General features: G+C 44.4%; 1 protein-coding gene across 1 annotated transcript; it reads left to right on the top strand.

The window, feature by feature from the left end:
• Window positions 1-29,130: 29,130 nt before the first annotated feature.
• On the top strand, window positions 29,131-66,995 carry LOC115165873 (ephrin type-A receptor 2-like). Its single transcript, XM_029719319.1, has 17 exons — window positions 29,131-29,320; window positions 30,688-30,767; window positions 33,566-34,217; window positions 56,295-56,450; window positions 56,697-57,056; window positions 58,262-58,389; window positions 58,675-58,843; window positions 59,053-59,146; window positions 59,768-59,823; window positions 59,913-60,038; window positions 61,746-61,931; window positions 62,094-62,155; window positions 62,289-62,498; window positions 62,690-62,839; window positions 63,922-64,115; window positions 64,573-64,728; window positions 66,151-66,995. Exons 1-17 carry the CDS (start codon window positions 29,239-29,241, stop codon window positions 66,257-66,259), a joined length of 2,970 nt encoding a protein of 989 aa, XP_029575179.1. The 5' UTR covers window positions 29,131-29,238; the 3' UTR covers window positions 66,260-66,995.
• The last annotated feature ends 577 nt before the right edge of the window (window positions 66,996-67,572 follow it).

Here is a 67,572-nt window from a genome sequence, read left to right as displayed (position 1 = left end):
ACAAGCTTGGCACACCTGTATTTGGGGAGTTTCTCCCATTCTTCTCTGCAGATCCTCTCAAGCTCTGTCAGGTTGGATGGGGAGCGTCACTGGACAGCTATTTTCAGGTCTCTCCAGAGATGTTCAATCGGGTTCAAGTCCAGGCTCTGGCTGGGCCACTCAAGGACATTCAGAGACTTGTCCCGAAGCTTCCTCCAGAAGTGACGCTTGGCATTCAGGCCAAAGAGTTCAATCTTGGTTTCATCAGACCAGAGAACCTTATTTCTCATGGTCTCAGAGTCCTTTAGGTGCCTTTTTGCAAACTCCAAGCGGGCTGTCATGTGCCTTTTTACTGAGGAGTGGCTTCCGTCAGGCCACTCTAACATTAAGGCCTGATTGGTGGAGTGCTGCAGAGATGGTTGTCCTTCTGGAAGGTTCTCTCATCTCCACAGTGGAACTCTGAAGCTCTGTTAGAGTGACGATTGGGTTCTTAGTCACCTCCTTAACCGAGGCCCTTCTCCCCCGGTTGCTCAGTTTGTCTGGGTGGCCAGTCGTGGTGGTTCCAAACTTCTTCCATGTAAGAATGATGGAGGCCACTGTGTTCTTGGGAACCTTCAATGCTGCAGAAATGTTTTGGTACCCTTCCCCAGATCTGTGCCTCGACACAATCCTGTCTCCTTCGACCTCATGGCTTGGTTTTTGCATTGACATGCAGACTTGTTTACGCTGCTGTGCGTTTTTGTTGCCGTTTTTACTTTGCTACCTGACGGTTTTTACTTTTTCATTACCGTATATTTTTACTTTTTCCCTCACTCAACTTTTTTTTTTTTTTTTTTTTTTCCTTCAACTTTCCTACCCCGGAGGTTTTATCTGGACATGGTTCGTCAGGACTTCAAACAGCCGAAGCTAAGTAACATTAACATGATGCCTTCTAATTGCAGTCGTTGTACTCATAATATACAGGAGAACGATCGTCTTACGGCAAGGATAGCTGTGCTGCAAGCCCAGCTTCAGACGCAATCGTTAGGCAAGGGTCATTTCAGTGTAGGAAAGGATGAAACAGCGTCTGTGCCACCAGCAAGTACAGATAGTAACGTTAGTATAAACCCCCTCGCACGGTCCCCGCAGCCGGACATCTTTCTCATGGCTTCTGGAGGGAAACGCTGTAGGAATGCTCAACCGGTGTCGCTTATTCAGCCGACAGAAACTTTCAACCGGTTCTCCCCATTAAGCGAGTCGGAGTCGGAGGCCGAGACTTCTCTGGTCTCTGCTCCTCCCGTTGTGGGGTCTGAGACGCCGACGGCTCCCACCATTAGCTCTGACAAATTGAAAACCCTAGTCATTGGCGACTCCATTACCCGCAGTATTAGACTTAAAACTAATCATCCAGCGATCATACACTGTTTACCAGGGGGCAGGGCTACCGACGTTAAGGCTAATCTAAAGACGGTGCTGGCTAAAGCTAAAACTGGCGAGTGTAGAGAGTATAGAGATATTGTTATCCACGTCGGCACCAACGATGTTAGGATGAAACAGTCAGAGGTCACCAAGCGCAACATAGCTTCAGCATGTAAATCAGCTAGAAAGATGTGTCGGCATCGATTAATTGTCTCTGGCCCCCTCCCAGTTAGGGGGAGTGATGAGCTCTACAGCAGAGTCTCACAACTCAATCGCTGGATGAAAACTGTTTTCTGCCCCTCCCAAAAGATAGAATTTGTAGATAACTGGCCCTCTTTCTGGGATTCACCCACAAACAGGACCAAGCCTGGCCTGCTGAGGAGTGACGGACTCCATCCTAGCTGGAGGGGTGCTCTCATCTTATCTACGAACATAGACAGGGCTCTAACTCCTCTAGCTCCACAATGAAATAGGGTGCAGGCCAGGCAACAGGCTGTTAGCCAGCCTGCCAGCTTAGTGGAGTCTGCCACTAGCACAGTTAGCGTAGTCAGCTCAGCTTTCCCCATTGAGACCGTGTCTGTGCCTCGATCTTGGTTGGGCAAAATTAAAAATGGCGGTGTTCGCTTCAGTAATCTTACTAGTATAAAGACCTCCTCCATTCCTGCCATTATTGAAAGAGATTGTGATACTTCACATCTCAAAATTGGGTTACTTAATGTTAGATCCCTCACTTCCAAGGCAGTTATAGTCAATGAACTAATCACTGATCATAATCTTGATGTGATTGGCCTGACTGAAACATGGCTTAAGCCTGATGAATTTACTGTGTTAAATGAGGCCTCACCCCCTGGTTACACTAGTGACCAAACCCCCCGTGCATCCGGCAAAGGCGGAGGTGTTGCTAACATTTACGATAGCAAATTTCAATTTACAATTTCCCTGAATTCCTATCGGATCTTGTAGTCATAGCAGATAATATTCTAATTTTTGGTGACTTTAACATTCACATGGAAAAGTCCACAGACCCACTCCAAAAGGCTTTCGGAGCCATCATCGACTCAGTGGGTTTTGTCCAACATGTCTCTGGACCTACTCACTGCCACAGTCATACTCTGGACCTAGTTTTGTCCCATGGAATAAATGTTGTGGATCTTAATGTTTTTCCTCATAATCCTGGATTATCGGACCACCATTTTATTGCGTTTACAATTGCAACAAATAATCTGCTCAGACCCCAACCAAGGAAGATTAAAAGTCGTGCTATAAATTCTCAGACAACCCAAAGATTCCTTGATGCCCTTCCAGACTCCCTCTGCCTACCCAAGGACGTCAGAGGACAAGAATCAGTTAACCACCTAACTGAGGAACTCAATTCAACCTTGCGCAATACCCTAGATGCAGTTGCACCCCTAAAAATTAAAAACATCTGTCATAAGAAACTAGCTCCCTGGTATACAGAAAATACACGAGCTCTGAAGCAAGCTTCCAGAAAATTGGAACAGAAATGGCGCCACACTAAACTGGAAGTCTTCCGACTAGCTTGGAAAGACAGTACCGCGCAGTATCGAAGAGCCCTCACTGCTGCACGATCATCCTATTTTTCCAACTTAATTGAGGAAAATAAGAACAATCCGAAATTTCTTTTTGACACTGTCGCAAAGCTAACTAAAAAGCAGCATTCGCAAATGGAGGATGGCTTTCACTTCAGCAGTAATAAATTTATGAACTTCTTTGAGGAAAAGATCATGATCATTAGAATGGTTCGTCCTCTGACAAATCAATTGTAAATTTCGGTGTTCCTCAAGGTTCCGTTCTAGGACCACTATTGTTTTCACTATATATTTTACCTCTTGGGGATGTCATTCGAAAACATAATGTTAAATTTCACTGCTATGCGGACGACACACAGCTGTACATTTCAATGAAACATGGTGAAGCCCCAAAATTGCCCTCGCTAGAAGCCTGTGTTTCAGACATAAGGAAGTGGATGGCTGCAAATTTTCTACTTTTAAACTCGGACAAAACAGAGATGCTTTTCCTAGGTCCCAAGAAACAAAGAGATCTTCTGTTGAATCTGACAATTAATCTGGATGGTTGTACAGTCGTCTCAAATAAAACTGTGAAGGACCTCGGCGTTACTCTGGACCCTGATCTCTCTTTTGAAGAACATATCAAGACTGCTTCAAGGACAGCTTTTTTCCATCTACGTAACATTGCAAAAATCTGAAACTTTCTGTCCAAAAATGACGCAGAAAAATGAATCCATGCTTTTGTTACTTCTAGGCTCGACTACTGCAATGCTCTACTTTCCGGATACCCGGATAAAGCACTAAACAAACTTCAGTTAGTGCTAAATACGGCTGCTAGAATCCTGACTAGAACCAAAAAATTTGATCATATTACTCCAGTGCTAGCCTCCCTACACTGGCTTCCTGTTAAGGCAAGGGCTGATTTCAAGGTTTTACTGCTAACCTACAAAGCATTACATGGGCTTGCTCCTACCTATCTTTCCGATTTGGTCCTGCCGTACATACCTACACGTACGCTACGGTCACAAGACGCAGGCCTCCTAATTGTCCCTAGAATTTCTAAGCAAACAGCTGGAGGTAGGGCTTTCTCCTATAGAGCTCCATTTTTATGGAATGGTCTGCCTACCCATGTGAGAGACGCAGACTCAGTCTCAACCTTTAAGTCTTTACTGAAGACTTATCTCTTCAGTAGGTCCTATGATTAAGTATAGTCTGGCCCAGGAGTGTGAAGGTGAACGGAAAGGCTGGAGCAACGAACCGCCCTTGCTGTCTCTGCCTTGTCGGTTCCCCTCTTCCCACTGGGATTCTCTGCCTCTAACCCTTTTACAGGGGCTGAGTCACTGACTTACTGGTGTTCTTCCATGCCGTCCATGGGAGGGGTGCGTCACTTGAGTAGGTTGAGCCACTGACGTGGTCTTCCTGTCTGGGTTGGCGCCCCCCCCTTGGGTTGTGCCGTGGCGGACATCTTTGTGGGCTATACTCGGCCTTGTCTTCGGACGGTAAGTTGGTGGTTGTAGATATCCCTCTAGTGGTGTGGGGGCTGTGCTTTGGCAAAGTGGGTGGGGTTATATCCTGCCTGTTTGGCCCTGTCCGGGGGTATCATCGGATGGGGCCACAGTGTCTTCTGATCCCTCCTGTCTCAGCCTCCAGTATTTATGCTGCAGTAGTTTATGTGTCGGGGGGCTAGGGTCAGTCTGTTACATCTGGAGTATTCTCTTGTCTTATCCGGTGTCCTGTGTGAATGTAAATATGCTCTCTCTAATTCTCTCTTTCTCTCTTTCTTTCTTTCTCTCGGAGGACCTGAGCCCTAGGACCATGCCTCAGGACTACCTGGCATGATGACTCCTTGCTGTCCCCAGTCCACCTGGCCATGCTGCTGCTCCAGTTTCAACTGTTCTGCCTGCGGCTACGGAACCCTGACCAGTTCACCGGACGTGCTTGTTGCACCCTCGACAATTACTATGATTATTATTATTTGACCATGCTGGTCATTTACGAACATTTTAACATCTTGACCATGTTCTGTTATAATATCCACCCGGCACAGCCAGAAGAGGACTGGCCACCCCTCATAGCCTGGTTCCTCTCTAGGTTTCTTCCTAGGTTTTTGGCCTTTCTCAGGAGTTTTTCCTAGGGAGTTTTTCCCAGCCACCGTGCTTCTTTCACATGCATTGCTTGCTGTTTGGGGTTTTAGGCTGGGTTTCTGTACAGCACTTTGAGATTTCAGCTGATGTACGAAGGGCTATATAAATAAATTTGATTTGATTTGATTTGATGCACTGCCAACTGTGGGACCTTATATAGACAGGTGTGTGCCTTTCCAAATCATGTCCAATCAATTGAATTTACAACAGGTGAACTCCAATCAAGCTGTAGAAACCTCTCAAGGATGATCCTTGGAAACAGGATGCACCTGAGCTCAATTTTGAGTCTCATAGCAAAACGTCTGAATATGTAAATGAGATATGTCTGTATATAAGGTTTGTTTTCTTTATATATATATATAAATTTGCAAACATTTATAAAACCTATTTTCGCTTTGTTATTATGGGGTATTGTGTGTAGAATGATGAGGAAAAAAAGTAATTTAATTAATTGTAGGATAAGGCTGTATCGTAACAAAATGTGGAAAAGGGGAAGTGGTCTGAATACCTTCCGAAGGCACTGTATATACAAAAGTATGTGGACACCTCTTCAAATTAGTGGATTCAGCTATTTCAGCCACACCCGTTGCTGACAGGTGTATAAAATCGAGCACACGGCCATGCAATCTCCATACGTAGCACCATCATACAGTAGGAGGCCACCTTTCCAACAAGTCCGTTCATTAAATGTATTCCCTGATAGAGCTGCCCCGGTCAACTGTAAGTGCTGTTATTATGAAGTGGTAACATCTAGGAGCAACAACGGCTCAGCCCCGAAGTGGTAGGCTACACAATCTCACAGAGCAGCAACGTCAGCACAAGAACTGTTCGTTGGGAGCTTCATGAAATGGGCTTCCCTGGCCGAGCAGCCACACACAAGCCTAAGATCACTATACGCAATGCCAAGCGTCGGCTGGAGTGGTGTAAAGCTCGCCGCCATTGGGCTCTAGAGCAGTGGAAACGCGTTCTCTGGAGTGATGAATCACGCTTCACCGTCTGGCAATCTGGCAGTCTGACAGACGAATCTGGGCTTTGCGGATGCCAGGAGAACGCTACCTGCCCAAATGCATTGTGCCAACTGTAGTTTGGTGTTAGGAGGAATAATGGTCTGGGGCTGTTTTTCATGGATCGGGCTAGGCCCCTTAGTTCTTAGTGCTACAGCATACACTGACATTCTAGAGGATTCTGTGTTTCCAACTTTGTGGCAACAGTTTGGGGAAGGCCCTTTTCCTGTTTCAGCATGACAATGCCCCCGTGCACAAAGCGAGGTCCATACAGAAATGGTTTGTTGAGACAGTGTGGGAGAACTTGACTGGTCTGCTCAGAGCCCTGACTTCAACCCTGACTTGTAACGCCAACTGCAAGCCAGGCATAATCGCCCAACGTTAGTGCCTGACCTCACTAATGCTCTTATGGCTGAATGGAAGCAAGTCCCCGGGAAATCTTGCCCATGATTTTTGAATGAGATGTTCGACAAGCAGGTCTCCACATACTCCTCTTCATCTTTTCCCATTGGCTGGAATGTATTGTAATAAGCATCAAAAGGTTGATAAATCTTTTCCCATTGACTGTAAATGTATTGACATAAGCATCAACCCTGTGACACTCATCTTTTCCCATTGAATGCAATGTATTAACAAAAGCATCAATTGGTTGACATGTATCTTTTCCCGTTGCCTGTGATGTATTGACATAAAAATCAAGCTTGTGACACCATTATTTTACCATTGAATGCAAAGTATTAACATAAGTGTCAATTGTTTGACACTCATCTTTCCCATTGAATGCAATGTATTGACATAAGCGTCAACCCTATGACACTCATCTTTTCCCATTGAATGCAATGTATTGACATAAGCATCAACTGGTTGACACTAGAGGTCTTCTCCGGACCCGAACAAACCAAGGACCATCAGACCCAGAACCCGAATGGACCCAACGACAACCAAACCAAGACCCAACCCGTACCCTAATGGGCCAGGGTCTAGAACAGACCCGATTGGACCGGAGTGACAAAATTATTTTTATCAGCCAAGTTGCTCTTTTGGTTTATGAATAGGATTTTAGATGTTGGTTAGGCCATATATAAGTAATAAATTAATCTTATTCGGGTCCACTCGGTCAATCAACGGTAGTTAAATAGACCCGAGACCCGAGGACAATCAATCAGGACCCGGCCCGGAACTGAGGAAAAAGTTAGAATTTTGGACCTGGACCCACTCGGATCCGGGTCGGGTATCTGGTATTCGGGTTTGGGTGGACCCGTGAAGACCTCTAGTTGACACTCATCTTTTCTCATTGAATGCAATGTAATGGCATAAGCGTCAACCATGTGACACTTCTTTTACATTAAATGCAATATATTGACATAAGCGTCATACCTGTGACGATCATCTTTTCCCATTGAATGCCATGTGTTGACATAAGCCTCATCCTTGTGACACTCATCTTTTCCCATTGAATGGCATGTATTGACATAAGCGCCAATTGGTTGACAGTCATATTTTCCCATTGACCATAAATGTATTGACATAAGCATCAACCTTGTGACAATCATCTTTTCCCATTGACTGTGATGTATTGACATAAGCGTCAAGTGGTTGAGGCTCATCTTTTCCTATTGGCACCGCAAAGCCTGCTGGGAGCATGGCCAATTGACATAAACATCAATTGTTTAATGCAAAACTTTTTGCAAAAACATGACAGGATGACGTTTTCTCTTTTCATTACAGGAGGAAGAAGGGAGTGTGACTACGGAAAGATGTGAAGCGCAAGCAATTTATAGTGCCTAGACAGGCTAAGACAAGGAATGTTAACTAAGGCCCAGCATGAGAAGAAGTAGAGATGCTGGGACACAGTGTGAGGGGAGGACACAAAGCAAAGTGGAAACTTAAGATGCTGCTCCTCTCCTCACATTGTCCCCCCTCCTAACAGCAGCTATAGTACAAAGGATACAAGTTATGCGTCCTTAATGCTTGCTCAACCAACTTCATCTTTCTGTCCTTTCAGTCTGTTTCTTGAATGCTTAGCCCCAAACATTACATTCCAAAGGCCAAATGTAGGTAGTAAAAGAAAATACAAGAATGTCAAAAATGCTGGTTTTGGCTTTTTCTGACACTGATAAGTGCTTGTTTTCTTGTTTTTCATTTTTTGGCTTGTTGCTATGACATTCCATGCAGATGTTGTTCTGAATGTATTATCCACAGACAAATTTCAACACATGATAAACACAACTAGACAGGAAGAATTACAATTATGGAATTCATTTATGAAATGCTTTCCTCTGGGTCTGTAAGAGATACCTTGAAGTTACATTATGTAGGGGTAAACTCACTTCATCTACCATGCATGTGGACCATCCACCTAGGTGATGCAGGCATCCATTTTATGACCGAATGATCACCTTACCTAATCAGGTTCCGTCATGCAAAGGCATAAAAAGAAAATAATGGGATCAGTGGTTCTACAGCATTGCTGCTTAACAATCTGTGAAAGAATCCTTAAGACCACTGGAAAACTCAGATTGACGTTTTAATTGCCTGAACAATAACTGTTGCAAGACCTAGGCTGAACCATTCGGAAGAGGTCTAGAGTGGGGGCAGCAAATGTGCCCTGGAGTGAATTGTGACCCCAAATGATGAATGGGATGTTCATTGTTCAGTAAGCTCTTCATTTGGGGGATCAGACCAAAGCAGCCTGCGTTTTACATGTTTGGCTTGTGGATACTCTGGGATGGGAGATTTCAGCGGCATGGCTCACCCCTCCCTTGACTGTGTGTGGGAGGATTTGATAATAGGGTGGTATGGAGAATTCCAGGTCCCTGTCTAAAACTGCCTAATTTGAGGGAGTATGTTTTAAAAGAACACCCCCTCACTGCGCCTTTGTGATAGCGTGAGCATGGCTAACACCACAGCTACTTACAGTCATTAAATCCAACTTTTGTGAACAATGGTAGTGGAGAAAATACATTTTATGAGGAAACACTGTTGGTGGCAATTGGTCCCCGGGCTCCCATAGTGAACAAGCTGAAATGAAGTGTTTTAACATTTTATTTTCAGGACAACCAGGGCTACAAGTAGAACACAAAACAATTTGACATAAACAGTTTCATTCATGAGTTTTATTGACAAATGTCAATATACAAATAAAGTTTGCCATGCAAAAACCTGCTAAAAATGCATTTATAACAATGCTGCAACTACATGCAGTGCCTTCAGAAAGTATTCAGACCCCTTGACTTTTTCCACATTTTGTTACGCTACAGCCTTATTCTAAAATGGATTAAACAAATCCTCAGAAATCTACACATAATACCCGATAATGACAAAGCGAAAAATGTTTTTCTTTTATATTTGCAAATATATTACAAATAAAAATAGAAATACCTTATTTACATAAGTATTCAGACACGTTCCTATGAGACAGGAAATTGAGCTCAGGTGCATCCTGTTTCCATTGATCATCCTTGAGATGTTTCTACAACTTGATTGGAGTCCACCTGTGGTAAATTAAATTGATTGGACATGATTTGGAAAGGCACACACGTGTCTATATAAGGTCCCACAGTTGACATTAGATGTCAGAGCAAAGACCAAGCCATGAGGTTGAAGGAATTGTTGTCTGTAGAGCTCCAAGACAGGATTGTGTCCAGACACAGATCTGGGGAAGGGTATCAAAGCATTTCTGCAGCATTGAAGAACACAGTGGCCTCCCTCATTCTTAAATGGAAGAAGTTTGGAACCACCAAGACTCTTCCTAGAGCTGGCCGCCCGGCCAAACTGAGCAATCGGGGGAGAAAGGCCTTGGTCAGGGAGGTGACCAAGAACCCAATGGTCCCTCTGACAGAGATCTATAGTTCCTCTGTGGAGATGGGAGAACCTTCCAGAAGGACAACCATCTTTGCAGTACTCCACCAATCTGGCCTTTATGGTAGAGTGGCCTGATGGAAGCCACTCCTCAGTAAAAGGCACATGACAGCCCATTTGGAGTTTGCCAAAAGGCACATAAAGACTCTCAGACCATGAGAAACAAGATTCTCTGGTCTGATGAAACCAAGATTGAACTCTTTGGCCTGAATGCCAAGCGTCATATCTGGAGGAAACCTGGCACCATCCCTAGGGTGAAGTATGGTGGTGCCAGCATCATGCTGTGGGGATGTTTATCAGTGGCAGGGACTGAGAGACTAGTCAGGATTGAGGGAAAGATGAACGGAGCAATGTACAGAGAGATCCTTGATGAAAACCTGCTCCAGAGTGCTCAGGACCTCAGACTGGGACAAAGGTTCACCTTCCAACAGGACAACGACCCTAAGCACACAGCCAAGACAATGCAGGAGTGAAGTCTTTGAGTGGCCCAGCCAGAGCCCGGACTTGAACCCGATCGAACATCTCTTGAGAGACCTGAAAATAGCTGTGCACTAACGCTGTCCCATCCAACCTGACAGAGCTTGAGACGATCTGCAGAGAAGAATGGGAGAAACTCCCCAAATACAGGTGTGCCAAGCTTGTAGCGTCATACCCAAGAAGACTTGAGGCTGTAATCGCCGCCAAAGGTGCGTCAACAAAGTACTGAGTAAAGGGTCTGAGTGCTTATGTAAATGTAATATTTCAGTTTTTTATTTTTTATACATTTGCAAAAAATTCAAAAAACCTGTTTTGTTTTGTCATTATGGGATGTTGTGTGTAGACTGAGGAATAAAAACATTTAATCAATTTTATAATAAGGCTGTAATGTAACAAAATGTGCAAAAGGTCAAGGGGTCTGAATACTTTCCGAATACTCTGTAAATTGTTTTCTCAGTGGGAAATAATAGACAGTGACTGTTTGGAGTTTGTGACAGCAACTATGCAAGCTTTTTACAGCATTATAGTCACCATGTCTCGGGATTTCCTATGATATTCTATGTATAACAACCTCTTACCTTCTAACGACACTTGTGTGGCTTGTAAGCGTCATAGAGCAAAATAAATTACATGTGCGTGAGAGTCTCAACTTTTCATAGTGGGCCCATAATACACTGAACAAAAATATAAACACAACATGTAAAGTGTTGGTCCCATGTTTCATGAGCTGAAATACAAAATCCCAGACATTTTTCAAAAAGCTTATTTCTCTCAAATTTTGTGCGCAACCTTGTTCACCTCCCGGTTAGGGAGCATTTTTCTTTTGCCAAGATAATACATGCACCTGACAGGTGTGGCATATCAAGAAGCTGATTAAACAGCATGATCATTACACAGTTGCACCTTGTGCTGGGGACAATAAAATGACACTTTAAAATGTGCAGCTTTGTCACGCAATCCAATTGTCACGTCCTGACCAGTAAAAGTGGTCATTTGTCATTGTAGTATGGTCAGTGCGTGGCAGGGGGTGTTGTTTTTGTGTGTTTTGGGGTTGGTTTGTTTCATGGGGATTTGTTCTAGTTTTCATTTTCTATGTTCATTTTCTATGTGTGGCCGAGTATGGTTTCCAATCAGAGGCAGGTGTCTTTCGTTGTCTCTGATTGGAAGCCATACTTAGGCAGCCCGTTTTTTCCTGTGGGTTGTGGATGGTTGTTTTTTCGTATAGTCTATGTTACCTTACGGAACTGTCGTGTGTCGTTTACTTATTTTTTGTTTAAGTGTTCATGTTACTCTAATAAAAGAAGATGAGCACTCAACACGCTGTGCCTTGGTCCAATCCTTCCGACAGTTGTGACAGAACCACCCACCGACGAAGGACCAAGCAGCGTGGAAGGGAGCAACTGGAGAGTTATCTGGAGTCCTGGAACTGGGAGGAAATCCTGGATAGTAAAGGACCATGGAGGCAACCTGGAGAGTATCGCCACCCGCTGGAGGAGATAGAGGCAGCGAAGGCGGAGCGACGATACTACGAGGCTTTATACGCACCGAAAGGCAAGGCTGAGAGGCAGCCCCCCCAAAAAATGTTGGGGGGGCAAACGGGTAGTTTGGCTAGGTCAGGGGAGCCCAAAGGTATGTGGTACTAGCCTGGCGCCTCCTATACCAGTCCCACATAGCAGACCTCCAGTGCGTCACCATAGCCCAGTACGTTCTGTCCCTGCTCCCCGCACTAGCCTGAAGGTGTGTGTGACTAGCCTGGCGCCTCCTATGCCAGCCCCACATAGCAGACCTCCAGTGCGCCACCATAGCCCGGTAAGGCCGGTGCCTGCTGTGAGCACGCGGTCCGAAGTACGTCTCCCAGTCCGGTGAGACCAGTTCCAGCGCCCCGAGAGAAGCCTCTAATGATAGTCAATGGTCCGACATCTCCAGCGATAATCCATGACATGAAGCCTCCAGTGATGATCCATGGCCCGGAGCCTGTAGTGTTAATCCATGGCACGAAGCCTCCAGTGATGATCCATGGCCCGGAGCCCGTAGGGTTGATCCAAGGCACGAAGCCTCCAGTGATGATCCATGGCCCGGAGCTTGTAGGGATGATGCATGGCACGAAGCCTCCAGTGATTATCCATGACGCGGAACCAGTAGTGATGACCCATGGCACGGATCCTGCAGTGAAGGTCCCCAGTCCAGAACCTACAGAGACGCTCTTCAGCGCGGAGCCTCCAGCGACGTTCTTCAGCCCGGAGCCTCCAGCGACGCTCCTCAGCCCGGAGCCTCCAGCGATGCTCCTCAGCCCGGAGTCTCCAGCGACGCTTCTCAGCCCGGAGCCTCCAGCGACACTCCCCAGTCCGGAGCCTCCAGCGACGCCCCCCAGTCCGGAGCCTCCAGCGACGCCTCCCAGTCCCGAGCCTCCAGCGACGCCTCCCAGTCCCGAGCCTCCAGCGACGCCTCCCAGTCCCGAGCCTCCAGCGACGCCTCCCAGTCCAGAGCCTCCAGCGACGCCCCCTAGTCCGGAGCCTCCAGCGACGCCTCCCAGTCCCGAGCCTCCAGCGACGCCTCCCAGTCCCGAGCCTCCAGCGACGCCTCCCAGTCCCGAGCCTCCAGCGACGCCTCCCAGTCCCGAGCCTCCAGCGACGCCTCCCAGTCCGGAGCCTCCAGCGACACCTCCCAGTCTGGAGCCTCCAGCGGTGGTCTGCAACCCAGAGCCTTCAGCGGTGATCTGCAGCCAAGAGCCTTCAGCGGTGGTCTGCAGCCCAGAGCCTTCAGCGGTGGTCTGCAGCCAAGAGCCTTCAGCGGTGGTCTGCAGCCAAGAGCCTTCAGCGGTGGTCTGCAGCCCAGAGTCTTCAGCAACGGTCTACAGCCCCGAGCCTCCAACGGGTGTCGGCAGCGCAGAACGGGAGCTACGCCCCGAGTCAGAGCCACCTCCGTAGTGGGAGGATTGGCGAAGGGGGGGTGTAGCACAGGAACCGTCGTTGACGACGCTTCCCAGTCCCGAGCCTCCAGCGACGCCTCCCAGTCCGGAGCCTCCAGCGACACCTCCCAGTCCGGAGCCTCCAGCGGTGGTCTACAACCCAGAGCCTTCAGCGGTGGTTTGCAGCCAAGAGCCTTCAGCGGTGGTCTGCAGCTAAGAGCCTTCAGCGGTGGTCTGCAGCCAAGAGCCTTCAGCGGTGGTCTGCAGCCAAGAGCCTTCAGCGGTGGTCTGCAGCCCAGAGTCTTCAGCAACGGTCTACAGCCCCGAGCCTCCAGCGGGGGTCGGCAGCACAGAACGGGAGCTACGCCCGGAGCCAGAGCCACCTCCGTAGTGGGAGGATTGGCGAAGGGAGGGTGTAGCACAGGAACCGTCGTTGACGGTGGCCACCCTCCCTTCCCTCCCTTTAGGTTTGGGGTTGTTTTTGTGGGGTTTTTTGTTTTGAGGTGCAGTCGGGGTCTGCACCTCCGGGGGGGGGGGTACTGTCACGTCCTAACTAGTAAAAGGGGTCATTTGTCATTGTAGTATGGTCAGGGCGTGGCAGGGGGTGTTGTTTTTGTGTGTTTTAAGGTTGGTTTGTTTCATGGGGATTTGTTCTAGTTTTCCTTTTCTATGTTCATTTTCTATGTGTGGCCGAGTATGGTTTCCAATCAGAGGCAGGTGTCTTTCGTTGTCTCTGATTGGAAGCCATACTTAGGCAGTCTGTTTTTTTCCTGTGGGTTGTGGGGGGTTGTTTTTTCGTATAGTCTATGTTACCTTACGGAACTGTCGTGTGTCGTTTTGTTATTTTTTGTTTACGTGTTCACGTTACTCTAATAAAAGAAGATGAGCACTCAACACGCTGCGCCTTGGTCCAATCCTTTCGACAGTAGTGACACCAATGCCACAGTGGTATCAAGTTTTGCGGGAGTGTGCAATTGGTATGCTGACTGCAGGAATGTCCACCAGAGCTGTTGCCAGTAATTAAATGTTAATTTCTCTACCATAAGCTGCCTCCAACATCATTTTACAAAATTTGTCAGTACGTCCCTTTTGTGGGGAAAACCCCATTCTGGTTGGCTGGACCTGGCTCCTCAGTGGGTGGGCCTATGCCCTCTCAGGCCCACCCATGGCTGTGCCCTGGCCAGTCATGTGAAATCCATAGATTTTGGCCTAATTTATTTATTTCAGTTGACTGATTTCCTTATATGAACTGTAACTCAGTAAAATCTTTTAAATGTTTGCATGTTGTGTTTATAGTTTTGTTCAGTACAGTTTGCAGCTCAAACCATTCAGACTTTACAGTTGTTGTTGTGAGAAGAACCGTTTTCAGGATCTACCCTTGTCTCACAAACACTGCTCTAGTTCAGCACCCTTCAATTGCACAGGCTAATGGTTGGTATCGGTGGATGCAGAAGAAATAGACAAATCCAATGCAAAATCATCAGGCTAGGTAGTCCTGAGGCATGGTCCTAGGCCTCAGGTCCTCCGGGAGGGGAGGGAGAGAGAGAATTAGAGGGAGCATACATAAATTCACACAGGACACCAGATAAGACAGGAGAACCACATAATGTTTAAAAGGGGTTAGAAGCACTAAATCACTCAGGCGTGAAAGTGGGACTCGAGGTTAATGTCTTAAGTTGTAAGTCAAGATGAAGACCTCTTAAGGATCCGCCCCTTTTTTTCAATTTTCGCCTAAAATGACATACCCAAATCTAACTGCCTGTTGCTCAGGACCTGAAGCAAGGATATGCATATTCTTGATACCATTTGAAAGGAAACCCTTTGAAGTTTGTGGAAATGTGAAATTAATGTAGGAGAATATAACACATTATATCTGGTAAAAGATAATACAAAGAAAAACCCATACATTAAAAAAAAATGTATTTTGTACCGTGATCTTTGAAATGCAGCCCAGGCGCAATTTAGACTTTGGCCACTAGATGGCAGCAGTGTGTGTGCAACGTTTTAGACTGATCCAATGAACCATTGCATATCGGTTCAAAATATTGTATCAAGACTGCCCAAACGAGCTTAATTGGTTTATTCATACATTTTCATGTTCATAATTGTGCACTCTCCTCAAACAATGGCATGGTATTATTTCACTGTAATAGCTACTGTAAATTGGACAGTGCAGTTAGATTAACAAGAATTTAAGCTTTCTGCCCATATCAGATATGTGTACGTCCTGGTATTTTTGGGGTTTCTTACAACCTCATGCTAATCACATTAGCCTATGTTAGCTCAACCGTCCAGCAGGGGGACACTGATCCTGTAGAGGATAATGTTGTTGTCCTCTGTGCATTTTCTGTGAGTTCCTGATAAGCTTCTGGTATTTATGTTGATACTGGTATTTACCAATCTTGGGAATATTTACCAATCTTGGTGGTATTCACCAATCTTGGTTCTATTTTCTCCTTTTATTATTTGCAATAATCGGTTAATGAATGGTATTTACGGCTATTGCATTTCATTAGTAATAGGCAATTGAATGCAAAGTGTTATGAGAGTAACATAGACTGGAGCCTTTCTGTAAACTCCTTAATCCAAGAGCCTTGATATGAACACAGACAACGTGGAGAGAGACAGATGACAGGCTGCTTGTAGTAGCAGAATAATAGTAGAAGCAGGAAGTACAAGGGAGCAAAGATCATGTGTATAGATATACACACAGTTTATGCAGTAATGCAAAACATCACACAGTCTAATACCACTAATACTACATTTGGTCTCTGACTCATTCTTTCAACATCTGGCTTTTGGCCCATTTTTCTCAGGAGAACATGGCTATGCCTCCATACACTCCTATATGTACAGTTTAGCACCTGCCAGTCCTCTTTTGTCCCTATTACCTGGTCATAAGAGAAAGGTGTCAACCCACGGTACATACTGTATGTATGACACATCCCACATGCTTTCCTTTAAGTGAATTCACATCTGGAGGCCTTTTTGTCAAGAAGGTCAATGTTATCGTCTAAACATGATAGGACCAGAGAAAGGAATAGGATGAGGTTATAGTTCCACTTTCTACAGTCAATACCCCAATACAATGCCACAGGAGGAATTGCGAGCTCTAAATCAAATCAAATCAAATATATTTATATAGCCCTTCGTACATCAGCTGAAATCTCAAAGTGCTGTACAGAAACCCAGCCTAAAACCCCAAACAGTAAGCAATGCATGTGAAAGAAGCACGGTGGCTAGGAAAAACTCCCTAGGAAAAACCCCCTAGAAAGGCCAAAAACCTAGGAAGAAACCTAGAGAGGAACCAGGCTATGAGGGGTGGCCAGTCCTCTTCTGGCTGTGCCGGGTGGATATTATAACAGAACATGGTCAAGATGTTAAAATGTTCATAAATGACCAGCATGGTCAAATAATAATAATCATAGTAGTTGTCGAGGGTGCAACAAGCACGTCCGGTGAACTGGTCAGGGTTCCATAGCCGCAGGCAGAACAGTTGAAACTGGAGCAGCAGCATGGCCAGGTGGACTGGGGACAGCAAGGAGTCATCATGCCAGGTAGTCCTGAGGCATGGTCCTAGGGCTCAGGTCCTCCGAGAGAAAGAAAGAAAGAGAGAAAGAGAGAATTAGAGAGAGCATATTTAAATTCACACAGGACACCGGATAAGACAAGAGAAATACTCCAGATGTAACAGACTGACCCTAGTCCCCCGACACATAAACTACTGCAGCATAAATACTGGAGGCTGAGACAGGAGGGATCAGAAGACACTGTGGCCCCATCCGATGATACCCCCGGACAGGGCCAAACAGGCAGGATATAACCCCACCCACTTTGCCAAAGCACAGCCCCCACACCACTAGAGGGATGTCTACAACCACCAACTTACCGTCCTAAGACAAGGCCGAGTATAGCCCACAAAGATCTCCGCCATGGCACAACCCAAGGGGGGGCGCCAACCCAGACAGGAAGACCACGTCAGTGACTCAACGCACTCAAGTGACGCACCCCTCCCATGGACGGCATGGAAGAACACCAGTAAGCCAGTGACAGCAAGGGCGATTCGTTGCTTCAGCCTTTCCGTTCACCTTCACACTCCTGGGCCAGACTATACTTAATCATAGGACCTACTGAAGAGATAAGTCTTCAGTAAAGACTTAAAGGTTGAGACTGAGTCTGCGTCTCTCACATGGGTAGGCAGACCATTCCATAAAAATTGAGCTCTATAGGAGAAAGCCCTGCCTCCAGCTGTTTGCTTAGAAATTCTAGGGACAATTAGGAGGCCTGCATCTTGTGACCGTAGCGTACGTGTAGGTATGTACGGCAGGACCAAATCGGAAAGATAGGTAGGAGCAAGCCCATGTAATGCTTTGTAGGTTAGCAGTAAAACCTTGAAATCAGCCCTTGCCTTAACAGGAAGCCAGTGTAGGGAGGCTAGCACTGGAGTAATATGATCAAATTTTTTGGTTCTAGTCAGGATTCTAGCAGCCGTATTTAGCACTAACTGAAGTTTGTTTAGTGCTTTATCCGGGTAGCCGGAAAGTAGAGCATTGCAGTAGTCCAGCCTAGAAGTAACAAAAGCATGGATTAATTTTTCTGCGTCATTTTTGGACAGAAAGTTTCAGATTTTTGCAATGTTACGTAGATGGAAAAAAGCTGTCCTTGAAACAGTCTTTGATATGTTCTTCAAAAGAGAGATCAGGGTCCAGAGTAACGCCGAGGTCCTTCACAGTTTTATTTGAGACGACTGTACAACCATCCAGATTAATTGTCAGATTCAACAGAAGATCTCTTTGTTTCTTGGGACCTAGAACAAGCATCTCTGTTTTGTCCGAGTTTAAAAGTAGAAAGTTTGCAGCCATCCACTTCTTTATGTCTGAAACACAGGCTTCTAGCGAGGGCAATTTTGGGGCTTCACCATGTTTCATTGAAATGTACAGCTGTGTGTCGTCCGCATAGCAGTGAAATTTAACATTATGTTTTCGAATGACATCCCCAAGAGGTAAAATATATAGTGAAAACAATAGTGGTCCTAAAACGGAACCTTGAGGAACACCGAAATTTACAATTGATTTGTAAGAGGACAAACCATTCACAGAGACAAACTGATATCTTTCCGACAGATAAGATCTAAACCAGGCCAGAACTTGTCCATGTAGACCAATTTGGGTTTCCAATCTCTCCAAAAGAATGTGGTGATCGATGGTATCAAAAGCGGCACTAAGATCTAGGAGCACGAGGACAGATGCAGAGCCTCGGTCTGACGTCATTAAAAGGTAATTTACCACCTTCACAAGTGCAGTCTCAGTGCTATGATGGGGTGTAAAACCAGACTGAAGCGTTTCGTATACATTGTTTGTCTTCAGGAAGGCAGTGAGTTGCTGTGCAACAGCTTTTTCCAAAATTTTTGAGAGGAATGGAAGATTCGATATAGGCCGATAGTTTTTTATAATTTCTGTGTCAAGATTCGGCTTTTTCAAGAGAGGCTTTATTACTGCCACTTTTAGTGAGCTTGGTACACATCCGGTGGATAGAGAGCCGTTTATTATGTTCAACATTGGAGGGCCAAGCACAGGAAGCAGCTCTTTCAGTAGTTTAGTTGGAATAGGGTCCAGTATGCAGCTTGAGGGTTTGGAGGCCATGATTATTTTCATCATTGTGTCAAGAGATATAGTACTAAAACACTTTAGTATCTCCCTTGATCCTAGGTCCTGGCAGAGTTGTGCAGACTCAGGACAATGGAGCTTTGGAGGAATACCCAGATTTAAAGAGGAGTCCGTAATTTGCTTTCTAATGATCATGATCTTTTCCTCAAAGAAGTTCATAAATGTATTACTGGTGAAGTGAAAGCCATCCTCCATTTGCGAATGCTGCTTTTTAGTTAGCTTTGCGACAGTATCAAAAAGAGGGTCATGGTACACGTTGTAGAGTAGACTCTTAGGTTGGGACAGGAAGGCAGAGCTCCGGGTATGGGTCTTTATCAGGTGACTCAGAGTCACCATAAATACATAAAAGTCACCATAAATACATAAAAACTTGTTATCATCCGGGTTTCATCAGCTCCTTTCCTCCCAGGCAGAAATCTGATCTGGGGCCATATGTATCAAGCATCTCAGAGTAGAATAGATCATTTATTGTTCATTGGTTAGAACGGACGCACACACACACACACACACACACACACACACACACACACACACACACACACACACACACACACACACACACACACACACACACACACACACACACACACACACACACATTGAGGGACACAGGGTCAGACGCAGTGCAGCGCCCCTGGATGGAGAGCTATTGGAGGGGAGTAGGTGTCCATGTAATCTTATTCGTTGTGATCTAAAAGGCTGAACTGATCCTAGATCAGCATTCCTATTCTGAGACACTTGATGAATAAGGCCCCTGAAACACAAGTAACAAGCAGATATGTATTACATGATTTCTCATCACCTCTCTTAAGTTTTGTTTTCTTCTCCTGTTTCGTCACAGTGGGTTTTGCATGGTAATGAAATGGAATGTGGCTCTGGAGGAACTTGTGGAAGTGATGTCGATTGTGTTTGTTTCACTTTCGGGGTTTAAGTAAAATAGTGTTTTTGTGGTTTTTGAATTCTGTGGATACAGTGCAGCCCCCTTCTATTTTGGCTATAACCGTTCCAGAGTTGAAATCCAATATGCCAGTGACAGTGAATGAGTGTGAGAGATTGTATCTGTTGGGTTCTTACTGTAGATAGATGGGGAAGCAGGATTAAAGTCACCTCAGGTTATTTTTCATTTTGTAATTCCCCAAGAGGGGTTTTGTTCAGGGCTCATCAGAAAAAGGGTGGGGTGGGATGGTAGTGAAAGGGTTAGGAAGGGTCACCAGCATTTACTGGATCGTTGCAACCATGTATTTGTTTATTGCTGGTTGAAAAGTTCATTTTTTTCTTTCTGCGTCACAATTTGTGGTGACCACTGTGGCATCAAGCACAATTGCAAGTTTGATTTTCTTCTCACATTGCAAGACAGCCAAAGTGAGCTTTGATATCACCGTCGCAAGATGCTAGGAATTTACTATAGAAAGTCCGGTATTTAGTGAATTGACATTGGGGAGAATACAACAAAAACTTTATTGATGTTATTTCATAAAACCAACTCTACCTCTCAATTTGTCATGTCCTGACCAGTAAAGGGGTTATTTGTTATTGTAGTTTGGTCAGGACGTGGCAGGGGGTGTTTGTTTTATGTGGTTCGGGCTATGTATTTAGGTAGAAGGGTGTTTGGTTTATGTGTTCCAGGGTTTGTTGGTTTATGTTCTATGTTAATTATTTCTATGTTCTAGTCTAGTCCTTTTAGTTCTATCTTTAGGGTTTTGATGGACCTTCAATTGGAGGCAGCTGTTCCTCGTTGCCTCTGATTGAAGGTCCTATGTATAGGTGTGTTTTTGTATTGGGATTTGTGGGTAGTTGTTGCCTGTTTAGTGTATTTTCGTCTGACAGGTCTGTTAGTGGCGTTCGTTGCGTTTGTATATGTGTTTTGTTTGTTTTTTCCCTTCTTTTTATATACTAAAGAAGATGTGCATACACGTTCCCGCTGCACCTTGGTCCACTTCTTACGACATCTTTGACAGAACTACCCACCACCAATGGACCAAGCAGCGGAGGAAGGAGCAGCAGGTGGATTACAAGGAGTTTTGGACTTGGGAGCAAATATTAGCGGGAGAAGGACCATGGAGGAAGACTGGAGAGATCCGGGAACACTATACAGGAACACCGGGATTGGAGCACCAGGGTGAAGGATGGACATGGGTGGACAAACGAAGGAAGCTAGAGGAGACCAGGGGGCAGCCTCAAGAACATTTTGGGAAGGAGCTCACAGGAAGGTCGGCGGAGCTAAGGGTGGAACCAGAGCCAGTCGGAGTGAAGTTGGAGGTGAGCAAAGGGAGCGAAACAGAGACCGTAAAGGAATTAATGGGGAAATTGGAGGAGAGAGCTATGAGAGAGCTGCTGTGTTGGTGCATGAGGCATGACATTCACCCTACGGAGCGTGTCCTCGAATTATTGTCACCTGAGTTAGCTCTCCATACTTGTCCTAAGGTGCGTGCTAGCCGTCAAGTGAAGACAGTACCAGCACCACGCAGCAGGCCTCCAGTGCGTCAGGCCAGTCCAGTACGTCCTTTTCATGCCCCTCGCACTAGCCCTGTGGTGCGTGTTGCTAGTGTGGTACCTCCCATACCAGTCTCACACAGCAGTCCTCCAGTGCGTCAGTCCAGTACGTCCTGTTCCTGTCCCTCGCACTACGCTTCCAGTGCGTCAGCCCAGTCCAGTACGTCCTGTTCCCGCTCCTCGCACTAGCCCTGAGGTGCGTGTCTCCAGTCTGATACCTCCAGTACCAGCCCCACGCACTAGGCTTCCAGTGCGTCAGCTCAGTCCAGAACGCCCTGTTCCTGCTCCTTGCACTAGCCTTGGGGTGCGTGTCTCCAGTCTGATACCTTCGGTACCAGCCCCACGCACTAGGCTTCCATTGCATCAGCCCAGTCCAGAACGCCCTGTTCCTGCTCCTTGCACTAGCCTTGGGGTGCATGTCTCCAGTCTGATACCTTCGGTACCAGCCCCACGCACCAGGCCTCCAGTGCATCAGCCCAGTCCAACTCGTCCTGTTCCTGCTCCTCGCACTAGCCTTGGGGTGCGTGTCTCCAGTCTGATACCTCCAGTACCATCCCCACGCATCAGGCTTTCAGTGCGCAGTCCCCGTCCAGAGCTTCCGACGACAGTACCCTGTCCAGAGCTTCCGACGACAGTGCCCAGTCCAGAGCTTCCGGCGACAGTGCCCAGTCCAGAGCTTCCGGCGACAGTGCCCAGTCCAGAGCTTCCGGCGACAGTGCCCAGTCCAGAGCTTCCGGCGACAGTGCCCAGTCCAGAGCTTCCGGCGACAGTGCCCCGTCCAGAGCGTCCGGCGACAGTGCCCCGTCTAGAGAGGGCCCACAGTCCGGAACCGAGAGAGTCGCCCTACAGTCCGGAACCGGCGCAGCCAGAGTCGCCCTACAGTTCGGGACCGGCACACCCAGAGTCGCCCTCCAGCCCTGAGTCTCCCGAGACGCGCCTCGGCCCGAGGTGTCCAGCGATGCGCCTTAGCCTTGTGTCTTCAGCGGGAGAGGACAGGTTAGGTTGGGGACTAAGGTCGGGGCCTAAGCCACCTCCAATATTGGAGGATTAGGGAGGGGGGGGATGTAGCAAGGGAGTCGTCGGTGACGGTAGCCACCCTCCTTTCCCTCCCTTTAGTTGGGGATTTATTTTTTGTTTCTTTTTTAGGGTTTTTGTTTTGTTGTGTGAGGTGCATCCGGGTTCTGCACCTTTGGGGAGGGTACTGTCACGTCCTGACCAGTAAAGGGGTTATTTGTTATTGTAGTTTGGTCAGGGGGTGTTTTTATGTGGTTCGGGCTATGTATTTAGGTAGAGGGGTGTTTGGTTTATGTGTTCCGGGGTTTGTTGGTTTATGTTCTATGTTCTATGTTCTAGTCTAGTCCTTTTAGTTCTATGTTTAGGGTTTTGATGGACCTTCAATTGGAGGCAGCTGTTCCTCGTTGCCTCTGATTGAAGGTCCTATGTATAGGGGTGTTTTTGTATTGGGATTTGTGGGTAGTTGTCGCCTGTTTAGTGTATGTTCGCCTGACAGGTCTGTTAGTGTTGTTCGTTGCGTTTGTATACGTGTTTTGTTAGTTTTTTTCCCTTCTTTTTATATAATAAAGATGTGCATACACGTTCCCGCTGCACCTTGGTCCACTTCTTACAACATCTTTGACAGATTTACAGTACACTGGATTGACCGTGGTTTAGGCAGTTATCATGGACTGGTTTATTGTCTGGTATATTTGTCTGGTTTTTACATAAAAATGTGATTTACGCCTTGTAATACCACAATTGTTACAGACTCACTGGGACACAATGTCCCGACCTAAGATCTTTGGACTCCATAACAGCTTAATCCAACATCCACAACACCACTGGACATGTCTCCTGGGAGGCACCTTGTCTGGTCTTGACAAAGCAATACCAAAATATCCACTTGAAATGATGTGTTACTTAACTGTGACTCTTCTCATGGGTTTCACTGAATCACTGCCGTCTCAAACCCATACACTTTACATGCCAACCTTTTCACAGAATTTCATCAATCTGTCTTGTCTTTGAGAAAAGACATACAGGTTTCTCTGTGGTTTGGAACTGGGAGCTGTTGAAAGAGGGCAGACAAGCAGGAACAAGCCTTCTGAGACGGGCTAGAGGAGTGACAAGCTTTGATATGAGCTGCCATTCCAAAGACAGCTGTCATACACACTACTTTCTTCCCCCAGCTCTGTCTAACTACCTAAGTCCCATTGACCCTTAATTAGCTTAGCACCCACATGGCTGGGCGACACCTGTTTGTATGCTTTCGCCTCAATGGAAGTTACAGCTGTATTTGGTCACCTAATAGTTGAAATGTACTCTCTGTTTTCACTCGCAGAGCAGCATGAGAAATTGAGAGTGTGTGTGAATTGATACCTTCTCATCTGCAGGTTCTAGCCACACACACTTACCATGTCGTCCTTTGTAACCCTAGCCTTATTTGGCACTATGTTATATACAGTACACAAGCCTTGTTATGATGAGAAGATGACATGGTTGAAAGACATACTGTATAAGCACATCACTTAGCTCAATCAAAAAGGCTCTGAAATATTTTCCCTCTGAGCATTGTCTCATGTTTAATAGCCTTTCCAAGTAATGATGTAAGCAAAAATGTTCACCAACCCTGTTTCTCCTCGTCTACATAAGCTCTGTACATAAGACAAATTGCTGGTGAGCAAAAGTACCACTCTACAACACTACAACCAGTGGTGTAAAGTACTTAAGTAAAAATACTTAGTAGTTTTTTGGAGCATCTGTACTTTACTTTATTATTTATATTTTTGACAACTTTTACTCCACTACATTCCCTAAGAAAATAATGTACTTCTTACATTTTCCCTGACACCCATAAGTACTCGTTACATTTTGAATGCTTAGCAGGACAGGAAAATGGTCAAATTCACACACTTATCAAGAGAGCATCCCTAGTCATCCCTACTGCCTCTGATATGGCAGACTCACTAAACACAAAGGCTTAGTTTGTAAATTATGTCTGAGTATTGAACTGTGTTTTTGGCTATCCGTAAATTTAAAAAACAAGAAAATCTTGTCTTATTTGCTTAATATAAGACATTTTAAGTGATTTATACTTTTACTTTTGATACTTAAGTACATTTAAAACCAAATACTTTTAGACTTTTACTCAAGTAGTATTTTACTAGGTGACTTTTCCTTTTCCTGGAGTCGTTTTCTTTTAAGGCATCTTTACTTTATGAAAATTGAGTACTTTTTCCACAACTGGCTACAACTATCAACACAACTTTGTGTCATTCTTACTTTCGGTAACGGTCTTACGTGTACACACACACACACACACACACACACACACACACACACACACACACACACAGCCATCCGAACACATTGACACAACACCCCTTCTGGGGGCCAGTAGCATATGGAGGAGGGTCAGACATGCCTACTTCAGCAAACTGCAGACCACTATAGGCCTACAGGGACAACTACAAGGACAGGTGTTGCCTACCATCATGACATCACTGCTCAGCATCATCAACCATTCAGCCTAGAAACAACCCTAAAGAACCTGGCACTGTAAAAACGAATACATCTCTCTTTCTTTTTTTCACTTTCTTTTAGTTCTTTATGTCTCTCTCTCTCTTTTGGTCTTTCTCTTCTTCTTTCCCTGTCTCGCTCTCTCTCTGTCTTGCTCTCTCTTTCTCTCACACAGACACACAAACGAACGCGCACGCACACTCCCACCCACCCACACACACACACGCACACACACACAAAATAGGTAATTTGGAACAGAATCCACAGGTTGCTATCAATGAACACCATTCATGCCCTCCGGGCTCACATCCACCCTAAGCCCTCCGGAGTCCATCTCACACATTCTGGATGTGCTTTCTCAAGTGCACTTCCTTCAAGGGATTGTCTTGAATGTCCTCTCATCCCAGTATTGTCATCCAAAATGTGCAGTTTTATAGCTGATCTCATGCTATTCTACACATTTTGCATTGAGGCTGAGAGAATTTTGCATTTTTAAGCTAATTTCCTGCTATTCAATTATTTCATTTATTTTTTCCACATTAAATTACTAGAGGGGCTATGTCATAAACCCTCAAAGTTCCCAAATTTGGTGAAAATGGCAGACATATTGTTCAGGGAGAAATCCAAAACAGTCTATTTGGAATGAATGGCAATAATCATAATCCTGATTTTACTTATGCAGGAAAATAAAACAAAGGCAAGTGATATATCAGAAATTGTGTAATACAATTGTCAACCTATTATATGATACAACATCAGTACTTGTTGCATTTACAACTTGTCTAAGTCCTATCATCTACTGATTTCAGCCAGTGTATGGCTGTGGATTGAGGGCATTGTTTGAATGGAAGGTTGGCATATTGGTAGTTAATTTAAAACAAATTATGGAATCATTCCCTTAAAACTGGCTGGCTAGCTAGCTAACAAACAGATAAATTCTTGAAATTCATGATTTTTCATATTATCTTATCACAGCACTGGTAGACAATGGTTGACAAACTCCCTGACCAAAATGGCTGACCTTTAACTGATGGCTGACCTTGTCCAAATGCCCTATTCCGTCTCCAAACTTTTCATGGCAGCTATCGGTACATTCTGGCATCTTTCTGTATAGTGTATAGTACATCAGTGTTTCCTGTGTTGTTATGTGTTAACATTTAGACTACGTTACCCAGCAGGCTATGCAGGGGGGGCAGGTGGTTGAAGAATGCCTTGCATGGCTTAACAAGGAGTTTTCTAGCTGAAGTATATGTTCATTAAAAGTAGTTAAACCTACGCCCCGGTTTGTCATTATACAAGGAACAAACATAACATTTCCCAACTCTGGTCCTCGAGTACCCCCAATAGTACACAGTTTCATTGTAGCCGTTGACAAACACACCTCATTCAACTCATTGAGAGCTTGATGATTAGTTGACAAGTTGAATCAGGTATGCTTGTCCAGGGTTACAATAAAAATGTGTACTGTTGGGGGTACTCGAGGACCAGGGTTTGGAAACACTGTAGTATAGTATATCACTGAGAGGATATTGTTCAACCCTTACTCACCCTGTCAGCCTTTAGATACCCCACAGACAGTTTGCTCAGCATTTTTCACTTTGGTCTCATTGTATTAAAAGAATACTTGTCTACTTAGGAACTGAATAGCTGTAAGTCTGACAGGCAATGGGGAACAATGTCATATACAGAGCCCAAAACAGGTATCGCATAGCCCCGTTATTCTAAAATTTATTAGACCCCTTTACTTTTTGCACATTTTGTTACGTTACAGCCTTATTCTAAAATGGATAAAATTGCTTTTTCCCCCTCATCAATCTACATACAATACCCTAAATGACAAAGCAGAAACTGAGGGTTCCCAGTGTTGAGGATCAGTGTAGCAGATGTGTTGTTGCCTACCCTTGCCACCTGGGGGCGGCCCATCAGGAAGTCCAAGATCCAGTTGCAGAGGGAGGTGTTTAGTCCCAGGGTCCTTAGCTTAGTGATGAGTTTTCTGGGCACTATGGTGTTGAACGCTGAGCTGTAGTCAATGAACAACGTTCTCACATAGGTGTTCCTTTTGTCAAGGTGGGTAAGGGAAGTGTGGAGTGCGATTGACATTGCGTCATCTGTGGATCTGCTGGGGTGGTATGCGAATTAGAATTGGTCTACGGTATCCGGGAGGATGCTGTTGATGTGAGCCATGACCAGCCTTTCAAAGCACTTCATGGCTAATGACGTGAGTGCTACGAGGCGGTAATCATTTAGGCAGGTTACCTTCGCTTCTTTGGGCACAGGGACTATGGTGGTCTGCTTGAAACATGTTGGTATTACAGACTCGGTCAGGGAGAGGTTGAAAATGTCAGTGAAGACTCTTTCCAGTTGGTCCGCGCATGCTTTGAGTACACGTCCTGGTAATCCGTCTGGCCCCACGGCTTTGTGAATGTTGACCTGTTTAAAGGTCTTGCTCACATCGTCTACCGAGAGCGTTATCACACAGTCGTCCAGAACCTCTGGTGCTCTCATGCATGCTTCAGTGTTGCTTGCCTCGAAGCGAGCATAAAAGGCATTTAGCTTGTCTGGTAGGCTCGCGTCACTGGGCAGCTCACGGCTGGGTTTTCCTTTGTAGTCTGTAATAGTTTTAAAGCCCTGCCACATCCGACGAGCATCAGAGCCGGTGTAGTAGGATTCAATCTCATTCCTGTATTGACGCTTTGCTGTATTAACACTTAGACCACTTTTTGCAAAACATTAGAAGTTTTGTAAATAAATGTATGTGAGGATTTGATCATTGCTGTTCTGCTATAGATATGTTTCAACACAGATCCAAAAGTTGCTTGTACCCGACTGAGAAAAACTCCCTTTATCTCTCTCTACCCCTTGCTTACTCCCTCCCCCCTCTCTTCTTTCTTTCTTTCTCTCTCTCTCTCTCTCTCTCTCTCTCTCTCTCTCTCTCTCTCTTTCTCTCTGTCTTAAATGTATATCTAAAGAGAGAGAGAGTGGAGGGATTTTAGGTTCAAAAACTCACTAATGTGGCATTTCATAAGGCTCAATGCATTCTCCCTGGTGTGAGGGGCTTTGTGAAACCAGAGCCTCAGGGTACGTGGAGGCGGCGTGGGGAGGGAGGATTCGCACATGGCTGGGAGAGAGGGAGAAGCCCAATCTTTTCCCGCAGAGTTGGGCCCACAGGTGTCTAGGAACATAAAGTCAATAAAATCTTAATGTTCCTAGACCGGTGTGACTCTTGCAAAATCAATGACACACTGTATTGTAATCATCTATTGTGAAGACAGCATTCAAAGGTAAATATCTACCCAGAAAATCTAACAGGTTGACAAAGTATTCAGGAGTTTTTTAGTGAAACCATGGTTTAAAAAACTACAAGATACAGGCACGTGGTCCCGTGTGGCTCAGTTGGTAGAGCATGGTGTTTGCAATGCCAGGATTGTGGGTTTGATTCCCACGGGGGACCAGTATGAAAGAAAAAAACAAATTATGAAATGTATGCATTCACTACTGTAAGTTGCTCTGGATAAGAGCGTCTGCAAAATGACTAAAATGTAATGTAAACATCCATATTCAATGCATAGTATTCTCACACATATCACACACATAACCATAGTTACACTGTACAACAAATAATGAAAGTAGACAGAGCTTGACTCCCAAATTCCTTTGCAAAGGAGTTGCTAGGTGATGGATTCTTTAATCCTCTATATTCATACTCATACCAGCACACCCTCCCACACTCCATACTCCAACCTCTCTATCTCTCCCCCTGAGAATACAGATTCTGTTCTACTTCACTAATATTGATCATGGGGATGATATTTCAAATTCTAAAGACCATATGTAAAATGATTTGCCATTTCTCTTGACTTTATGTAGTAATTGTGTTTGCGTGTCACACTGCTTCAGATTCTAGAATATGAATAGGAAAACAATCTTGTTAATTTACTTTTATCATGAGTTTCACGCAGTATTCTTCTTGTTTTGTACAGAAAGAAAGAAACATAAAAAGGTAAATAGGCCACATTTCTTTTAATATCTGCTTTGCTTGTGGCTCAGGCAAATTATTGAGGCCATCAAAGCGTAATGCCAATGCCACTTCCCTGTTTGCCACACCCCCTCCCTATAAGGAATTGATGACATTCCAACAGGCGGGGGTTGATGACCTCCTCATTTGTGAATGAGGCTTCCGCGAGCTCAGCGTTCAGTTGAGCAAGTAATGTGAGTGTTGAAGTATCCCAACCTAGCCTAGAAATAAGAAGAACACTTTCCCAAATGGATCCCCGTGGAATTAAGCTCTTGTTGTTTTCCTATGTATTTATTAGCTTTATATTTATTACACTGCAAACTAAAGAAGGTAAGCGAAGTACTACTTTTACAAATACAATTTCTCCTTTTCCAACAAGTCTATCCTCCTATGCCCAGGTTGTGGGACCACGAGGAAGTTGAACGTATAAAGCGCAGCGCAAGAACATACTGATACAATGACGCTACTTGTATACGTTTTTGTTGCATTTTGACCACAAAGTTATTTTTATTCAATCCCTTATCAAATTTCATAAAATGTCGATCACATGCGATTATCCGCTGTCTATCCCTGACCTCTTTTATCAACATGAGGTGTGCTGAGAGCAATCTACATTATAGAGGGCTACTAACGTTACCTGTTGGAATTTTGAATTTACAGATTGTCTCTAGATCAATAAGGTTGCAGTATGACATTGTATTAACATATTAAATATAACACAGATTTTTAGACAAAAAAGAAGACTATGCTACTTTGCCATAGTTGTCCTACACTGAAATAAAATGATCAGATACTTTTTCTAAAAAAATTAATAAGTGGAGATTTCTTTCGTTATTTTTTTCAAAAGGAATTAAAAAACGATTTCACACTTGTCAGTGCAAGGTAGCCTAACAACTACGTATGGGAGACATGGATAATCATCTGCATGGCTGGGCTGAACATTCATGTCGGTTACTACTTAGTGCACGTTGAATGATAGATGATAAAGTTAGTATTTTCTATTTCATCAAGTTAATGATTACACCCTAAGCTTCCTTTTTAATTTTAAGTCACTGACATAGCCCTATGCATAAGCCTCAATTTAGGAAGTGTAAGGGAATACTAAGTTAAATGGAGTAAAATATTAGAGTGGAAATTTTAATACCAAGAAGCAAATAAACTTCAAAATATACTTGTCCCAGCTCTCTCTGTTACGGCAATCACATTAAGACAAGATTACATCAAGAATAGTCTGATTGGTGACAATATTAGTTTATCACTTGTGAATTATATATTATCACTTGTGTATGATGTCCAGCATAAGAAACTGCCTTTTGCGACCTTTTCGAATCATAGTCACACACCTCATGTAGCCTAGCACATAAGCCCATATGTTTTAATAAGGTTTGTATCACAACTAAAGTGGCCAAATACCTTCTTAAAATGAAGCACATGAATCTTCTTTACATGGGGTGTAGAGCCTAACTGGCATATATTAGCAGCGCGGGAGTTTCAAGTTTGGGGAAGATAACCATAAAAATGCACCTTTTTATAATAAAAGTATTACATGCATAATTGCATTTGTGGTCACTTTTGATAATGGTGTTTTCTGCTAATGGAACATTTGCGCTTATAGCCTACTACCATGTGCGCATTGCTGCGCTTCACCAAGTAAAGTGGTTGAATTAGACTTCATTTTGACTTTTTCCTTTGTGCAGAGGTGCTGTTGGATATGAGGGCATCAGGGAGTGAGCTAGGCTGGCTGACCGGGCCATATGAACAAGGAGACAAGCAAGGGGTAAGTATCCATCCACCCTTTCCTATGCCCTGTTCCTGTACTCTTCTCTTATGGGAAGTATGGCTGGAGTAGCACATAATATGCTATGTCTGAATGTCTCACCTTCACACTACTTTCACAACTCTTATTTGCCAGTATCTGCCTTTACAACTTGGTGCTCAAGTACAAATGTTAGTCATTGTAATGTCAAGTTAAATATGTGAAAGGGTCATATTATTCTAATGGGGTTGGGTTTAAGTGCGTATCATGTCTGGACTCTCCAAGGGAGAGACAGATGGGAGAGAATGGCAGCTATAGCAAGCGTGGTAGAGAATACTTGTGGTTTTAAGTCCCTCGCTTCAGAATTGTATGTAAGGGTACAATTAACTTCAGTTTGGAGCATATGGTACCTTTTGGGGAAAATTTGATGTAGCGAGTTAAGTTAGCTGTCGTTTCCCATAAGTAGAAAATGGGTTGTCTTTCATCACGGTAAAACACAACAGATTGTTTGTTTTTTTCTTATCGTTTGCTTTTGTGTCATGTGTGCTTGGGCCCAATTTTGTGTCGTTAACATTTGAGTGGTCATTCAGTTGCATGCAAATAATTACAAGTTGGTCTATTTGATAGGTTGATGACTCAAAGGCAAGTTTGGGCATGCTGAACATGCATAATCCTATCTTAAAATTCCTCAAAATAGTGTCTTCAATTGTGTACTAACAGTTACGTTGAATTTCACCTGGCACAATCTTGCTGAAGTTCAACTACTGTATAGATCAGGAAAATAAAGTTAATTGAAAGCCTGAATAGTTGTTATGTTACAATATTTTATGTTTTTATAGCACTTAATTGTTGACTAAATTTACACGTATCATGATAATTATGATATCATGTATTATAATTCAAAATGTTTCTACCACGTTTGAATCACCCATTAAAACATTTTGCAATAGTTTTATGGAGCCGCTTGCTCTCGTGTTGCATGCCCCCGTTTATATGTGATGCCACACAGTCAGCCAACAAAGCACATTCCTTTAATAAATAGCATAGTGGTAACATGCAGAGAACAAACCACAGGCTCAGCCCCCGTGGGGCCAAATGTATTTGAGCAGCCACTATTACGCTGAAGCATGTTGGAAGTAGGGCTGTTGCGGTGACCGTATTACCGCCACACCGGCGGTCACGAGTCATGAAGGCAGTCAAATTCCACATGACCGTTTAGTCATGGTAATTAGGCTTCTCTAAATTTAAGCATATAGGAGTACCTATTTCTTTTTTAAACGCTCAACACAGAATAGCCGCATGTGCGCACTCCCTCAAATCGCTTGGAGAAAATATTAATATTTTTATTCAGTTTTGTTCAATTGTATCCTTCGTACTATAAAATAATGCCACGGAATTATAAACAAATCTTGTCTGCTAAATGAACTAGCCTAACCCACAGCCATTTGGCATAGCCACATCAGGACCTAACATAAGGAGACCTCAGAGTATGCTATTATTTTCTTCTGAAATGAACTACCGTAAATTCCGGACTATAAGCCGCAACATTTTTCCCAGGCTTTAAACCCCGCGGCTTAAACAATGACGTGGCTAATATATGGATTTTTCCCGCTTTCATTTTTTATTTAAAAAAAAAACACATTCTGTGACGTGCTCAGTTTTTTGGCGGCATGAAGCTTTCATTAGACCAATGAAATTGCCGAACGGGTTAAGGTCAAAACTTTTTTGTTTACTGTTTAGATTAAATCGAGCACTCTCCAACTTCCCATCATTCTGATTACGGTAGTCATTTTGTCACCCTCATCATGGCAAAGACACGGAGAAATGCATATGATGCAGCTTTCAAGTTGAAGGCGATTGATCTGGCTGTTGGAAAAGGAAATAGAGCTGCTGCACGGGAGCTTGGTCTTAATGAGTCGATGATAAGACGTTGGAAACAGCAGCGTGAGGAATTGACTCAGTGCAAAAAGACAACTAAAGCTTACTGATAATTATTATTTTTTTGTTACAAGCTGTGTTTCGTTAAAGCCTGTGTAAAGTTCATTTGTTTCAATGTACTGGTAGGCACCTGCGGCTTATAGACGTGCGGCTTATTTATGTTAAAAAAATGTAAAAAAAAATGTATTCAGTGGGTGAGGCTTATATTCAGGTGCGCTTAATAGTCCGGAAATTACGGTACATTTTCTTCATATCATGCTTCTTTAGACCAGTCTAAAATAAATAATGGATTTATTGTGAAGGTGTAGGCTATATTACATGGATTTATTGAACTTTTTTGTGTGGAAGCCAGGAGCTGCTAAATGTGTTTGTTAATTAACGGTCAATTACCGTGAGACCGACAGGTATTTGCTTGACAATCACCGGCTGATGAAATTTTGTGACTGCCACAGCCCTAGTTGGAAGACTTCTCACTAAAATGTCTAACTGCTGTGGCAGCAAGAGTTGGATACATGGATCAACATCTGTTGCTTAAGATGCCTCATTGTTGACAGGCCTCAGGGGTATTTCAATAGTATTGTAAAAATCAGCGGGCTTCATTCCTTCGCTAAGACCTCTTGTCTTTTCTCGCCACTCTTATGTCTTGATATGTTCCTTTGGGATCTCCCTCACTCACTTTCCCTTTTCCTCCAGGGTTAAAATTACAGGGGTGATAGTCACTCCTATAACAAATCAAGGCACCCCCATTAGAATTTAAGATGTCAACATGGGCTGTAGGGAACCCCCAATAAGCATTGAACATTTTAACTTTGCTCAAAATGTATCCCCCAGAGTCAGTGTTTGACTGAATCCCTGATAGTCTGTCTGTGTGGTTGTTTCAGTGGGAGGTGGTCCAGAGGAGTCTCAACGGCTCACAGTTCTATACCTACTCGGTGTGTAACGTGGGTGAGCGTGAGCAGGACAACTGGCTGCGCACCACCTTCATCCAGCGCCGCCCGTCAGCCTCTCGAGTCTTCGTGGAGCTGCAGTTCATCGTGCGTGACTGCAACTCGTTCGACGGCTCATCGCTTACCTGCAAGGAGACCTTCAACCTGTTCTCCTCCGAGTCGGACGCTGATATCGGCACCAACTTCCGCAAGGGCCAGTTCAAGAAGGTGGCAACCATCGCACCCGACGAGATCACCAGCCGCAATGAGCTGCACATCAACACAGAGACGCGGGTGGTGGAGAGCCTCAGCAGGAAAGGCTTCTACCTTGCCTTCCAAGACATCGGGGCCTGTGTGGCGCTGCTCTCTGTCAGGGTCTACTATAAGACCTGCCCGGCCGCTGTCAAAAGCCTGGCAGCCTTCCCCGAAACAGTGGCAGGGGGGGGGGAGAACCAGGCCCTGAGGGAGGTGGCGGGGGCCTGCATAGAGAATGCGGTGAGCGAGGAGATGCCCCGCATCTACTGCACGGTGGATGGAGAGTGGGTGGTGCCCGTCGGACAGTGCCAATGCAGGCCCGGCTACGAGGCCGTCAACGGCACATGCCGAGGTAAGGTGTATGTTCCTTTGTTGGCTGGTGGTCTGAGAGTCTTTCACCTCTCGCATCATGGATTCTAATCCTGTGTATGTGTGTGGAGGCTTGTTAGTGTGAGCTGGCATGAGTAGTCTGCGTAGAGATATTTCGCAGACGGTGTGTTATGTTTTTTCATTTGTGTTGGCTATAAAAATGCTTATATTAAAAAGGCAATTCCACAGTAACTTAATGATGCTGAGACTCCGATTTTTCACTTGAACAATTTTTTACAATTTCCACAGAATTTTACAAAACACATTTACTTAAAGAACAGCGCAAATGCAAAGTTTGGTAACAGAATGACGGAACAAACAGCACAAACAGTCATTCTGTTACCAAACTTTGCATCTGCACTGTTCTTCAAGTAAATGCATTTTTGCTACATTTTCAATGGAAATTGTTAAATGTCGTCCTTGTGCATAGCTGGCTGGTTTGTTTAACTTTGCAATCATTTGTTTTTGTTTGACATGCATTTTAAAGTGGAAAATCGGATTCTCGGCATCATTCCATAACTGAGAAATAGCCCCCTCTTAACTGAAAAGTGTTTGAGGTCGCTCACTCTTGTTAGTAGCCATTTTTATCATGACCTTTGGCCCTTGTAAGCTAGTATGCTGCTAATTTGTCATTCATTCATTATCTTAAATACTCATACGTAGTCTTACCTGGGCTTTGTAGTCATGTTGCCACCATATTGCGTTCAAGTCCTCATCAGAGGCCCTCTAGTCTACATCTCCTCAGTCCTGCCAAAATGACAGATGTTGCTCAAAGACTGGAGAGGCAGAAGTCACTCTGAAACTACTGGTGGTGTATTGACTTCTTCAAGGTAGGAGGAGGGTAGAGAGGTGGAGGAGAGAAAGCCCCTCTGGTTATCAATTCAATTTCAATGAAATTTCAGTTCTCTGGCTTTCTTTGTTACATGCATCAGAGAAATTGGCATTCCTTAAGTCATTGGGAAATCCTTCTCTCCCTCTCTCTCATATCTGCTGTAAGAGACTAGGTTTCACCATGTGAATGTTTTTGTATGTGACTGCAGCAGGGTGAGAGCGAGCATGTTGGCATGCTCAGGCCTGTTAGGAGCTGTTCCGTGATGGGGCACCACAAAACTCCCATCACCGGAACATTAAGCATGTTGCTACACCACTGATTTTGGAAGACACACACGCACAATCTGTTTCCCCTCCATTGGTAATGAACGTGTGTGTGTGTGAGATTAAAAAAAGTGAGGAATGGAATGTAAAGGTAGGAGAACAATGAGGTGCAGTGTTGAGCTGTAGGCACTGGCTCCTCTCACCCTCCCCTTCCCATTCTCCACTGCATTCCTCTTCCATTTACTCCCAGATTACTGCAGGTCTGAGGAATTCCCTATGGAGAACTCCTGGGCTGTGTCCCAAATAGAACCCTATTCCCTATATAGTGCACTACTTTTGACTACAGCCCTATACATAGGGAATAGGATGCAATTTGGGACGCACTCCTGCTCCCACCTTACAGGAAAATGGATTGAGGCTGAATACAGGTTGAATACAGAAAGCTACAGTGTAAGGTGAAGGTGAATGAGCTTGGCATTAGGAGTGGAAACATACACAGATAAAAGTACAACAGTACATCAAATGCACACGCAAAGGCATACACACACACCCTCTTCCCCCATGCAGTGTGCTCCAGTTGACTCACTGTTTGACATTGACAGTTTTCTTCCTTAAAGGGTAGGTAGCTTAAATGTAACCACATGTAACATATGGAGTAGCATTAGAATGCGTGTCAAAAGTCCCAATGCAAAGTTGCACCTCACTTTTCTAGTTTTGGAGTTATTACATAAAACTGATCAGAATTCCGAAGAATGCTGAAGTCATGCTGGAAAAACATTTGAGTGGTGTGACGTAATATGGATAACCTGGCAAGCCAGACTATTCCCTATAATGTAAACTCCAACAAATAATTTCTAATTAAACAAATCGTTTGCACTCATGACTACTGGTTTCAATGACATTTTCTGCCTATTTGCAAGCTACTACTTTATGAATGTATTGTTACATATCAGCTTGCAAGGTTGCTAGCCAACTAGCCTACTAACGTTAGGCCTACCAGCCTGCTAACATTACGTTAGCACTGCGTGAGTCAGCCAGTTGCTATCAACACCTAGCTTACAGATATATTAAAGTTAACCAAAGTTTTCTAAATGCATAACGCCATCTAACCAATTATCAAATAATGTTGCCAGTATATGCCGCTATCTTAGCTAGCAAGCAAGCCATCCTGCTAAAGTTTATTTTAGCCTGCTAGCTAGCCAACCACCACATTCAACATAGCTGAGTAGTAAGCCAGAGAACAACTAGTCTAGCACAGGCTGGAACCCACAGAACACAACAACAAAAATTGCCATCAGATATAAAGTAGAGAGAGCGGAGACTTACCAATTTACGCTAAATTAGCTACCTAAGTTAAAGAAGAGCCAATGAGAGGCCTTTAGAGGGAGAGGCCATTTCACCGGCCGAGGGAGAGTCAGCTAATCCACATTGAATTTAACCGGTTTATCTCCATCACTGCAGACACTCGCGATGTACCAGTAGGTCGGTAGGAAATAGAGCTTGCAGGCTTCACATTCACGCTCGGCACAGCACCTGGTTTCAGTCAGTCTCATTCCAAAACCGAATAAACCGGTCCTGCTTCAAAGCTAGCTTCTCATTTCTGGGCCACAAATGAGTCGTAACTCCGTCCTTGTGGATATTATGGCAATATGTGGGTATTACTGCACTAGCTACGAACAACGGAAAACTACTACAATGCTCGCTTGACTACCACTACTAAACGCACAGGAGAAGAGATCTTTCGCATGAAGTTATATGGTTTCTTTGTAGATTTTCACCAGCACCAACATTTGGTTTGGAATGTAATTACATGCTAGCATAGCGTGTAGCTAACGTTAGCCAGCTGGAACTAGCTAGGTAGCACCGGTTCTCCATATGATGATGAGAAATAGTGCATTGTAAAAATATATGTAATATATATGTAAAAATTCGCAAACAACTGTTTGTACACTGAACAAAAATATAAACGCAACATGCAACAATTTCAAAGATTTTACTGAGTTACAATTCATATAAGGACATTTGTCAATTGAAATTAATTCATTAGGCCCTAATATATGGATTTCACATGACAGGGAATACCTTAAAATAAAAACAGTCTATCTGGTGTGGCCATCATTTGCGTCATGCAGCCTGACACATCTAATTCGCATAGAGTTGATCAGGCTGTTGATTGTGCCCTGTGGAATGTTGTCCCACTCCTCTTCAATGGCTTTGTGAAGTTGTTTGGTATTGGCAGGAACTAGAACACGCTGTCGTACACGTCGATCCCGAGCATCCCAAACATGCTCAGTGGGTGACATGTCTGCTGAGTATGGAGGCTATGGAAGAACTGGGACGTTTTCAGCTTCCAGGAATTGTGTACAGGTCTTTGCGACATGGGGCTGTGCATTATCATGCTGAAACATGAGGTGATGGCGGCGGATGTATGGCACAACAATGGGCCTCTGGATCACTTCATGGTATCTCTGTGCATTCAAATGGCCTTCGATAAAATGCAATTGTTTGTTGTCCGTAGCTTATGCCTTCCCATACCATAACCCCACCGCCACCATGGGGCACTCTGTTCACAACGTTGACATCAGCAAACCGCTCACCCACAAAGCCATCTGCCCGGTACAGTTAAAACTGGGATTCATCCGTGAAGAGCACACTTGACCGGCATGCCAGTGGCCATCGAAGGTGAGCATTTGCCCACTGAAGTCGGTTACGATGATAAACTGCAGTCAGGTAAACACTCTGGTCAGGATGACGAACACGCAGATGAGTTTCCCTGAGATGGTTCCTGACAGTTTTTGCAGAAATTCTTCGGTTGTGCAAACCCACAGTTTCATCAGCTGTCCGGGTGGTGGGTCTCAGATGATCCCGCAGGTGAAGAAGCCAGATGTGGAGGTCCTGGGCTGGCGTGGTTACACCTGGTCAGTGGTTGTGAGGCCAGTTGGACATACTGCCAAGTTCTTTAAAATGACAGCGGCTTAAGTAGATAATTTAATGTTAATTTATCTGGCAACAGCTCTGATGGACATTCCTGCAGTCAGCTTGCCAATTGCACACTCCCTCAAAACTTGAGAAATCTGTGGCATTGTGTTGTGTGACAAAACTGCACATTTTCGAGTTGCCTTTTATTGTCCCCAGCACAAGGTGCACCCGTGTAATGGTAATGCTGTTCAATTAGCTTCTTGATATGCCACACCTGTCAGGTGGATGGATTATCTTGGGAAAGGAGAAATGCTCACTAACAGGGATGTAAATACATTTGTGCACAAAATTAAGAAATAAGCTTTTTGTGCATATGGAACATTTCTGGGATCTTTTTATTTCAGCTCATGAAACATGAGACCAACACTTTATGTGTTACGTTTATATTTTTGTTCAGTATAGTTATAGGTAACCAGATCGTGACTACAAAATAAGTCTTTGACCACACTGTGTTGAGTAAAAACTCATGCTTCCTACCCTTTTAAGAATGCCTTTCTTTACACATAATCTTTGCTGGCAGAAAGGAACACAAACCTTGTGTTACCACACAAAGGCACACGTTTGACCTGGCTGCTCCTTGGATTGTGTCGAGCTGTCCGTGCCCACACCCTGTCACCCACATTAAAGCCATATGCACACTCATCCCAAAGCTGGGCAAATATGTCTTAAGGCCAACTTGACCTGCGTTCCAAATGGCATCCTATTCCCTATGAACTGCACTACTTTTGACCAGGGCCATTTGAGACGCACACTCAGTATCTAAATGCTCTTGTTTACACACAGAGTCTGAATGTTGTTGCGCTCCTTTTTTTGTCTGTGGGAAAAATCCTGAGGGAACCAGTAAATTAGTTCTGGTAAGGTTATTTTCTCCCAAAGGAGGATTTCCCTTTTCCAGTAATCTAGGCCTAGTTTTCCTCTCCCCTAAACTGATGGTGACTAAGTTGAAACTGCATGACTGTGCCTGCCGTGTGGCGAGTGACTTTATGGGTAGTAATTGACTTGGGTGTGTGTGTGCTTTATGTGCAGTAACTGCTGGTTCTCCCTGCGTCTTTGTCTTCCTGCCCTCATTTCTTTTGCTCATTCTATTTTCTTTTTTCTCTCTATCTATTTTATTGCTCCCAGGCTCTACCCCCCCCTCCTTTTCCAATCTCCATTTTACAACTCTCCTGTAAGTTTTATGATCAAAAGTAACATTATTACTGACTATTCCCTCATGTAACCAGCTACAAGACAACATTTTTCTATTGGATGATGGATATATTATTATTGTTGGCCTGTGTGCATCTCCTGAATGTGACACCAACTGAATCGCAACATCCCGTTTCACACGACCCAGATGTGACTATTTAGACTTTGTGCTGTTCTGTGTATGCCAGTAAATAAAACAAGTATTTTTTTTTGCTTATTTGACGACTGTCTCCAAAAATAATAAACAGACGCTACATTTGAAAAGTATCCCTGATCTGTGTACTGTAGTTTGGTGGGGATACACATACTGTACATCACAGGAAGCTGCTGAGGGCAGAATCAAATCACATTTTTATTGGTCACATACACATTTAGCAGATGTTATTGCAGGTGTAGCGAAATGCTTGTGTTCCTAGCTCCAACAGTGCAGTAGTATTGAAAAACGATTCACAACAATACACACATCTAAAAGTAAAAGAACAGAATTAAGAAATATGTAAATATTGGATTGAGCAATTTTGGAGTGGCTTTGACTAAAATACAGTATATACAGTGAGGGGGAAAAAAGTATTTGATCCACTGCTGATTTTGTACATTTGCCCACAGACAAAGAAATGATCAGTCTATAATTTTAATGGTAGGTTTATTTGAACAGTGAGACATTTACATTACATTTAAGTAATTTAGCAGACGCTCTTATCCAGAGCGACTTACAAATTGGTGCATTCACCTTATGATATCCAGTGGAACAACCACTTTACAATAGTGCATCTAAATCTTTTAAGGGGGGGGGGTTAGAAGGATTACTTTATCCTATCCCAGGTATTCCTTAAAGAGGTGGGGTTTCGGGTGTCTCCGGAAGGTGGTGATTGACTCCGCTGTCCTGGCATCGTGAGGGAGCTTGTTCCACCATTGGGGTGCCAGAGCAGCGAACAGTTTGGACTGGGCTGAGCGGGAACCGTGCTTCCTCAGAGGTAGGGGGGCCAGCAGGCCAGAGGTGGATGAACGCAGTGCCCTTGTTTGGGTGTAGGGCCTGATCAGAGCCTGAAGGTATGGAGGTGCCGTTCCCCTCACAGCTCCGTAGGCAAGCACCATGGTCTTGTAGCGGATGCGAGCTTCAACTGGAAGCCAGTGGAGAGAGCGGAGGAGCGGGGTGACGTGAGAGAACTTGGGAAGGTTGAACACCAGACGGGCTGCGGCGTTCTGGATGAGTTGTAGGGGTTTAATGGCACAGGCAGGGAGCCCAGCCAACAGCGAGTTGCAGTAATCCAGACGGGAGATGACAAGTGCCTGGATTAGGACCTGCGTCGCTTCCTGTGTGAGGCAGGGTCGTACTCTGCGAATGTTGTAGAGCATGAACCTACAGGATCGGGTCACCACCTTGATGTTAGTGGAGAACGACAGGGTGTTGTCCAGGATCACGCCAAGGTTCTTAGCACTCTGGGAGGAGGACACAAGGGAGTTGTCAACCGTGATGGCGAGATCATGGAACGGGCAGTCCTTCCCCGGGAGGAAGAGCAGCTCCGTCTTGCCGAGGTTCAGCTTGAGGTGGTGATCCGTCATCCACACTGATATGTCTGCCAGACATGCAGAGATGCGATTCGCCGCCTGGTTATCAGAAGGGGGAAAGGAGAAGATTAATTGTGTGTCGTCTGCATAGCAATGATAGGAGAGACCATGTGAGGATATGACAGAGCCAAGTGACTTGGTGTATAGCGAGAATAGGAGAGGGCCTAGAACAGAGCCCTGGGGGACACCAGTGGTGAGAGCGCGTGGTGCGGAGACAGATTCTCGCCACGCCACCTGGTAGGAGCGACCTGTCAGGTAGGACGCAATCCAAGCGTGGGCCGCGCCGGAGATGCCCAACTCGGAGAGGGTGGAGAGGAGGATCTGATGGTTCACAGTATCAAAGGCAGCAGATGGGTCTAGAAGGATGAGAGCAGAGGAGAGAGAGTTAGCTTTAGCAGTGCGGAGAGCCTCCGTGACACAGAGAAGAGCAGTCTCAGTTGAATGCCCAGTCTTGAAACCTGACTGATTTAGGATCAAGAAGGTCATTCTGAGAGAGATAGCAGGAGAGCTGGCCAAGGACGGCACGTTCAAGAGTTTTGGAGAGAAAAGAAAGAAGGGATACTGGTCTGTAGTTGTTGACATGGGAGGGATCGAGTGTAGGTTTTTTCAGAAGGGGTGCAACTCTCGCTCTCTTGAAGACGGAAGGGACGTAGCCAGCGGTCAAGGATGAGTTGATGAGCGAGGTGAGGTAGGGGAGAAGGTCTCCGGAAATGGTCTGGAGAAGAGAGGAGGGGATAGGGTCAAGTGGGCAGGTTGTTGGGCGGCCGGCCGTCACAAGACGCGAGATTTCATCTGGAGAGAGAGGGGAGAAAGAGGTCAAAGCACAGGGTAGGGCAGTGTGAGCAGGACCAACGGTGTCGTTTGACTTAGCAAACGAGGATCGGATATCGTCAACCTTCTTTTCTAAAGTGAGAGACAGAATAACAACAAAAAAATCCAGAAAAACCCATGTCAAAAATGTTATAAAATGATTTGCATTTTAATGAGGGAAACAGGCCTACAAGCCCTCAGTCCAGCCTCTCTCAGCCTATTGCGGACAGTCTGAGCACTGATTGAAGAGGTTGTGCTTTCCTGGTGTAACTCGGGCAGTTGTTGTTGCCATCCTGTACCTGTCCCGCAGGTGTGATGTTCGGATGTACCAATCCTGTGCAGGTGTTGTTACACGTGGTCTGCCACTGCGAGGACCATCAGCTGTCCGTCCTGTCTCCCTGTAGCGCTGTCTTAGGCGTCTCACAATACGGACATTGCAATTTATTGCCCTGGCCACATCTGCAGTCCTCATGCCTCCTTGCAGCATGCCTATATATATATATATATATAATTTTTTTTTTTTTTTTTTAAACCTTTTTACATAACTAGGCAAGTCAGTTCAGAACAAATTCTTATTTTCAATGATGGCCTAGGAACAGTGGGTTAACTGCCTTGTTCAGGGGCAGAACGACAGATTTGTACCTTGTCAGCTCGGGGATTCAATCTCGCAACCTTTCGGTTACTAGTCCAATGCTAGTCCACACAGGGGCGGCAGCGCAGATGAGCAGGGACCCTAGGCATCTTTCTTTTGGTGTTTTTCAGTCAGTAGAAATGCCTCTTTAGTGTCCTAAGTTTTCATATGTGTGACCTTAATTGCCTACCGTCTGTAAGCTGTTTGTGTCTTAACGACCGTTCCACAGGTGCATGTTCATTAATTGTTTATGTTTCATTGAACAAGCATGGGACACAGTGTTTAAACCCTTTACAATGAAGATCTGTGAAGTTATTTGGATTTTTACAAATTATCTTTGATAGACAGGATCATGAAAAAGGGCTGTTTCTTTTTTTGCTTAGTTTACGTATTGCTCTTGTCCAAATGGAATAGGGCCGTGTGCAGTGTGATGGCGATTGCATCGTCTGTGGATCTATTGGGGCGGTAAGCAAATTGAAGTAGATCTAAGGTATCAAGGAAGGTAGAGGTGATATGATCCTTAACTAGCCTCTCAAAGCACTTCATGAAAGTTGTATTCTTGGAAGTAATGCTGGTGATATCTAAAAGTAATTTCCAGTTGTATGTAATAACACAAAAATCTTTCTGGCCTAATGTAAGAAATATCACACAGAAAAATTAAATACTGCTGCTTAGGAGCTAGAAGCAGAGCTGCCATATCTGTTGGCACCGTCTCATATCGGCTCATAATAATGGCCGGAATAGAGCAAATGTAATGGCATCAAACACCTGGAAACCATGTATTTCATACTATTCTGCTCCAGTCATTAACACGAGCCCGTTCTCCCCAATTAAGGTGCCACTAACCTCCTGTGCTGTACATGCAGCAAAAACAGTTGCCGTTCTTCACATATTGGACAAGAAACGTCCACATTTTGTCCAGATAAAATGTAAACTGAAATGTAAACACTTTTTAATGTTCTGAATATGTCTACTGGGATCACAGCATTGATATGACACAGGCGATAGTGAATACTTGACAAAAAGAGAGGATTCACCCCAGTTTACTCCCTAGAGAGTCATTATGAAGAGCAGAACAATTGTTATTTTGGTGCAACATATCAGCAGTGCAGTCTGGTGCTGGAACCAACTTGTTTATTGTAATCAGAAAGAAACCTCTCTGGGACTGGTTTGTGACGTTTCGTTCTTTAGCAGATGGGGTGCATAGGTATACAGTGTTACATATACTATTTTCCCCTCCATGGGATCCATACCTTTAAGAGGAGTCATCATTATGGATACTGTGGATTTACTTGGCCTATGATCGCATTGTGTTAACAGTCAAAGAAATCCTCATTAAGGGCTATTTTTGGACTTTCAGCAGATGCTCATATCAGTCTTTCTTTCTTAACCTTTGGGACTGGGGAGGTTTCAGGAGATTGACTGTGATTACATTGAATGTGTTTCTGTGATCTTGTGCCAAGTTGATGTCGACCGCTCAAACTGAGGTTCAGAGCGTGGGCTAGATAATGGAGGGACTCTGAGTAAATTACCTCAGTGTCATGCGCTATCATGGTGAAGCTCCATTTGGAATAAATGTAGGACCCGTCATTATTCCTAAAAAAATTCACGACATAGTGGCCAATATTTATCTAAATTGTGAATTTAAAAATGTTTCACTGATGCTGTTGTATTAGTGCATTTGAATTGATGGCACTAGGTTAGCCTTTGCTTTTACATTCATTCATTAGGCCTATAAGGTGTGGTTACAATGTCACATGTCAAATCCTATTGATTTTAGGATCCAGCGGTACAGTTAAAGGGGCATTCAGCAGTTGAAACTAACTAAGCATAGTCCCCGACCCCTGTTTCGGTAAAAGCGGAGGGATGGAGCTTGAAAGATGTAACTAATCTCAAATTAATAGACTGAGCTATGGATGTTTATAGTTTATAATTTATAGTTTTAACCATGTTTTGAGACTATATGGTGTTTTGAATGTACTTTGTTTACAAACATTGGCGTAAAACAAGCTCATATTTTGGGTCCTGATGGGGTTCGACAGCTGGAAAGGAGAATAGCTAGCCAGTTACAACAAGTGAATGCATTCACCTGAAATATCCATGTCATCGGCAACATGTCAAGTTAGCTCATGAGGCATTTATACGTTTATAGTCTTCAATGGGGACATATCATTAGTTTATAAGTCCAAAAATGGATGTAGCAAGTGCAGATTGCCCCAATTTAAAAAAAAAATATCTTTCATAAGTAAATGAGAAGGGTTAGTGTTAGAAACTCATAGGCAGTACATTATATGGCATAATGGCATTTGCTAGTCATGATAATGAGTAAAGATGGCTCTTCTCTGTGCATATGTAGGCCATAGATTGATATAGGTCTACTTTTTCATATTGCTGACAGTACAACAGTAGAGTAACTTAAAAGGCAGCTCCGCCACTTAACATTTGGGTTGTTATTATGAAGTATTTAGTGATGTCCTACACAGTTTTAGTGTAATTTTATAATTTAATGTCTTACTGTTTAGTGATGAGCAAAACCGGAAATTGCTTCTGACATTTTCAAGTAGGATCCCTGAGATGATTAATAAAATAAATGATGGACCGTTATTTCAGCGATCTATATAACCCGTCTGTAGTTTTCAGGTTCGTATTGAACTGCTGCAGTGCATTCGGAAAGAATTCAGACCGCTTGACTTTTTCTATATTTTCTTATGTTACAGCCTTATTCTAAAATGGATTAAATCGTTTTTTCTCTCTTTAATCTACACACAATACCCCATAATGACAAAGCAAAACCTTTTTCTTTTTTTAGCAAATGTATAAAAAATAAACGGATAAAATGTACATAACTATTCAGGCCCTTTACTCAGTACTTTGTTAAAGCACCTTTGGCAGCGATTACAGCCTCAAGTCTTCGGTATGACGCTACAAGCTTGGCACACCTGTATTTGGGGAATTTCTTCCATTCTTCTCTGCAGATCCTCTCAAGCTTTGTCAGGTTGGATGGGGAGCGTCACTGCACAGCTATTTTCAGGTCTCTCAAGAGATGTTCGATCGGGTTCAAGTCCGGGCTCTGGCTGGGCCACTCAAGGACATTGAGACTTGTCACGAAACCACTCCTGCGTTGTCTTGGCTGTGTGCTTAAGGTCGTTGTCTTGTTGGAAGGTGAACCTTTGCCCCAGTCTGAGGTTCTGAGCGCTCTGGAGAAGGTTTTCATCAAGGATCTCTGTTTACTTTGCTCCGTTCATATTTCCCTCGACCCTGACTAGTCTCCCAGTCCCTGCCGCTGAAAAACATCCCCATAGCATGATGCTTCTACCACCGTGCTTCACCGTGGGGATGGTGCCAGGTTTTCTCCAGATGTGACGCTTGGCATTCAGGCCAGAGTTCAATCTTGGTTTCATCAGACCAGAGAATCTTGTTTCTCATGGTCTGAGTACTTTAGGTGCCTTTTGGCAATCTCCAACCGGGCTGTCATGTGCCTTTTTACTGAGGAGTGGCTTCCGTCTGGCCACTCTACCATAAAGGCCTGCTTGGTGGAGTGCTGCAGAGATGGTTGTCCTTCTGGAAGGTTCTCCCAACTCCACAGAGGAACTCTGGAGCTCTGTCAGAGTGACCATTGGGTTCTTATTCATCTCCCTGACCAAGGCCCTTCTCTCCGGATTGCTCAGTTTGGCCAGGCGGACAGCTCTAGGAAGTCTTGGTGGTTCCAAACTTCTTCCATTCAAGAATGATGGAGGCCACTGTGTTCTTGGGGACCTTCAATGCTGCAGAATTGTTTTGTTACCCTTCCCCAGATCTGTGCCTCAACACAATCCTGTCTCGGAGCTCTACGGACAATTCCTTTGACCTCATGGCTTGGTTTTTGCTCTGATTTGCACTGTCAACTCTGGGACATTTTTATATATGCAGGGGTGTGCCTTTCCAAATCATGTACAATCAATTGAATTTACAACAGGTGGACTCCAAGTTGTAGAAACGTCTCAAGGATGATCAATGGAAACAGGATGCACCTGAGCTCAATTTTGAGTCTCATATCAAAGGGTCTGAATGCTTCTGTAAATAAGGTTTTTCTGTTTAATTTTGTTTAATACATTTGCAAACATTTCTAAAAACCTGTTTTCACTTTGTCATTATGGGGTATTTTGTGTAGATTGATTACATGTTTATTTTTGCCATGTTAGATTAAGGCTGTAAAGTAATCAAATGTGGAAAAAAAGTCAAGGGGTCTGAATACTTTCCGAAGGCACTGTAAGTGATGTTCTTGGTCCCAATCGATCAACACAAGCCTTTGCGGCCCATTAAACTGAACAGGATGAGTACCTCATCCATTTAGCGCTGTTTTTGTTTTAAACTCAAATTTGCTTGTTTTCGCTTTGTTGTTATTGGGTATTGTGTGTAGATTGAGGAAAATGTTTTATTTAATCCATTTTAGAATAAGGCTAAGAAAATGTGGAAAAGGGGAGGGGCCTGAATACTTTCCGAATGCACTGTATATGTTGCTCTGGTTGTCTTCCTCTAACATCTGTAAAAAATATATTTTAAATGGACGCTCAATAACCTATAGAATGATATTTATAGTTGGCTTATTCCAATTTTTTTCTGTTGTTCAAGACTCACGCTCCCATGATTCCATTCTTCGAAACCACTCCCACCATCACCGCCGAAGTTGCAGCTCTGGCAGCCATTGCTCCCTTCCAAATAGCCTATATTTTTGTAGTGAATTACTTAAATAATATTATACTTTCTATTAGTTCCAATAGGCCTACAGTGTTGTGGCTTGGACAATTGTTAAGGCTGTTAAACATTAACACTTTTTAATTTTTCAGATGCAGCAGGGTTAGCTACTTAGCTAGCTAGCATTGCTAATGTTAGCACCAAAGATACGACAATCATGAAAGACTAGGATTTTGTAGTGATTTCATAATAAATGTTGAGTTCTAACAGGACTACATGTTTAAGACAGTCGCTAAGATTAAACTGTGCTAACTATTGTTGCAAACACTATTTCGGATGTAGCACTAGTGTGCTAGCAAACCATCAGACTAACTTATAGTTAGCATTCGTTAGCATTTAAATTTATAATTAATTTTTGAGTGTAATGCAATGGATTGGTGCCAATGACATTTGGATATATTTGGCAAGATATTCATGCAAGCATTATATTATTACAGCCCAAAATTAATGTGAAATGCACTCATAAGTTATGACATAAGCTTTGTCTAGGCTTGCTAGCCATAAGATAACTGCAGACTGGGTGGAGCATTGCATCCTGGGAGGTGAAATGGACTCTGGGAATTGGACTATACTGTAGACGAGGACAATGTAGTAGTAAAAAAAAAAAGACAAACGAGGTATCGTGCAGTATGACTGACAAAAACGATAGCTTAAATGTCTATCAAATCTTACAGTAGTGCATATATACCAACAGCATAACTGGTTATAAAGTGGTGGAATTGTCCTTTAAACAAAGAACAATAAACATTTGGTGTCTCAGTGTTGAATTTGTATGAGTCAAAGACATTTGTCCCATTATTCTACCAGTATCCAGCCATACAAGTACCCCCAGGTGCCACGTAGCTCCATTTCCAGGGCAGGTTTTGGGTGCATATTTCCTCTGTATGGCATTCCTGTGCAACGTGGTGGTGGTGGTGGTGGTGGGGCCATGGAGATTTGTGTATTGTGCTGCTGGTGTGTGAGCTCAGCCCCCCCACCCCCCCGGACAGGACGGGCTCCAGCGGAAACCGGACGCCACCTAATCCGCAGCAACTCTCCAACCCGTTGGTTCAGGGCTTTCCATTGTTGCCCGCAGTCACTCCTTTTTCACCCCACCGATTTTAAGTCATTTTGTTTATTGGTTCATTTGGCCTCTCTTAACAGGAAGTAGACACGTTGTTGGAATCCAGCATGTACTGCCACCTGGATGTCTAGCCTGGACTTTAAGGAAAGACAAAGGAAGTGTGTCCTAGATGACCGTGGTGGCTGTTGTTTGGGCAGTGTAGTTGAAGGACGGGTCACAGGACATCTATTTAGTGTTAGTTTACAAGCATTTCGCTACACCCGCAATAACATCTGCTAATCACGTGTGTGTAACCAATAAAATGTGATTTGATGACTGCTTTCTTCCTATTTGTACCTCTCTCTTTCCCATTTGCACTCCTCCCTGTTCTGTGAGCAGCCCGAGGGAAGAGGAGTGTGAAGAGAGAAAAGGATTAGGGAATGTATTGTGTTTGTTAAAAACCAGATGAAAGCCTAAGTGGAATTGTAAAACAGATGTAATTCCCTTACAGCTGCTCCATCGGTCAGCTAATCCTTTTGACTATTTCCCCACACCTTAACCTGCACACCCACACCTTGACCTCCACCCTCCCCCTCTCTCCACCCCCCTCCTCTCTCTGTGACCCCCCTGGCTTCATGTTACTACCATACCTCCCCCATCAGAGAGACACTTTGTTCTACTCAACTACTCCTCCACCACCCCCTAATACACCAATGAGACGTTGTCCTGCTCATGCAAACACGGCACCAATGTAACTGTGTAGGTTCCGTCCCTCTCTTCGCCCCAACCTGGGCTCGAACCAGGGACCCTTGCACACATCAACAACTGACACCCACGAAGCATCGTTACCCATCGCGCCACAAAAGCCGCGGCAGAGGAACGTCAGCGGGTGAATTCAGATGGAGCTCTTGGAAAGATGATACCCAAAATTATTATTTTCGGATATAAAGACAACGCTGTATCAACAAAAAGCGGATTGCAGCTTGCAAAACATGCGGGAAGAAAATTACAGACGGAGGCGCAACAATTTCCAACTTTGTTGTGGTGGCTGGTTGTCGTGGCTAATATAGCCAACAGCTATTTAATTTATAACTTTACTAGTATAGCATGTAGGCTAACATAACGTTAAATCAATGAGCCTCCACACAGTTAGTCAGTGTGGGAACGTGATAATTGCACCCAAGATTGAGCTACAACTGGCTAGGCAGTTGGTAGCCTAAATCCTGCCTGATGTTACTGCTGTTCCTAAAACCATTGACATACGTTAGCCTACTGTAACCACACAGAGTGTGTGTGTGTTAAGGTTGGGAGATTGTGTACAAGCCTACATCGCCCGATTGCGGTCCTCGATAGTTGATCACTAATGGGGGGGGGGGGTCTTTCTCATGGCTACCCATGTATTTCCATGGAAATATGTTTATTTTACGCAAAGCATTCATGATTTGCGTAAATGTAATATACTAACTATTACTCTTGTTAAAAATATGAAATGGTATTACATTTGGTGAAGAGCACATTATAACTTGTTTAGGACTCAAAACTCAAAGTTTAGGACTTGAGACTTGACTTGATACTTACTTGTGACTTGTAAAACAATGACTTTGTCCCACCTCTGCACGAAGCAGCCGCAACTGTCAGTAAGAGTGTCCGTGATTGCTATGGCTCTCAAGATGGACAAACCGTACTATTGCTGGTCTTTTGAGGGTGTATGCGAGATTGTTCACCTAGCCGATTTCAGTTAGGCGCCAGCCGACCCAAAGCCTTTAGCCTTTAACCAATTCCCCTCTCTCACTTCTTCCCCTCTCTCTCCTTTGCTCACTCCTGTATTTGTTTTAGTTGGCTTTTGACTCCCTGTAGTCAAGGACAGTTTAACTCACTACTACCCTGAGGCAGACATGACCCTCATGTGCTTTAAAAGCTAAAGAGCCCAGGACTTGAATTGAGCTTTTTTTCTTCTTCTCTAGAGCACCCCCACTTAACTCAAGTCCTTGGGGGATTTTCTGTTGTTCAGCCACTGAGTACCCATTCAATCATCCATCGGTCCATGCATTCATCACGGTCTCCATCTCCATCCATCTTAACTCCGGCTGACAAACCAGCCCACTCCACTTCCAGAATCCACCAGGTCCCGTCAGTCACTCGCCAGTCACTCACTATAAATAAACGCCCAGGCTCTTTAGACACAGGACCTCTCAAATGACAAACAGGGCCTACCTCCCAGGGGACCCCGAAGGGCAAAAAAAGGAGACATTCTCACTTAAATTTCTCGGCGGTCTGGCTCTTAAAGAGCTTAACAGACTTTTATTTAGTTGAGAAATGCACTGTGTTTTTACTCCCAGTTATGTTCTCTTTGAAAACAACAATGTAGCTCTCTCCCATATTCTTTCCCTGGACTCTATCTGTGGCTGTGACCACCTTCCCTTGCATGCTTTGATTGGCTGCTGGATGAAGGAAGCTCAGCGTCAGCCTCACGCTTCCTGCTTCCTGTTGTGTCCAGCAAAGATTAAGCTCCCTCCTCCTCCCCTCTCTCTCGCTCCCTTTGGAACATTCCTTTACCCTTCTTCAGTTTCTATTCTTCTTAAACTCAGAAACTGGTGGTCACTGACTCCTGGTCGTCACGTTTATTGGATTCATTTCCTGTAATGAAAGGCAGTAAATGGAAATGGGCCTGAACCCTATGGCCACTAGGCTCAGTCCTGCCTCTCCCATCTCCTCATTGGTTTATAGAATCAGGTACCCACGTGCCATCACCTCATTGGTTGTACCCACGTGGGTGACTGAAAGACTAACGAGGTCAGTGGCGGTAATGCACCTAATTTATGAAAGTTGCCAATCGCAATATAAATTCAAAAGAAGTTCAAATTCAAAAAAAGCCTGTAAGGAGGAGAGATGACTAGAAACGATTCGGTTGACCATTTTATGTGTGGATTAATTGGCAGAGTAGAGATTGTGCAGTTCAGATAAAATAACTCAATGTTTATATCCCAGGACAGATTAGCTAGCAACAGCAAGCTAGCTAAATAGGACAAATTAGCTAGCAAGTGCAAACTAGCTAGCTAAATTGCCATAAATGTTTAATGCTTTTCGACCTGTCCTCAAATTAATATAATTGGTTCAGAGTTTGTTTTGATATTTTAACCTGCATGTCGTGATCGCGTTTGGTGTTGGGGGACAAAATGCATTTATGCACGACGGCGTACATGCGCAGCCTGTTTGGGTTCCGTGTTAGTGTATTTGTATTTATTAAGGATCCCAATTAGCTGTTGCCAAGGCAGCAGCTACTCATCCGGGGGTACAGCAACATTAAGGCAGTTATATACAATTTAAAATATGTTAGATTTCATAACACTTTTCAAAGGCCACTACTCTACTACCAGATATCTACAATACAAAATCCATGTGTACGTGTGTGTAGAGTGCGTGCCTTGTGTGCCTGCCTTACACCATCATCCCAGAAACCCTAGACCCAATCCAATTTGCATACCGCCCCAACAGATCCACATATGATGCAGTCTCTATTGCACTCCACACTGCCCTTTCCCACCTGGACAAAAGGAATACCTATGTGAGAATGCTATTCATTGACTACAGCTCAGCGTTCAACACCATAGTGCCCTTAAAGCTCATCAATAAGCTAAGGACCCTGGGACTAAACACCTCCCTCTGCAACTGGATCCTGGACTTCCTGACGGGCAGCCCCCAGGTGGTAAGGGTAGGTAACAACACATCCGCCACGCTGATCCTCAACACAGGGGCCCCTCAGGGGTGCGTGCTCAGCCCCCTCCTGTACTCCCTGTTCACTGCACGGCCAGGCACGACTCCAACACCATCATTAAATTTGCCAATGACACAACACTGATCACCGACAACAACGAGACAGACTATAGGGAGGAGGTCAGAGACCTGGCCGTGTGGTGCCAGGACAATAACCTCTCCCTCAACGTAACCAAAACAAAGAGATGATTGTGGACTACAGGAAAAAGAGGACCGAGCACTCCACCATTCTCATCGACGGGGCTGCAGTGGAGCAGGTTGAGAGCTTGAAGTTCCTTGGTGTCCACATCACCAACAAACTAACATGGTCCAAGCACACCATAACCATAACCACACTCATGCTGCCAAACACCCTCGTAAAACTGACCATCCTACCGATCCTCGACTTCGGCGATGTCATCTATAAAATAGCCTCCAACACTCTACTCAGCAAATTGGATGCAGTCTATCACAGTGCCATCCGTTTTGTCACCAAAGCCCCATACACTACCCACCACTGCAACCTATACGCTCTCGTTGGCTGGCCCTCGCTTCATACTCGTCGCCAAACCCACTGGCTACAGGTTATCTACAAGTCTCTGCTAGGTAAAGCCCCGCCTTATCTCAGCTCACTGGTCACCATAGCAGCACGCGCTCCAGCAGGTATATCTCCCCCAAAGCCAATTCCACCTTTGGTCGCCTTTCCTTCCAGTTCTCTGCTGCCAATGACTGGAACGAACTGCAAAAATCTCTGAAACTGGAGATTCCCATCTCCCTCACTAGCTTTAAGCACCAGCTGTCAGAGCAGCTCACAGATCACTGCACCTGTTCATAGCCCATCTGTATACAGCCCATCTATCTACCTCATCCCCATACTGTATTTATTTATTTATTTATTTTGCTCCTTTTGCACCCCAGTATCTCTACTTGCACATCCATCTTTTGCACATCTACCATTCTGGTGTTTAATTGCCATATTGTAATTACTTCGCCACCATGGCCTATTTATTGCCTTAATTCCCGTATTTTACCTAATTTGCACTCACTGTATATAGACTTTTTGTTTTATTTTTTCTACTGTATTATTGACTATGTTTTGTTCATTCCATGTGTAACTCTGTGTTGAATGTGTCAAACTGCTTTGCTTTATCTTGGCCAGGTCGCAGTTGCAAATGAGAACTTGTTCTCAACTAGCCTACCTGGTTAAATAAAGGTGAAATAAAAACATTTAAAATAACAGTTGTGAAGCGGGCACGACAAAATCTATTCCCCCTCAGGAGACTGAAAAGATTTGGCATGGGTCCTCAGATCCTCAAAAGGTTCTACAGCTGCACCATCGAGAGCATCCGGACTGGTTACATCACTGCCTGGTATGGCAACTGCTCGGCATCCGACCGCAAGGCACTACAAAGGGTAGTGCGTATGGCCCAGTACATCACTGGGGCCAAGCTTCCTGCCATCCAGGATCTGTATACCAGGCGGTGTCAGAGGAAGGCCCTAAAAATTGTCAAAGACTCCAGCCACCCTAGTCATAGACTGTTCTCTCTGCTAACACACGGCAAGTGGTACCGGAGCGCCAAGTCTAGGTCCAAGAGGCTTCTAAACAGCTTCTACCCCCAAGCCATAAGACTCCTGAGCATCTAGTCAAATGGCCACCCAGACTATTCACATTGAACCCCCCACCCCCCCTCCACACCACTGCCACTCTCTGTTGTCATCTATGCATAGTCACTTTAATTAATTCTACCTACATGTACATACTACCTCAACTAACCGGTGCCCCCGCACATTGATTCTGTACCAGCACCCCCCTGAATATATTGTTATTTTTTTACTGCTGCTCTTAAATAACTTGTTACTTTTCTCTTATTCTTATACATATTTTTTGAAACCGCATTGTTGGTTAGGGGCTCGTAAGTAAGCATTTCACTTTAAGGTCTACACCTGTTGTATTCGGCGCATGTGACTAGTAAAATTTTGATTTTTGATTTGATCTATGTGTGTCCCCGCTTTTCCATAAGGAGTATTTGTATATAAAAAAAATGTAATCTGATTTTACTGTTCACATCAGTTACCTGATGTTCCATGTAGCCATGGCTCTATTTAGTACTGTACGCCTCCCCATAGTCTGCTCTTGACTTGGGGATTGTGAAGAGACCTTTGGTGACATGTCTTGTGGGGTATGCATGGGTGTCCGAGCTGTGTGCTAGTAGTTTAAACAGACACCTCAGTGCATTCAGTATGTCAACATTTCTTAGAAAAACAAGTAGTGATGAAGTCATTCTCTCCTCCACTTTGAGCCATGAAAGATTTACATGAATATTATTGTTAGCTCTCCGTGTACATTGCTGTAAGGCCATCTCCCCGCAGCCATGACCAGATGCATCGCAGCCGTTCTCATTCCCCCACCATTGCTGCCGCTCAGAAATAGCCTAGTCCCCTCTATTGTTGCCATGTGGCATTTCTACTATTTGCAACAAGTGTTTATTTATTTTAAATGTTTTTGTTGTTGAATGGCTTGACATTCTTCTGCCTGCTGGTCGCTTGTGAAAGAATATGCTAATGAGTTAGCTGGGAGCCTTTTGGTGAGGCTTGAAGGGAAGGAATCGAGGTATTTGTTGATTACCAGTGGGGAGGCAGGGAAGATGGAGGCCTATGGATTGGGATTCGAGATGGCAGCTGTTTCGTTTGCCCACTCGCAGTAGGATTCGATACCCCTCTTTCTTTCTATCCCTCTGCTGCCCTTCTGTTTCTCTATCCCTTCCGTGTCTTTTCGCCCTTCGAGATCTTGTTAATGAGTAGTCATGAATGTTATAGAAACAGCTGGCAGAGAAAGAGAGGAAAGGGGATGTGAAAGAATCCTAAATCTTTTCATGCTTAGAATTTCCTCTTAAACTAAGAATGCACTATTGTTGTCCATATTCGCCATGTCATCCTACTGCCGACAAATGGCAACTGCAACTTGTAGGCCTCAATGAGGCAAAAGACGAATGGAGCGAAGGGAACGTCTCATAGTTACTTGAATTAATGAAATGTGGGCGATTTTCTTTCAGGCGAGTGTGAGGTTACTTGCGGGTTCCAAGTAAACTTCAGCGAAGGCCGTAACTGATCAAAGCAGATTTTTCTCTGAGAATAGACATCGGCTTCCTTGACTTGCCCCTGGTGTTGCCATTTGGATGCAGACACTAGAACCATATATCATTGATTCTTTACATATTTCACCTTCTTTCTCAGGTCATTCCTCCATTGCCTGTAATCAATTTCTCTCGCCGCCCCCCCCCCCCCCCCCTAATGTCTGTTAAAGCAATGAAGTCAACCTAGGAAAGGAGAGCTGGCTGAAGAAAGGATGCTATTTGAGATCATTGGAATACAGACCCATATCGCTGGGCCTGGAAATAGAAGAACCAAAGCAAACAGTGTGTGTGTGTGAGAGCGAGAAGGGGAAACAGGTGAAGAGAACAGTACTCCTTCCTCTGAAGTCAGATTTGCTCGCCGTGTGTGTAATCATGTAAGGGGATAGAGCACGGACATGACCAGAAGCCATTGGAATGTTTTTGGAGCATTTAAGGGCGGCCTTCTCATTTTCACTTTCCTCCATGAGATTTCATGCGGTCTTACTCTGATTCCAACTACTGTTGGTGCACAACTTGAGCTTACCTGTGTCTCTCCCACCACTCTATTCTCCCATGTGTGAAATCAGCAGACATCTTATCTAAGCGATATGGTTTCATATTTACACAGGGGGTCTTTTTAAAAGACGGCTGAGGTATGCACATAATGGTTTCACTTATTCATTTTCTCTCTCTCTGATTTATTTTCCAACTTGATTCTTGCACTCCTCTGTTTTCTCTCCTCTTCTCGTGGAGTATTGATGGCTGACTTACTGTCCTGGAAATGTGGGAAGACTGGTTGTATTGGTTTAGAGAGAGAGAGAAAAGGGGGATGGTTTAAAGGTTTAAAGAGTAGTAGTATGGCTGTTGTTTCTGCACCAAACACCCACTCAGATGTAGGAAAACACTGTAATAATCATCTACATAAACACTTTTGTTTTTTTCATCCGAATGGCACCCTATTCCCTTTATAGTGCACTACTTTTCACCAGGGTTCATAGGGCTCTGGTCAAAAGCAGTACACACCATATAAGGAGTAAAGTGCAATTTGGGATACACACCATGTTTTCCTTGCCATGTTTTAATTTCCCGTTTCTTAACTAGTTCCTAATGAAAGTCTCCCCTGTGTGTGTTGTGTTTTGTTTTCAGAGTGTCAGCCAGGCTTCTTCAAAGCCTTCGTGCCCAGCGACACGTGCAAACTGTGTCCTGCTAACACCCAGCTACTGGGCTCCGGGGCGCTGCTCTGCCCATGTGCAGAAGGCTTCTACCGCGCTCCCGACGACCCGGCAACAGGGCCCTGCTCAGGTTAGGAGGTGGAAGGGAGGCCATTTACAAAAATGACTTTAATGTGCACTGTCACCATTGGTGGATCCCACACTGACAACTAATGAGTTTTTATTGCGCTCATAGTGCTCTCTTAACCAAAATAATGACATAATGACACTAAATAGAAAATCACAGAATGCTACAGTGGTTGACATAATGATGACATTAATCATACATCGTGAACTAACATACTATGCATCCATTTTCCTGCTCCTGTTGCATTAGGCCTGCCCTCAGCGCCGCAAGAACTGGTCGCCACGACCACCCAGCTGGCCGCGGGCAAGCTGCATCTGTCATGGAGCCCGCCGGAGGACACGGGCGGCCGCAGTGACATCACCTACAGTGTGGAGTGCAGATGCTGTGACGGCGGCGCGTGCCAGCCGTGTGGGGAGAAGGTGCGCCTCGAGCCAGCCAGCTTTGGCCTGATGCACACCTGGGTGGCGGTGAGCGAGCTGGTGCCCCACCTCAACTACACTTTCACCGTGGAGGCCCACAGCGGAGTGTCGCTGTTCGCCAGCCAGGGGGCACCGCGCTCCAACAGGCCCCCGTCCACAAGCACATTGACCACTGCCCTGCACTACACAGGTGAGTCACCATCAGTGTTGGGATTCATTACTTGAAAAAAGTAATACATTACGTATTACTCATTACATTTACTTTACAGTATTACTTTGTGTAGAAAGTAATGCAGTATTACTTTGCGTTACTTTTATGAATCCAGGTGAAAGCTATGATCCCTTATTGTTGTCACCTGTTAAACCCACTTCAATCAGTGTAGATGAAGGGAAGGAGACAGGTTGAAGAAGGATTTCTAAGACAATTGACACATGGATTGTGTATGTGTGACATTCAGAGGGTGAATGGGCAAGACAAAATATTTAAGTGCCTTTTGAATAGTTTATGGTAGTAGGTGCCAGGCACACCGTTTTGAGAACTGCAATGTTGCTGTGTTTTTCACGCTCAAGAGTTTACCATGTCGATCAAGAATGGTCTACCACCAAAAGGACATCCAGCCAACTTGACACAACTGTGAGAAGCATTGGAGTCAACATGGGCCAGCATCCCTGTGGAACCCTTTCGACACCTTGTAAAGTTCATGCCCTGACGAATGAAGTCTGTTTTGAGGGCAAAGGGGGGTGCAACTCAATATTAGGAAGGTGTTCCAAATTTTTGTACCCTCGGTGTATACTCTAAGCAAAACATCTGTACAGATTTCTCGAGCCGCCAGTTCTGTTTATAGAACGCACGTACACTGACCCATAGAGATGTATAGAAGGCCCACTTGCCACTAGACGGGAAAGCCCTCTATGGCAAAGATCAGAGGTGCGTCCTCTATAAATTTGTATGGACAACAGCTGCATTGCTTTTACTCAAAACGGCCTTTCTCTGCTCGCTCGAGAATGAGGAAATGAGACAAGATCGGATCATGGGTTTTGACAAAAATAACTGTAATAATATTACCCAATTTGTAAAAAGTAACACGTTACTTTACGCCGTTACTCATAAAGTAATCTGATTACGTAACATGTTACTTTTGTAACACTTTACCCTCAACACTGGCCACCATACTTAGGAGTAATGGTAGTAGAAGTAGTAGAAACCTTTTTTATTATGCATGATCAAATGGGATCTGAAATGTAGTTATGGCTTCTCATACAAGCATGATAACTAAATACTCTCAAACATATTGCAATGAAAGCATTTCCAAAGCTCTTGGTTGGTTGAACCTGTGAAGGATATTGCACAAAGTCTCGGTATTGTTGACATCTCCCCTCCTTCCTTCTCCTTAGACCCCCCCAAGGTGACGTCCATGCGTCTGGTCGAGCGAAGCCCCACCAGCCTTTCCCTGTCCTGGGCTGTAGCCCCACGCAGGCCCCTGCCCCGGCCCACCCGCTACGAACTCAGCTACCGCAAGAAGGTACAGTACCACCCACGCCACCACTAGCGGGTGCATATTTTTGCACTGTTCTATTGTATGTTTTTTGATACATAAGGACTTAAAAATGTAATGTTGTGATAGTGCACAAAGGAAAGAAAGAGTAAGAGAAAGAAAATGAGCAGGGTTTCATGGAGGATAAACGCCACATAAGGGGAGCAATATCGCATAACAAAATCATTATTATTATGAGTCCTTACTGAAACCCAGTGAATCAATCATGACTTCTCATTTTTCAATTCTCTCCCCCCTCTCCAACTCTTCCAGGATGACAATCTGGATGTGACCACGTACACTGTTCTGATTCTGGAGAAGAGCTCTGTGCAGATCAGTGAATTGTCCCCAGCCACAGCCTACCTATTCAGGGTCAAGGCCCTGAGCCCCGAGGGCAGCCCTGGAGGATCCATGGAGGATGAATTTGAGACCCTGCCTGATAGTAAGGACGATGGCCATATGAGGCTAATAAGGAGAAGGGAGAATGATAGGATGCTATTTGAGATGATTGGGACACAGCCCCATACTACAGGGCCTCGAAATGAACGAACCAGTGTGTGTGTTTTTTATTTTTTGTCGGTGTGTGTGTGTTTTTTGTGTGTGTCAGTGTGTTACCATTGTGTCTCAGGGTTTGTTGTTGATATGCCACAGTACCCCAGAGCAACACGGCGGTCATCTTCGGAGCGGCAGTTGGCGGAGCGGCCATGTTGTTCATTGTGGTGGTCGTCCTGCTCGTACGCAAACGGTTAGCAGCAACCTCCTTTTCTGCCCCTCGCCCTTTGCTTCTCGCTCCTTTTGTTAAGCACCTCCATAACACTCACCCCTTCACTGGTTTCCTTTCTCATTCTTCTTTTCTTTTGCCAATTCTCCAAATGGCCTTTCCTCCATTCCTTTCAGCCACCTTTCTCTCCCCTTCCTTTTGCAACTCTCTCTGTCTGTTTTCCAGCACTCACTAGGGGAGGATTGGCATTGAGTGCAGCTTGTCATTGCTCAATGAGTATACTCTAACAAGTAGTGGCTTTGAATGGAAGCGGGCCCAAGTGGCACATTGTTTTGGAATAAGAGCTGGTCGGCTCTTCTTGTGGCATACTGTAGCAAATCCTTCAGCACAGCAGCACACCGCTGTCTGTCCGTCGATCCGTCCATCTGTCTTTGACACGGCTTAGGAAACACAGACAGGCTCCAGTCTTTAACAAAGCTTTCCCTCAGTGAATCGAGGCGGCACACACCAATGACTAGGCGTCTTTTGAAACTAGCTGGAAATGGAAGGATAAAAAGAAAACCGGACCATTCGATTTTGGAGCGAGATGATGATGATGATGATGATGATGATAATTACTGATGATATTTCTTTTCTGTTATTCAGGAGAAGGAACTCCCATACAAGACAAGAACCAGAAGATACTTACTTCTCTAGCTCAGGTAGACAAAAGAAAATAAGTACCCCTCTCTCTCTCTACGTATTTGTATCTTTCTTTCACAAATGCCCATCTATTCGTATTCTTCTCCAGAGCAACTGAAGCCGCTAAAGACCTATGTGGATCCGCACACGTATGAGGACCCCAACACAGCCATCCTCAAGTTTGCCAGCGAGATCCATCCCAGCCACGTGACCAAGCAGAAAGTCATTGGAGCTGGTGAGTTCAGAACGAAGTTAAAACAATGTGCTTAAAGGCTAAGGATGAAGGTGTTGAAGGGTTTTTCCATCCCCTAAGTCCCTGTTTATAAAAAATGTTGTTGTGTTAATGCTACAGCTTGAGCTCTTGAGTGGCAGTGGGTAGACCATTCAGATTGGTATTGATGGATTGCGTCTTCGGCTTGCATGTTTAGACATAATTCAGTGTGGCAACTCTGCTTGGCTTCGGGGACCAGTGCTTTATCTCAAAATCCACATTAAATTATAATAAGATAAACAAAAGTAACTAGAGCTGAAAACGGAGTATTTGAGAGGCTAGAACCCCTTGATCCCAAAGTCCTACTCTGCAAATGATAGTTTTATTACAACATCTGCCATTCTGCCCTTTGAACCCCCAACCCCCACCTCCCCTTTCTCCTCCCCAACCGTGCTCTGTCCTCTGTGACAGCTGATTCCCATGCTCCCACACAGGCCACAAGCCTCCACCAATGAGAGATTCAAATGTTTAATGTAACCTTTGTTTAACTAGGCAAGTCAGTTAAGAACAAATTCTTATTTACAATGACGGCCTACCCTGGCCAAACTCTAACCCGGACTACGCTGGGCCAATTGTGTGCCGCCCTATGGGACTCCCAATCATGGAGAGAAACACATATTTCTTACACAATCCCACAATAACACACCTCTGTGAAAGGCCCGGAGCAAAACAGCTCCTGATGCTTCCTTGTTTACTTTCTCCTTATACAATTTCCATAATCCTCGAGAGACACTAAAGGTAGGGCTGGGCAATATGGGCTAAAAATCATAGCATTTTTTTTTGTATGTTTTCTCTAAGTTTTGTTGTACAATTTTCTAGCTAAAAAGGTAGAACAGTTGAATTGGTATTGAACACACCCTTCATTCCGTCTCCAACTGTTTGAAGAGGATGCATGCCTGTTCACTTTGTTCAGATGTTGGAATCAGGTGGCCTACCGTATTTCTCAGAATGAGATACAAGAGAACGAGTTGCCAATTCCTTATAGAATTGCGTTTAATGCTTATTTCATATTTATAAAACACAGACTAGACAGCTAGTATAAGTCTTTGGCTAAAATGCTGCTAGCGGTATGCGATACTGCAATGCCACGCTCGACAAACTGAGCATGAATGTTTCAGAATCAATGTTAATTGATGCTCCTGTTTTAGTAGTGTCTGTTCTGAGTGCAATTTCAAGAGTTGAGACAGAAAAAGGGCATTGTTAGAAAGGTTAAGTTCTTTTAAAGTAAAATAATGTCTCAATGTCTTTCGGTTTCCATATGACCTATTTTGTTGGACCAAACCTCAAATGCAAATAGTGAGTTGAAACCGCTTGTCAGAGAGGATGAAGTGATTTCTCATCTTTGGTGTGTGTGTGTGTGTGTGTGTGTGTGTGTGTGTGTGTGTGTGTGTGTGTGTGTGTGTGTGTGTGTGTGTGTGTGTGTGTGTGTGTGTGTAAATGGGAAGGTGCACAGAAAGAGCAAAGGAGACGAGACCAAAAAGACAACATGAGAACAAGTGGACATAAACGCTAAAAAAATAAAGGGATTCTGCACAAAAACATTTGAACGAATTTAATTATTTCTATATTGCCCAGCCCTAACTACAAGCCACAACCATATAAAGGATAGGGCTTGAAATATTGCTCAATCTTGTCTTTGGGTTTTAAAACTGTTTTCTTCTGCGCCTCTAGGGGAATTTGGAGAGGTGTTTCGCGGTATTCTGAAAGCACCAGGGCGGAAGGAGGTGGCGGTGGCCATTAAGACGCTGAAGCCGGGATACTCGGAGAAGCAGAGGCGAGACTTCCTTTCAGAGGCAAGCATCATGGGACAGTTCTCCCACCAGAACATTATTCGCCTGGAGGGAGTTGTCACTAAATGTAAGAAGGCTCTGTTAGTCTACTGGGCGCTACCTGTAACAAGAACTGTATGCTCCTGTCAAACATTCACTCACCCGGTCTATATATCAATTCCATATGTATACATTTCCTGCCTGTTTTGGGCAGTAGTTAACATTTATTTATTCCCTTTTTTAATTCCAGTCAAGCATGCCATGATTGTGACTGAGTATATGGAGAACGGAGCACTGGACAAGTACCTAAAGGTGAGTACAGTACATCGTATGCAAGTTACCTATATAAGTGAAGGACAATGTGTTGCCACCGAGTTACCACAGAAACTTCACATGATGTCTCTCTAACAATATGTGTGTGCAACCATGTGTGTTTCCTCCTCAGGATCACGATGGCGAGTTGCCCTCCTTCCAGCTGGTGGGCATGATGCGTGGCATCGCCGCAGGCATGAAGTATCTTTCCGACATGAGCTACGTTCACCGGGATCTGGCTGCCCGCAACATCCTGGTCAACAACAACCTGGAGTGTAAGGTGTCTGACTTCGGCCTGTCCCGAGTGCTGGAGGACGACCCTGAGGGCACCTACACCACCAGTGTGAGTTCTCATTGGACGTTAGAATGGTTGGCTTTACTTAGCCCATGCTTATGCATTTGCCTTGTAAACACTGTATTTCAGTGTAAACTGCTCACAGAGGACTTTAATTGAATAAAATGTAATTGAATTGAGCAAAACTGTATTTTTTGGGCTTTGACCTGAGTGTTGTCCACTTGTTTCCCCTCCAACAGGGTGGTAAGATCCCCATCCGCTGGACAGCCCCAGAGGCCATTGCCTACAGGAAGTTCACCTCGGCCAGCGACGTGTGGAGCTTCGGCATTGTCATGTGGGAGGTCATGGCCTTTGGCGAGCGGCCCTACTGGGACATGAGCAACTGCGAGGTATGCTACAATTCTAATGCTAACCAGGAGTTGGAACCAGTTCAGGGATCAGAACCGAAAATCGGAAAATAACAAACATTTTCAAGGAACGGAAACGAAAGTGATCCATACTGTTCCGGTACAGAACCGTTATTTTTAAAGCATGGGAACTGGTTAATAACGTTCTTTAACATTCCAGGCATTTTGCTCTAGTCCCACAAAAAATGCAACAAAGTGCCTATGCAAAGCCCTCACTCTGTCACTCAAACATATTCCAGGATCTGCCTGCAAGCTGAAAATCCTTGTGCGTGTTTAGGCTACCTGCCCTCCGTCTGAAGCATAGGCTACTGTACTGACGTTACCATAGGCTACTGTACTGACGTTACCATAGGCTACTGTACTGACGTTACCATAGGCTACAGTACTGACATCACCATAGGCTACTGTACTGACATTAAGCGTGATTCAGAAGATGGGAGAGAGATTTTACTTTTTCATTGTACAAGAAGTGCAAAAGGGTAAGACGTGTTTTTATTTCTGGTGCCGATCTGCACACACAAGCATGCTAGCTACCAAGCTAGCTCAAGCTTTTTAGCTAGCTAGCTCAAAGGACATTCAACATTCCTCCATAGAAGCCGCTCCTTCTAGATATAATTCTGTGGACCTAATTCAGATAATGCGTGTCATAACAAAATGCCCATAGCTTCAAGCCTCCTCAACCCTCTCTTGCTCTCATCCCACCCGCAAAATTCCTGTCGCATCCTGTGCCATAGGCTACACTGTCCATCAGACATGTAAACAACTAGCTTGCCTGCTCTATCTGCACTGATTGGTGAAGTAATTTAATGAGCTAAATGTAAAAAAATGATTTCACAGGTTAAAAAAAGAACAGAAAGAAATTATATAAACCAGTATTTTTTGGGGGGTTCGAACCGAGTCAGAACATTTATTTTGCTGGTCGGAACAGTTGAAAGAAAGAAAATTGGGGTTCTGTTCAGAACGAAACGATTGTAAAATAATTTTGGTGCTAATTACCATAACATCTCATTGAGCCTCATTTCAAGTCTGAGATCTCAAAGTGATCTCTAGCCTCTGATTGTCAGGTAATGAAGGCCATCAACGAGGCGTTCAGGCTGCCGGCGCCCATGGACTGCCCATCAGCCGTCTACCAGCTTATGTTGCAGTGCTGGCTGCAGGAACGCTCCAAGAGGCCCCGTTTCCCGGACATTGTCAGCCTGCTGGACAAGCTGCTCAGGAGCCCTGAGTCCCTGAAGGCAATCGCAGATTTCGACCCCCGGTAAGAGTCCTTTAATCTCTAGAAGGGAATTAAACAGCAAAACAGAGTGGAGCGCAAAAAAAGCAGATTTTTGTTAAATTCTTGGTAGGATAGTGTGGCAGCATAATGTGTGTCTGTCTGAACATGTTTTAAACACATATTGGTCATTTAGCAACTTACAGGAGCAACTAGGGTTAAATGCCGTGCTTAAGGGCACGTCAACATATTTTTCACCTCGGGGATTCGAACCAGCGACCTTTCGGTTACTAGCCCAACACTCTTAACCGCTAGGCTACCTGCCGCCCCACAAAAAACAAAGAGCTGTCAGGTTCCTTCCTTAATCAGTTTCTCCATAGCTGCACCAAACACTTTTTATCTCACCGTTTCCTCGCAGGGTTATTACAGCCTTTTCTTTGTCTTCATTGTCAGCCGGCTGTTGATGATTATTGCTCGCTCTTCTCGACTTTCCCTACCCCAGTGTATCTATCCGCCTGCCCAGCACCAGTGGTTCGGACGGCTCACCCTTCAGGTCGGTGTCCGAGTGGCTGGAGTCCATCAAGATGAGCCAGTACAGCGAGAACTTCACCTGTGCCGGAGTGTTCACCATGGACCAGGTGCTGCAGATGAAGAACGAGTGAGTAGTGTTTTTTTAAGCGTTTATTTTTATTTTGGGGGGACATTGTCTGTTGCTAGATGAGATGTTCATCATAAAAATATTTAATCTGAGAAACTATTGATTGCAAATAATCTAAGATTGGTTGAGAGTATAGGAATAGAATAGTACATTTATATGTATAGAGTATCTGCACAATGGAGAACAACTGGTTCCCAAGCTGGGCCCTTTCTTAGTTTTCCAAAACATGTTATGGATGTGACTTCTGCAGAGTATTTTGGGTTTTTGTTCTTGAAAAAGTTACTTTCAAATGCCAGAGAACAGTTTACGCACAATATAAGCTCTGGCATTTCTACAACTCGAGAAAACAAGTGAGATGGAAGAAATTATGGAGCGAAAGAAAGACCAGGCTCATTTGTGGTGGCCTGGTGGTGGCTTGTGGTTTTCCCCCTCCTCTCTCTTCCTCCCTCTGTCCTTTTTACAATTCTTTCTCTCATCCCTCCTTTGCCCACACCACCAGCCCAGGGCAGCACTTCTGCAGCAGCCTGAACACTGGTCCTGGCTGTATAGGGCAAAGGCCCTCATGACTTATGCATCATAAAAGGAAAGGAGAAGGAGAAGAAGAGAGAACAGCCACTAGAGTAGAAGGGGCAATGTGGAGATAAGGGAAATTAAGGCAAATGTAGCGTAGAACAGTTGTGGATGAGGAGAGGACTTTAGGGCAACACAAACCCCCAAAAGATTTTCAGACGAAGGCACTGTCCCGAAATATCATATCAGTCTTTCAATAATTACAGTATCTGGGAGTTAGTTAGTCTTCAGACATAACACATGAAAATGAGCGCTGTGTGGAAACAGGGGAAACGTCTTTGAAGTGTGTGTCATATATTCCCTGGTGAGATCTTTGGTCCCATGCTCGATCTCTTGTCGTCTGGTTGCACTTGACCTAACCAGGAACTATTTACGACACTCCCTCTGCTCGCCAGAGAAGTGATTGATGGAAAATCCTCATTAACTAATTAAAAATGTAATTAAACCTGGTAATGAGTGACTTAGATGTGGGACACCTTTGCCAGATTCTGGCACGTGTGGACATGTGAGGGGTTTGCCCTTTCTTGAAAATGTGAAATTGTCCTTCCATCCTCCCAGCTAGTCTCTAGAGGTTATTCTCAATAGATTGCTATCTTTGCTTTGCTAGTGTCTAGTGTCTGCAGGTTTTAGTTTTTTCCTTTCAATTAAGACCTAGACAACCAAGTGAGGGGAGTTTCTTAATAATCAGTGACCTTAATTCATCAATCAAGTACAAGGGTGAAGTGAAAACCCACAGACACTCGGCCCTCCGCGGAATGAGTTTGACACGTGACATGAAAGAAATCTGAACCAAGTCAAGACGTGAATCCCATCCAATGACTCTCTCAATCGCTCTCGTCTTCTTTTTCACAGGGATATCAAGAACATTGGCGTAAGACTGCCTGGCCACCTGAAGAGAATTGCATACAGCATCCTGGGCTTGAAAGACCAGACCAGCACCCTGAGTGTATTTGCAGTGTGACTCAATACTAGTGGTACAGGAATTTGAATCGGCACTAAACCGGGCAGCACTCTTGAACTCTGTGTTGGACTGGACTGGAGCGGAGCTGCGGGAACGGCTTTGGACAGGCAGAACCAAACTGAACACGTCGTAGGAACATGGTCCAGCCAAAAGAGACTTTCTTGGAGATTTGTAACAGACTTGTTAAGTGATTGCTAAAATTTTTGAATTTATACAGCAATAGATATATTATACTGTATATATTTTTTATTATCCAGCTCCATTCTACAGATACAGTTCATTGCTCAACCTTTGTTTTATATATTTTTGGGATGCATGCTTCCCCTCTCCCCCATGAGGTTGTCTCTTCCATCTCTAGCACCCAATATTGAGAAGAGAAAATGAAAATAAGTGACACAACCACTTATACTTAGTTCAACCAATGGGATTCTTTGTGTGACGTGGACTGCTGTGTCCATTTCGGAATGAGTCTGGTGTTGTCGATGCCATTGCAATTCACTGAGTGAAATGCATTCTGGTCAGCGTAATCTCTTGCTACACTAATGAAAATGGACTCGAAGCAGAGAGTGGACCTGAAAGGGGCTGGCCGTAGTTTAACATGGGGCACTGGTGTATGCCAGTCTTGAGGTTATTGGCTTAAAGTCCAGGTTGGGCTACTGTTATGCCTTATGTGGGCTTGATTCAGATGTTAAGCTATCATATGAATTTGAGTTTATATAAAAACAGTGTGAAAAGATATGAGGTACTCATGTTCAGTTTAACGGGCTGTAAAGGCTTGTATTGATCGATTGCAACAAAGAATATCACTTACAGTGCCTTCGGAAAGTATTCAGACCCCTTGACTTTTTCCACATTTTGTTACTTTACAGCCTTATTCTAAAATTGATTATATATAATTTTTCCTCAACAATCTACACATAATACTCCATAATGACAAAACGAAAACCCTTTGCTATGAGACTCGAAATTGAACTCTGGTGCATCCTGTTTCCATTGATCATCCTTGATGTTTCTACAATTTGATTGGAGTCAACCTGTGGTAAATTAAATTGATTGGACATGATTTGGAAAGGCACACACCTGTCTATATAAGGTCCCACAGTTGACAGTGCATGTCAGAGCAAAAACCAAGCCATGAGGACGAAGGAATTGTCCGTAGAGCTCCGAGACAGGATTGTGTCGAGGCATAGATCTGGGGAAGGGTACCAAAGAATTTCTGCAGCATTGAAGGTCCCCAAGAACACAGTGGCCTCCATCATTCTTAAATGGAAGAAGTTTGGAACCACCTAGACTCTTCCTCGAGCTGGCCGCCC

This window comes from Salmo trutta, chromosome 28 (assembly GCF_901001165.1).
Source record: "Salmo trutta chromosome 28, fSalTru1.1, whole genome shotgun sequence".
In the NCBI taxonomy this organism is placed as follows: Eukaryota; Metazoa; Chordata; class Actinopteri; order Salmoniformes; family Salmonidae; genus Salmo; species Salmo trutta.
The sequence above is the reverse complement of the archived record's forward strand: the minus strand, read 5'-3'. Positions and strand labels throughout refer to the sequence as shown.

Excerpts from the sequence above, each read along its gene's own strand:
- LOC115165873 (XM_029719319.1), top strand. The coding sequence starts at position 29,239 with ATGGATCCCCGTGGAATTAAGCTCTTGTTGTTTTCCTATGTATTTATT. Across the intron at positions 34,218-56,294 it reads CGTCAACGGCACATGCCGAG|AGTGTCAGCCAGGCTTCTTC; the intron begins GTAAGGTGTATG and ends TTTTGTTTTCAG. Across the intron at positions 64,116-64,572 it reads ATCGCAGATTTCGACCCCCG|TGTATCTATCCGCCTGCCCA; the intron begins GTAAGAGTCCTT and ends TCCCTACCCCAG.